This window comes from Podarcis gaigeae (genome assembly GCF_964106915.1).
Source record: "Podarcis gaigeae genome assembly, chromosome: 5".
NCBI classification, from domain to species: domain Eukaryota; kingdom Metazoa; phylum Chordata; class Lepidosauria; order Squamata; family Lacertidae; genus Podarcis; species Podarcis gaigeae.
This window is the reverse complement of record NC_139681.1, coordinates 83719876-83791964: the sequence shown is the minus strand read 5'-3', so window position 1 is coordinate 83791964 and position 72089 is coordinate 83719876. Positions and strand designations below refer to the sequence as shown.

Genomic DNA, 72089 nt, shown 5'->3' with positions numbered 1-72089 from the left:
TTCATAAAACCACTGAGCCTCCTGGGCTTGCCAATCAGAAGGTTGGCATTTCGAATCCTCATGATGGGGTGAGCTCCATTGCTCTGTCCCAGCTCCTGCCCACCTAACAGTTCAAAAGCATACCAGAGCAAGTAGATAAATAAGTACCAATGTGGCGGGAAGGTAACCGGCATATCCACGTGCTCTGGCTTCCATCACGGCGTTGTGTTGCACCAGAAATGGTTTAGTCATGATGGCCACATGACCCGGAAACCTGTCTGATGGCAAACGCCAGTTCCCTTGGCCTGAAACAAGATGAGCACCGCACCCCACCGTTGCCTTGAACTGGACTTAACCATCCTGGGGTATTTTACTTTCTCTTTGTTTGACCCCCACCACCTCCTCCTCCTCCTCCTCCTCCTCCTCCTCCTCCTTCTTCTTCTTCTTCTTCTTCTTCTTCTTCTTCTTCTTCTTCTTCTTTCCAGTACAGTGGTGCCTCGCAAGACGAAATTAATCCGTTCCGTGATTCTCTTCGTCTAGCGGTTTTTTTGTCTTGCGAAGCAAGCCCATTGACAGCTTAGCGGATTAGCGCTATTAGCGGTCTAGCGGCTTTTAGCGATCAGCTGAGAAGCGGCTTATCAGCGGAACAGCTAAGAAGCGGCTTAGCGCTTAGGGAAAGGGCAAAAAAGCAAGAAAAAAACACGGGAACTCGCAAGATTTTTTCGTCTTGCGAAGCAACCCCATAGAGAAATTCGTTTAGCGAAGCGCCTCCAAAAACGGAAAACCCTTTCGTCTAGCGGGTTTTTCGTCTTGCGAGGCGTTCGTCTTGCGGGGCACCACTGTATAGCTGCTAGCTGCTAGTAATGCTACATGATACTGAATGCAAGGTGGTGTCAGGGACTGGGCCAAGGAGGAATGGTGGAGTCTACCTCCCCAGCTTGACCCTTCCAGGGAGGAGGAAGAGAAAGACAGTTTAGATTTACAATGGGGCTTGAGGAAGGTCGTAGCTCAGAGGAAGATGAGGGGAAAAGTTGAGAAATAATGGGAGAGGAAGAGAAGGAGGAAGCACCAGGGGGGCGACAGCTGATGGACAAAATGTATTTAGAATAAGGTTACCAGATGTCCCCGTTTCCCAGGGACAGTCCCCGGATTTACAAATCAGTCCTCATACAAAATCCATTGAAGTTGAAAAGTGTCCCCGGATTCATCGGGGAAAAAAATCTGATAACCTTAATTTAGAAAGCATTCCAGATCCCACCCACTCCCAGAACCCAGCAAGCCTTGAAAGTAGGAGAGCAAAGAGCTCAAAAACAGAGGGCATGTGGCAGCAGCCATAGGAGAGACGACAAGAATCCCAAATGAGGAAGAGGGAGTGATGGGGTGGGGTGGACAACACCATTATATATGGGTTCTCAGCCTCTCTCTGTAAATGCTGAATAAAAAGGGGACAGCAAGAACCATTCCCTTGTCTTTGTACGTTTCTGGGCAACCAGCTGGGAGTCGTTGGCAGTAGCCTGACAGGTGAGGTGGGAGGAGGTTTTTAGCCCCAACAGCTATGTTGGAATCAGGGCAAGGCCAGAGAAGATTGTGACAGTGCTCTTTCTTAGAATGGTAGGGGAAAAGGATCAAGCAAAATTATTAGCCTTTTGCAACATTTGTATGTAATTACTCAGCAATCATGATTTGGGACAAGGGGGTTTTCCTTTGTGCATTTGTGTGTTCCGGGACATTGTTCTACATTGGGCCCCATCTGCCCTGTATCATACCAATATATACCAGATATAGTTCCCCTGCACGCACACAAAATCCTGTGAAGTGTAGCTTGCTTACAGTACTGAGACTTGCTAGGAGAGCCCTGTTCCCTCCCACAGAGCTCCATGAGAGCATCATCTGAGTGGAGATCCACTAGGACAATTCTAGTGGTGTAGGGCAGTGTTCCCCAACCTTGGGTCTCCAGCTGTTTTTGGACCACAACTCCCATCATCCCTCGCTAGCAAGACCAGTGGTCAAAGATGATGGGAATTGTAGTCCGAAAACAGCTGGAGACCCAAGCTTGGGGAACACTGGTGTAGGACAATAGCACACCCCAGTGCCCACCATAACCATTGGCTTGGGATACTATGCAGAACAGTGTGGGAAATGGCTGTGGAGACACGAGAAGTAAAAGAGAATCAACAAAAGTCACCCCTGCTCACTGCCGGTACGACCTCTCCACTGGATCAAAAGCCTTGCATGGATGGAAGGTTTCTTTCTGTCTGTGGACGGTGATCAGTTTGGGTAATCGACTTGCCCTATATGTCTTCCCTTGACTGCTTCAATCTATGGAGCTGACAATGTTTCAGTGCCACAATAATACTCATTTTAGATTTGTACAAAATCAATCTTTTTATTGATAATTTTAGTATTTTTTGCAAACCACTTAGAGGTTTTACCTCGTTCAAGGAATATATACATTTGGTTAAATGAATGAGAATAAGCAAGTCTGGTTCCAGATGAATTGTTATGTTTGGATAAGTGTATGCATTTTCAGTTTGATGTTATGCTTCTCTCTCTGAGTCTTGCTGAGATCATTCAGTATATGCTTCCTTTTTAGGTAGCCCGTGCTAACTGTATTAATTATTCTATTCTATTTCTGTTCCCTCCGAAGAACTTCTCTTACTCTAGCATCGACAGAGACAACAATAATTACCAACCTGACAGTGTTAATGTCTGTCAGGTTTAAGCCAATGAGTCAACATGAGGTTCTGTGCTGTTAAACTTTCTTCCAGAGTTTGCAGGAGTGTGGACATCTTTATTGCAAACAGACTAAATCCTATAGTCCTCACCTCCTCCGAATTTTTGACACCATTTGGTATTGTAGCATTATGCGTTATGAATTATGCAGTGACAAATTGACATACCAGCTCCAGGCATCTGCCAGTCTGGCCAGGGACTGATGTCCATGTGGGTGTACAATGCTGAAAGGCAGAAAGAAAGTGTAAAACCGGTTGTCACAGCAGTATGAAAAGTACCAGAGTTGCAAGGACTATTCAGGCATTAAGAGCTGCCTGATTTATAAGATCCCTGCCTGAATCACTGAGATTTCATAGGGAGTTTTATATATATAGAGAGAGAGTGATAACTCATGGCTCATATCCACCAGATGATGATGATGACGACAACAACAACAATTTATATGCCACACATCTGACTAAGTTGCCCAGCCACTCTGGGCAGCACCCAACAAAAAATTATAAAAGTACAATACAACATCACATACTAAAACCTTCCCTGAACAGAGCTGCCTTCAGATGTCTTTTAACCATCACATAGCTGTTTATCTGTTTGACATCTGCTGGGAGGACGTTCCATAGGGCGGGCACCACTACTGAAAAGGCCCTCTGCCTGGTTCCCTGTAACCTCACATCTCACATTGAGGGAACCACCAGAAGGCCCTTGGAGCTGTATCTCAGTGTCTGGGCTGAACGATGGGGGTGGAGAAACTCCTTCAGGTATATAGGGCCAAAGCCGCATAGGGCTTTAAAGGTCAGCACCAACACTTTGACTTGTGCTTGGAAATATACTGGGAGCCAATGCAGTTCTATATGGTCCCGGTGACTGCTCCCAGTCACCAGTCTAGCTTCCACATTCTCGATTGGTTGCAGTTTCTGAGTCACCTTCAAAGGTAGCCCCACATAGGGTGCATTGCTGATCTTGGAACTCCCTCCCAGCAGAGATCATACAAGCCCCTGTGGAACATCAAGCTCCTGATGAAGACCTCCGTATCACATAAGGCATTTAAAGGAAGCATTGCATTTTGCAAGGCTTTTCTACCTCCATCACATTCCCGGTGGCCCTGTTGCGCCATATGCTGCTGGTGAAGGTCTGAAACTGGGAGTCACCTGCAGCATGCCTAGACTCCCCATATGACTTGACCCTTGCATGATCAAGGTGCCTAAATGCATAGGGGGAACCTGTATAGAAACGTAAATATCTGTGATTCAGTCATGGACAATCAGGTTGGAGCCATCAGAGTCAGGGGAGCATAGCCAGTAGGATCAAGTGATCCAGAGTGAAATAGCAGCAGCTGGGGGAGGGGGGGCAGATTTAACCCTTTCCCTGAATCATTTCCCCTGAACCACACCCCTGTCCCCTCCTTAAGGAGTGAAGAAAAGTATCAGGTCATCTTTTGAGGAAAAGAAAAGAATAGGAAGTTCCCCATACCACCTATTCATAGATAAATGATTTGTCTCATCTTGTTCTAGATACAACAGGATGAGAGTTAAGAAGACCTTAGTCTGCCATCCACCCCCTCTTTGTGATTTGATCTTTTCTTATTTCTTCATCTTTGATTTGGTCATTTCCCACTTTTATCATTATTTCACAGTTATTGAGGCTGCAACACCTGTTGTGTCAGGGATTCATTAATGAGAGGTTACCTCATGGCAGTCACTGTCCTTGCACCCCTGCCTTGCTTCAAAGATCCATTTTGCCATTTTGTAGAATGGATTGACACATGTATTATATCAGGTGACTTGTGAAGACGTTGTTAAAAGGTCCCCTGTCAAAAGCAGATGTGTTAATAGCTCCATAGCTCACACTGGCGCAGGGCTTCATGACAAACAGTCCCACTTGTTAACGGCTCCATAGCTATTACCAACTTGATATGTAATGTCAGGAACCCACCTGTTAACAGCTCCAACCTATAAAGTGACAAAATAAAAAGAAGTGTATGTAATGTCAAACGCCTGAGGCAGATGAGCTGAGGTGTCCAACAATTCATTTCACATATTATTCTGACAAGAGGGATTTTCATGGCAATATCTTATTGTTAATTTACATCAGAATGCAAGTTTCTTACAAAGCTAAGCCTACATTTTCTGCAACATATTCCCTGGCCACTGAAATTTGAAACCACTATAATGCAAGGTAAATATGGCTATTCTGTCATATTCCTAGTTTCTCCTTAAAATTTTGTGGTAGTTTGGCAATCTGCTTTGATTTTGATGAACCCCCTACGCATTCATTGTGTACTAGGATGGCTTTACCGTTGTCACATAGCAATGCACACTATGTAGTCTTGTGATATTTGTGAACACAGATCATGTGATCTTGTGAACCACCCTGGGATCTTGTGTTGTAGGGTAGTATAAAAATCAAATAAAGGAGGAAAGGAAATGCTAACAGTTTTGTGTATTGTCATATCCTGTGGTGATGATGATGACACTTTTAGACTGTAATAGCCATGATGCAATGCGCAAATAAAGAAATTTAAAGCCCTATACGGCCTAGGACCCTCGTACCTATGGGACCGCCTCTCCTGGTATGTCCCACGGAGACCTTACGGTCTTCAAACAAAAACATCTTGGAGGTCCCAGGCCACAGGAAGGTTAGGCTGGCCTCAACCAGAGCTAGGGCATTTTCGGCTGTGGCGCCGATCTGGTGGAACGCTCTGTCACATCTTTTCGCAGGGCCTGCAAGACAGAGCTATTCCACCAGGCCTTTGGCCAAGGCACAGTCTGACCCCCTCCTTTGGTAATCCTCACAGAACTCTAGCCCAATGGTTGCCATTAATTTGATTTTGAATTGGTTTTAAAAGGAATTGATTTTAGAATGCTGTGTTACTTTTATTGTTGTTAGCCGCTCTGAGCCCGGCTTCGGCTGGGGAGGGCAGGATATAAATAAAAATTTATTCTTATTATTGTTATTATTATTATTAAATGACTGCTGTAAGCTCTAAGCTGGGGGGGGGGTGTCTTGTCTGGTCAGCACAGGACCTCCATACACACTGCCCAAGCTTGTGTCCCAAGTGGGTCACTTCAGTGCTGCCACCACAGCAGTTTGACTTCACCCCTGGAGGCACACTCCATTGTCTCTCAAGACAGATGGATGCACACAACAGCACCTAAGTGTGTATAGGATTGCAGGTCACAGTATTAGTACATAGATGAAACTAAGACCCAGGGCATTTTTACAACCAGAACTCACCAGAACTCACCTCTTTGGTGCATTCTGGCCTTGCAGAATGGGGTGGCACATCCCCCCACCCCCCTAAAAAAACTCCACAACTTTGGCTGGGTGCTCCCCTGGAAGGTCAACAAGCAACTCTTTTTCTAGGAAAAAAAAGCCCTTCTAAGACCCATTAAACTAATTTGGACTTACTTCTGAATAAGCAAGACTCAGATTGCACAGGCAGTCACTATGTGACACCAGGCCACCATCACTGAAGGGAGATTTTCAAAGATCTCACCATATCTGCTATTTATGTCCTCATTGGGTTGGTTGATGTTTTGCTCTCTGCTATCACCAACCTGTTTTGAAGTCATTTTCAGTGGCATGCTTTATGTATCAAATATATCTGCATACTTGAACACATTTACTATATTTTCCCACTAACACACCCTTCTGACAAGCCGTGTTTTCTAAGCAGATGGTACCGTGATATACTTACACAGTATGCAGAAATCGTGACATATTCCTGGAAATTTTTCACAGATGTTTATAATGAGATCTTCATGATCACACACCAATTGCATTTTCACAGACTGACAGAGCCTTCTGTTCCAAAAGGAGTTTGTACTCTGAAGTTGCTTCCATTTTGCTTTGTTCATTTTTAGTACATTTTAAGACTATGCAGGCTAACCAGGAAGCTTTTTAGAAGTGCCCAGCAAGCACCAAAATAATACATTTATTTATGTGCAATAAATAAACCAGGAAAATATATTCATAAGAAATACCTAGCTATGACAAGAACTATACCTAGAACCATTTTTTTTTCCATTTACAGTCTTTTCCTGATTTTTTTCTGTAAACTAGCAACTTATAATTTTACTAATGAATAATTTTTTTTACAACCAGCTATAATTAGAGCAATAAAGAGAAAATTATAGCTCTGCATGATATACTGACATATATATATATAAAAGAAGTCTTTCACTGGTTGTAATGTAGTTAAAGATATTCCCATTTGCTGAAATGAGTAGGTAAGTAGTGTGAACTTTCCTAATATTGGAAAGTTATTCTACAGAAACATATATCTATTTCACCTTTTCATTGTGAGAGAATTATTGGGGAATTTTCATGTAATACAAAAAGAAGAAGAAGTCGTCTAAAGCTCTGCCTAAGTATTTTAGACCATATTAACTTTCCCTTTTTTATTGTAGTGGTGGGGGACATCTGGCCACGGGTTCCTCGCACAGGTCTCAATTTAACCTGCGAGGCCATTTTCCACACCACCCACCTGTCCTACATCAGGTGTGGGACAAGTAATGACATGGCTACAGAGGAACAAAGGAAGGCCCCAAATCTTCCTTTGCAAGTGGGACTTGTTGATGCAGGGCCGTCTTACCCATGGGCACTAGGGGTATGGAGCACCCAGGCGCAGGGCTCTCAGGGGCCGCAGGCCGAGAGTCCTAGGCCGAGATTTGGAGTCCAGGTATTGGGAAGAGCCAACAGCTGCTGCCAAGTGGAGCAGAGCGGGTCAGAGCGCCACAACTCTTTGGTTGTGGGCGAGTGAGCCGCTGAGGCAGCCGACCAGCTACACCCTCCTGCACGCCTGGGATTGGCGGGCCATCAAGAGTCCGCTCACATCAGGTGCCTGGCTTCGCTCAGTCACTGCTGCTGCCTTGAGCTTGACTGATGTTGCGCTGGGCTCTGCTTGCCTCCCCCCTGGCGCCCGGCCCCAGCCTTACTCTGCTATCACCACCTCCTCAGGCTCCTCTGTTGTTGCTGAGGTGGCCGGCCAGGCCACCATGCCTCGCCGTGGCCACCATGCCATGCATGCCTCACCGGCCCACCCTAAAAAAAGAAGGTTGACAATTTTGGGGTCCCCCCCCCCACTAAAAAAAGGTCAATAACTCTGGGCAACCTGGGAGGGGCGCCAGGCGGATCTTTGCACTCCAGTGTTGCATATGCTTAAGACAGCCCTGTGTTGATGGCACCAATCAGCTGATTGATGTCAATGGCTCCAATAGGATTGGCTGTACAATGCTGTTCCCCACCCCTTTCATGGGCTGTGAGCTCTTTTTTATTGTTTTGTAATGTTTGCTTTTGTTTCATTTTATAATGTATATGTATAACAGAGAGAGCAATTATAACTTATGAAAATTAAAAGATGAAAAACAAAGCTTTAAAATTGGCACGTAGAATGAACATATTTGCATACTGGTTAAAAAAACAGCATTCAAGTGAAGACTATCACTATCCTCAGATTACCAAGACTGTGCTGGAACAGAGGCGCAGTCCCTACCAGGGAAGAATGGCAGATTAGACTGATGGTAACATGCAGAAATGGCAAAACTGAACGGAAGAATTAGGAATCAGGATGACCAAAACTTCAATAAGGAATGGGGAAAATATATAATTTACCTAAAAAATCATTCTAAACAATTAAAATTATTAGTAGGTTTGGAATGACACTTGTAGTTAAACATTGGACTATGGTTTCAGAGATTTAATGGAACTGAACTAACAGAGAAGATGCAGGAGAAAAAGTTAAGGTAAGGACCCACAAAAGGGAGGGGGAAAGTCCAAGGGAACTTATGGAAATCATTTTACTTGTTTGCTTGATGACTGTAAATCTGAAAATTTAAATTCATTTATTTAAAGAAGAAGAAGGAATAGACTATATGGAATTGGCGGAAATGACTGGCAGAATCCGAGACCAGGGAGAAGAGTTGGTGGAAGAAGATTGGAAGAAATTTAAAGACTATTTACAGAAACATTATAAAATTAATGAATGCTAAAATGATGTCGGAATGAAATGAAGCGGTTTTAGCAATAAGGTTAAAAAGGAATATGTAAAAATGGGTTGATAACAGATGAAAATATAAAGCTATAATATGTTAAGATAAAGAATTAAGATAAAAACAAAGAGGGAAAGGATTTGCTGAATTAACCATTCGAACTGGAGTACAAAAAAGGGAGGTGTGAGGAAGTCTGGGAAACAAGTAAATGAAAGGCAAGACATAGAAAGAGGGATTTATTTTTTAATTGTTTTTATTTCTTCTGTATTTTGTATTTTTTGTTTTCTTTTTTTCTATCTTTTTTTACCACTTTTGTAATCTTTTTTGAAATCTTAATAAATATCATTTTTTTTAAAAAAAAAAACATTTAAAGAAGAAGAAGAAGGAGACTGTGAGCCCCTTGGAAGATCCCTTTGGAGTCTGAGGCAAACAGACATTTTTCCTCTTCAGATGGGTAGCTCAGTTGGTTCGAACGTGGTGCTGATAACGCCAAGGTCGCAAGTTCAATCCCCATGTGGGACTGCTGCATATTCCTACATTGCAGGGGGTTGGACTAGATGACCCTCAGGGTCCCTTTCCCGTCCTACAATTCTATGGTTCTATGATTGGTGGTCACAGGGACCCCCTTTGAACTTTAACAGACGTGCATCCTTCGTCACCTGTGTAAGTTGACCCACAGGGCTGGGGGCACACCTAGGTCCAGACTCCCATCGCTGCTTCATCGGTTTAATAAAAACTGAGCCTGCATATATACCTGGGAGAGCATACAATTGAACTCAATGGGGCTCACTTCCAAATACACTTGCAAATCCTGTGTGCCTTGCTTCTTTTGAAGTATATCATGTGGTTTCTTCTTCCCAGTTTCTGTAAGCTTAAGTTCCACCATTCTCAGCACTACTGGGCTCAAAGGAATAAGTAATAATCACAACAATAATTGCAACTTAGTCCCCACTGTGGGTTCCAATCTCCCTTCCCAAGCATTTACATTTACTACTTTATTCAGGTAAAACGTTATCTGCAGAATCATTTGCATTCATGGGAGCATGGAAGTGTTAAACTACTCATTGGAGAGTTTTTAAATGCACTAAAGATGCACTCAGAGCAGCAAACAAAATATAAAGACTCAGCTAGAGGCTAAAAAAGTGTTTTAAGTGCAAACTTTTCACTTCTTCACAGCACTGGCATAATTTTGTACAAACTAGGAGCTAAAGAGAGAGAAAAAGGACGGATCTAAAAAGAAAACCTTGTCAACAGCTTTGAGTAAACCCAATTAAACTGTCCTCACCTTGACCAATTAAAGTGACAGAAGCAGGAGCACAGGCTGTTTTAACAAGAAAGGAGGAAATGCTTTTTAAAAATCTATGCTGTGTTCACACAATGATGTCACTCCAACAATGTCAGATTTATGCAAATTAAAAAGGTCCAGAATGTTGACACCTTTGTTCCAAGATGGCACAGTATTTTTTGGACTGTACCGTTCTTCCTCCCTGACATTCATCCTCCTGACTTGAATTCACAAATTTAAATTCAGATTGAGAGTAGTCCTCCCGCACACAGTGTGTGAAGAGAAACAGACATTCATTTAAGCCAGAAGACTGTTTTATAGGGTGCAAGTTGAACAGCTGCTGAAAGCTGCATCCAATCAAATGCTTTCCTGCCTTTCTGCCTCCATCTCCTCCAATCTGCAAACACCGCCCCCTCTCTCTCACACACAAAGATGATGTCACAGCTGACAACACCAGCCAAGCCAGCATCTTCTTCCTCTGTTTTTAAGAAGAGGTTGGGTGGCCATCGCTCTTGCTTTAGCTGAGATTCCTGCATTGTAGGGGGTTAGACAAGATGACCTTGGTTGTCCCTTCCAGCTCTACAATTCTATGGTTCTATGAGTTTAAGGATCAACTCCAGGCAGTGGCGTAGAGTGGGTTGTCAGCACCCAGGGCAAGGCAAGTAATTTGTGCCCCCTAACCCGTGGTAGGCTACTCTGCCAGGTAGGGGCAGAGAGCTGCGAGTGCGAGCGTGCCCCCCAGATGTTGCGCCCGGTGCGGCCGCCCCCTGCACTCCCCACGCTACGCCACTGACTCCAGGTGTGCACAGATAAAAAAGATGGCACCCTCAATGACTAACACGTGAACACGCTTTGTTGTAGAATTGTATTTTATGCTGTTTTAATGTTTCATGATGCCTTGTATTCCTTTCATGCTTTTGTATGCTGCCTTACACTTTTTACACATACAAAAAAGGCACATATAAGTGGCTTAATAATATAAATAAATAAATAAATAAATAAATAAATAAATAAATAAAATTATACCCCGCCCTCCCCAGCCAGAGCCAGGCTCAGGGCGGTAACACCAGTAAAATTACAGTAAAAACATAATGGGGGGGAACAATTTAAAATACAGGTTAAAATGCAATTTTAAATGCAGCCTCATTTTAAAAGTAGCCCATAGATCAAAACCATAAGGGGAGGGAAACATAAGGGTCAAACTGAGTCCAAACCAAAGGCCAGGCAGAGCAGATCTGTCTTGCAGGCCCTGCGGAAAGATGTCAAGTCCCGCAGGGCTCCAGTCTCTTGTGACAGAGCGTTCCAGCAAGTCGGGGCCAGTGCTGAAAAGGCCCTTGCCCTAGTTGAGACCAATCTAACCATTCCTGAAAAGTGCATTCCTGAAAAGCATTTGGGTAGGGTCTGCTCCATGACTGAGCAAAGTCCCTTTGATGGTTCGCAGGAAATTTCAGTGGTATTAGTAGCGGTGACGAACAACAGCAGTACCGAAATTGGCACTAGGTGGCTTGCAGCTCCCTTTTTAATTCTTCACAATTCCCCCTACATAATGTTGCTTCTGGGCATTGTGGGGGATTTTCATGATAGCCTCCATACCCGAGAGATGGGGGGGGGGACCATTGGGGGGAGAAATCTAAATAAGGGTCTGCTAGGTGGTCCAGATGTCAGGTTGCACACCTGGGATATTATATATTATCTTTAGCTTGTTTGACTTTGTTGTAAACCATCCTGGGGCTTCTATGAAGAGCAGTATAAAAATCATCTAAAACAAAACAAAACTGGAGTGTGTTTCATTCTGAATTTAATTTAAATTGATTTATCTTCTGCTTTATTATTGTCTCTCTCTTCCTCCTACACACCCCATACTAGTGATGGTGCCAAGCAAAGTCTCAAATCCCACCAACCAGCTGAAGACCACTCATATGAGAACAATGATTCCTCTAGACCTGCGTGTGAATGTTACTAAACATGGAAAAATGCATGGAAAAAGCTGCATTGTTTTTATACTTTGTACTTCCAATGGACTGGCTTTTCTAAATATGCATGCACTTCCTTCATTTCCCCGTCCCTGACAAAATCCTGAAAATCGGAATGCTCTGATTCCCTACTTGACTTAACTGCAAAGCCTTTCAACAATGATGGCATTCTCCTTTGAGCAGATGTCAGATATTAAGACCGCCTGCTTTCAGATCAAATTGCTGTTGCCAAGTCTCGCGAGTTTTCTCTTAAACAGTTCATTATAATGTCAGCACAGTCCAATTTGCAAGCATTAAAGAAGCAGCTGAACACTGCCTTTTGCTGAAGTATTAAAGATCTTGGATCTTAAAAACACACACACACTTTGGCATCTCTGTAATACGAAACGGGGTAAGAGATTCTCTATTTACGTTGATCTCTATCAGCATAAGTTATAGTTAAGCTCGATTTGTATGGGAATTGCAGTCTACTAAAATGTTATGCTCTGTCCATTTGTTGCTCTGCTGGGAATACAAAGTCTATTCTGCAAATGGAACTGATGGAACAAATAAGCAGGCATGTGTATCGAACCATAGTATTATTCAATGGATTCTGGGCTAAGTAAATTAAACTGAACTAAAAAAAATCATTTATTAATTCAACTATCTGCTGAATTTAAATAGAGATTACACAGCCTTGTGTATAGATTTCTTGGTTGGCTAAAGATTTGCAAGGAGAGGAAAGAATCATTGAAATAAATTGTATTGCTTCACTGAATGAGAATACCGAAGTCTGTTCTGTTGAACTTTCATGGATAAAGACTAATGGGGGAAAAACTTTAAAAAGAAAAGAAAAGTAGATGCATCTACCAATGTATCTACATTTGGATGACAGCCTAAAAGAATCTTCTGACTTCTTTTGTTCTGGAAGTAATAAAGTGAGTTTTATTTTCTTCAGTCTGTTTCACGTTAACCTAAGCACAGGATCAAATATTTCATACCAAACAATGGCAGTTTAACTTTTAGTTGAGAGTTGGCTTTTGGAAAATATTTGAAAGGGAACTTTGTACCTGCTCTTGAGTGCTTTGCTCCATCATGCAGGAAGAAATAGGTCAGCACAAGCTGTTATAGGGATAATTGTGACATGCAAAACATTATGTGTGGTTCCAGTGCGCATATTTAATAGGTGACACTTGGCTGCAAGCCAGTACATTGTTTTATGTACATGCATCATGTGGAAATTAATTGGACTAAAGTATATTTAACTGTGTCCTAGAATACCATTAGGGCGCAGCTTCCTTCGCCTTTACTTGGGAATAAGGATGGATAAATCTTTTAGTTTTGATTTCTTTCAATTTCTTATTTTTCCAATCTTAAACTCAGCTCTTCACATTTCCACATCATGAAAACTCTTCAGCATTTTCTGCATGCTATATACATGTTTGCAAGCAATTTCCCCTAATATAATGCATTTTTATGTTATTTTCATTGACACACACATTTTATGCCCATTTCACTAGTATATACCCTTTTGTATCCAATGCTTGTTTGGTGAAATGTGTTGCAAAATTCGGAGAAGTCCGAATTTTGAATGATGCCTGTGGTTTTAGGGATTGCAAATTCAGCAGAGTTTGAACTGAATTGGGTTGCTTCTTTGTGCCTGCTTGAGAAGAAACCCATTGACTTCAATGGTTTTTCCTTGTTGGCATGGGATTTGCAATCACTGACTAATGCAAAAAGGAAAAGGAAAAAGAATTACAATTTGCTATGGCCTATTCAATTTGAGGGCAAAATTGTTAGTAAAAACTTGTCTGCTTGATCAGTTCTCACCATTTGCAGAAATCATTGCCTTCGATTCTTCAGAGAACTATTTGGAAGTTGTGTAACTGTTAGGCTGTTAATTGCCCATTATCACCATCCATTTGCATTCCCACAGGGACATTGAAATGTGTATTGAGGCGTGTGCAATGTGTGCAATCACAAAACACTGCTTTACTTAGTTTTAACAGGATCATGTCCACTTTGTGAAAAGAAGTACAGTGGTACCTTGGGTTAAGTACTTAATTCATTCTGGAGGTCCGTACTTAACCTGAAACTGTTCTTAACCTGAAGCACCACTTTAGCTAATGGGGCCTCCTGCTGCCGCCGTGCCGCCGGAACCTGATTTCTGTTCTTATCCTGAAGCAAAGTTCTTAACCTGAAGCACTATTTCTGGGCTAGCGGAGTGTGTAACCTGAAGCGTATGTAACCTGAAGCATATGTAACCCGAGGTACCACTGTATGTGTGAAGGGGTGAGTTGCCCTGATATATTGTTGCTTTCTTTTTTTAATCATGTATATATTATTTGCCACAGGAAGACTGGAAGAAGTCAAGGTGAAACAGCCTGCAAATCATAGGCATGCTTAGCTAGGAAATAAATAGGATTGAACTTGATAGGTTTGACTTTTGAGTAAATGTGCATTGGATACAGTGCAAAGTTCTCCATACCCACCTCTCACAATCTCTTTTCCTCCTTTTCTGATTCTTCACTTTTTTATCTCCTTATCTTCCTCAGAAGACAGCCTCCACGGTGCTCACTTGTATTTGTAATGTTGATAATTAACTTGCAAATCAATTCTTGAATCAAATTGCTTGTTGTACCTTCTGCAATTTGAAACCAAAGCCCAACCTTTAAACCGGGTAATCTTGTTCATTTTTACACCTATCTCCCCCTCCTGAACTGAAACCCAGGCTTTCTCTCTACGCACACACACACACACACACAGAGAGAGAGAGAGAGAGAGAGAGAGAGAGAGAGATCAAAACCAGGGCAGGCAAGATTCTTTATAGATTTTTGATGATTCTTCCACGTTAATTCAACATTCTGGAAGTAAAGGAAGTCCTGTTGAATTCCATGGAGCTTACTCCCAAACAAGTAGGGTTAGGACTGCAGCCTCACTGAAGAAGCTGGTCGGGTGTAGGCAGGCAAGCTGAAATCTGATACGCTTAGGAATCAGCTTGCTTTCTTCTCAAGTAATAAAAAGCCCCATCAGTCACTCAGTCTTTTGCCAACTATGTTGAAAAGGCTGAGAGCCACCTACTTCTCTCCCTCATACACAGATTGTAATTTCTTAAAGGTACCCATTTGTAAACAGAAAGGCAAGAAACAGAATTTCACCAACATAGCCACTTTACTACTGTGTGTGTGTGTCATCCTACCCCTGCTTCCTCCTCTGAGGCATTTGCAGTACAACAAAATAATATATTTCACCATTACAGTATTTCCCCCACTTAGGAATGGAAAGTATTTGTGTTTTCTGCTCTGATGCTAAACACATTTACTTGGGAATGAGCTCCAATCTGTTGTAGAAAGGGACAGTGTATTTATTTATTTAATAAAATGAGTGCCTTTAACCAAGCACATGCCTGGCCACCCGTGCTCTGATCATAACGTTCCTGTGGGTATGTCATGCCATGCCCATTGACTTCTGTGCTCCTGTGTGTATGTGATACTGTACCCATTGACTTCTATGTCACTACTTTTGTCTTTTAAAAATAATTTTTATTGGTTTTAAAACAACCGTGAATACAATAACCATTAAACACTTATCCAGCAGTGCAGCCAATGGTGTTTGTTTTATCCATCATCTCTAGACATACACTTACATATTCAGCAATCAAACATATTACTGAACGTAACATCTCCAAGAAGATCTTGATTTTGGTCACTTCTGTGAACACACCATCTATCTAAATCACCACATGGATGTGTTCTAAATCATGTTTTGTGTCATTAGAAGGACTTGTAAATGACAACTGGCAATTGAGTTTTCCTATCTCCTTCTCTGCCCCAATCCATTTCCCTTTTGTGTCAGGTATCTTCAAATGTAAGCCTGAGAATAGAGATGGTCATATTTTCATTGATATGTAAACTGCTCTGTGGGCCTTTTTTTTTGGTGGAATGTTGTGATGGCATGTTGAAGTCAATGGGCATAGCAGGACACTCTCAGGAACACTGAAGGCAACGGGAATAGCATGACCCACCTAGAGGAACAAAGAAGTGAATGAACATCTTTCCCAGCCAAGTGATATGTACAAAAAATGCATATATTCATGAAAATATCATGCACACAGGGCAGTGGATCTCCATGTAAAACCTTGTGCAAGCATTCTGCATGCAAGCCCAGTGTCATCGCCAAACACCTGGCAAGCACAAAGTTCACAGGTGTGCAGTTTCCGGTAAGATCTTAGGTGAGCAAAGTTTAAGGATAGATTAATGCTCCTTTATCATGCTCTACAGTTCTTTATGAACCGCCCCAACAGGCTTTACATAAAGTCTACTATTACTTTAAATCCTTTCCTTCAGTATTCGGCCTGTACGCCGTGGCTTTTTATTTGCTCTCACATTCGACTGAATCTGTGAAATATTGTCTCTGATAATCCCCCTCTCCTTCTGTTCCTTTGATGCTCTCGCATACTTAGGAAGCACTTCAAGCAAAAATGTTCCTATTTTCCATTCTCAGCTTTCAACTGTAAGCAGACAGCCAGCAAAATGGTCCTCAATGAGCCACACAGCTGTATTTTGCACAGAAATTAACTCTGCTCCTTTTAAGGATAGAAGTACTACTCAATAACCTAGAACAGACTGTTTACAATGACAGTAATGAGGACACAGAATTCTTTCCTTTCCCCCATATCTTTTCACCCTCCTCAAGGAGAAATTACTCACAACGCCCAAGTTACTGCAATATCATTTTGGAGGTGTTTTTTTTTTTTTTTTTTACTAAGGTCAATATCAAGGCCTCAAACATAACTCCTGAAAGAAAACTCTATATGAAAGAAAGCGCAGTCGTTAGTGGCGTGATGAATAAACACACACAAAGTTTCCAGGAAAGAGTTTGGTGTAAAAATATTACTTGGCATAAGATATGGATATTTTGCTCTCCATGAAATGCCTCAAAATGGTGTCAACCTAATTCTTTTAGATCCTGTGAAGTAACAAAATGGTTCAGTCAGTAGGTCCCTCTGCATTCTTTTGTCTGAATCAAGTTGGGCAGAAACAAGAAAGTACTTCCTCATACAGCACACAGCTAAACTATGGAACTCATCCCCACAGGAGGCAGTGATGACCATGTAACCTTCCTCTTCCATAGTCTCTGTATTGTCCTTGTAGACCTCATCAGGGTGGGCAAAACTAGAATTAGTTTGCTCTGCCTGTCTGTCTGAAGCTCCAACTAGTGTTGGTCTGCCTTACCAGTCTCAATGGGCACTAGCCACCCTTGGGGAAAGCACTCCTGGTGAATTTGACTAGAAATGGGAGAAGCTGACTATATGTGAAAATGGTTGGTTCATTAAGCTGGAAGGGATCTCAAGTGTTACATGCCCTACCAATGCAGGAAACCCACTATGACAGAACCCCTGATATGTGGTCATTCAGGGAGGATGAGGATAGCTGTAGTAGAACATCTACCTTGCATGCACAGGGTCCCAAATTCAATCACCACCACCATCTCTAGGTAGGATTGTGCTAGACAGACCAACATCCTGACTCTGCTGTGTACAACAACTTCCTGTGGTCTTATGATGAGGACAATGCTTTTCATTTTTCTCCACTCCTGTTTGGCTACATTTGTAATTCAAAGCACTAGGAGAGCTTGGTCTTAGGTCCTCAAGTTAGCTACTGTGTAAGGCTCATTTCTTGGTCTCCCCAGGGTATGCCTATTATTTTGTGATTTTTTTTAATGCTTTAAGGCTATAGCACGTTTCTTTTTTTCTGAATGCAGTTACCTCTTGCATTGCTACACTGAAAACATACCCCCCCCCCATTTCATTTCAGGAAACATGATATACCCTAATGGAGCATGCACTCTCATGTGGCTTCTTGTGCTGTACATGTTTGTCAAGAAGGTGGTCCCTCAAGATGACACCATCGTTGCTACTAAGAGTGGAAGAGTCAAAGGGTTGACTTTGCCTGTGCTTGGTGGAACAGTTTCAGCCTTCCTCGGGATTCCTTATGGAGCTCCACCTGTTGGGCGACTTCGCTTCAAAAAGCCGCAGCCTCGGGAAGAATGGGGAGGGGTCTGGAATGCCACCAAGTATGCAAACTCTTGCTATCAGAACATAGACAATACTTTCCCTGGGTTTTCAGGATCCGAGATGTGGAACCCCAACACAAACCTCAGTGAAGATTGCCTCTACCTCAATGTGTGGGTTCCTTCACCCAAGCCTAAAAATGCAACTGTCATGGTATGGATCTATGGTGGTGGCTTCCAGACTGGGACCTCCTCATTGAATGTCTATGATGGCAGATTTCTAGCCCGTGTTGAGAGAGTCATTGTTGTTTCAATGAATTATAGGTTAGGAGCATTGGGATTTTTGGCTTTGCCAGGGAACGAAGATGTTCCAGGAAATGCAGGGTTGTTTGATCAACGACTGGCACTTCAGTGGGTCCAAGACAACATAGCAGCTTTTGGTGGCAACCCTAAAAGTGTGACATTGTTTGGAGAGAGTGCTGGAGCAGGAGGTGTTAGCTACCATCTCCTTTCTCCACAAAGCCATCCTCTCTTCACTAGGGCAATCCTGCAAAGCGGTGCTGGAAATGCCCCTTGGGGTGCACTTCTACCCTCTGAAGCAACACAGAGAACTCTAGCTCTAGCTAAACTCCTCCACTGTACGAGTAGCAACGAAACAGAGATCATTATTTGTCTTCAGAGCAAAGATCCCCAGGATATACTTGCCAATGAAGTGTCTGTTTTACCATACAGGGCTCTTTTAGAGCTGTACTTCACTCCAGTAGTTGATGGTGATTTTCTTGCTGATCTTCCTGGAACCTTGTTGAAGAATGGGAATTTTAAACAAACACAGATCTTGTTGGGGGTGAACAAAGATGAAGGGACGGCTTTCCTTGTGTACGGAGCACCTGGCTTCAGCAAAGATAACAACAGCCTTATCAATGAAGCAGAATTCCGGGCAGGCTTGGCACTGTCCTTCCCAGAAACAAGTGAAGTGGGCCTGGAATCTATTGCTTTTCACTATACGGACTGGGAGGAAGAGCTGATCCCTTTCAATTACCGTGATGCTATGGATGATATCGTTGGAGATTACAATTTCATATGTCCTACCGTGGAGTTTGTAAAACATTTTGTCGAGGCGCAGAACAATGCTTTCTTATACTTCTTTGAGCACCGATCTTCAAAACTACCTTGGCCAGAGTGGATGGGAGTACCACATGGCTATGAAATAGAATTTGTATTTGGACTACCTCTAGAGAGAAGAGCTAATTACACCAAAGGGGAGGAAACTCTGAGTAGGTCTATTCTGAAGTACTGGGCAAGTTTTGCAAAAACTGGGTAAGTTGTGGGTCTGGAGGTGTGGGTGTTTGGGGAAAAATATTTTTATGTTTACAGCTTAGTCTCTTTCCAAGTTATTCGTCCTACAAAAATTCAGAATAATTCCATGCTATAGAGTATTATTTCGGTGCTCGCTTGCAGAAGTGGGGGGGGGGGCTAATTTCTGAATCCTATTATTCCTTCTCCTTTCCCACTATTAATATGGTGGCAGTGATGGTGGAACAAAAACTCTAGCAAAAAATAAAGTGCCAGTAGACAGTATGTAATGAAAAAAGATGATGCTAAAAAGAACTTGAGGAGCACATCCTTAAGAACATTAAGAGCAACAACAAGAAGTTATTTAAATGCATTAGCAACAAGAGACCATCTAGGGAGGTGATTAGGCCCTTGGATGACAAGGGATCCAAAGGTGTGCCAAAAGAGGATAAGGAGATTACAGAGAAGTTGAATGAATTATTTGTATCTGTCTTCATAGCAGAATATAAAAGGCAGATCCCAGTGCATGAACTAACTTTTGCAGTAAAGCAACCTGAGGAACAGAGGCAGATAGTGGTGTTGAGAGATGAAGTTTTAGGCCTAACAGAGAAAATAAAAACTGATCAACCTCCAGGCCCAGATGACATTCCCCCCAAAGGTTCTCAAATAATTCAAATGTGACATTGTTGTTGTTCTAACAAAAAAATATGTAACTTGTCCCTCAAGACAGCCTCCATACCTGAGGACTGGAAAGTAGCCAATGGAACACCAGTTTTTAAAGGGCGATTCAGTGGGGAATCTGTGGCAATACTGGACATTACAGATTGGTTAGCTTAACAACTGTCTCAGGAGAACTGGTGGGAAGTGTTGTTAAAGGTAAGATAACCAAGTAGGTAGAAAATGACTTGCTGAAGCAGAGCCACCAGCGCTTCTGCAACAGGAAGTCTCAGGAACCCATCAGAGTTTCTAAGAACAATCATACAAACAGTGGTCATCCAGCTGACATAGAGTACTTAGACTTTCAAAAAGCTTTTGACAAGGTACCTCATCAAAGACTCCTGGCTAAAGAATAAGAGGAGAGGTCCTCTTTAGATCAGGATTTGGTTCAGTAGGAGGAATCAAAGAGATGGGGAAAATGGCAGAGATATAGAAAGTGGAGTCCTCCAAGGATTGGTATTGAGATCCATGATTTTTAACTTGTTCATAAAGGATCTAGAGTTAGAGGGGAACAATGAAGTGGCCAGGTGTACTGATCATACTGAATTGTTCAGGGTCATTTAGTAGTGGAGCAGGAGAAAGAGGATACATGCTGTGGCAAAAGTAGTAGAGAATACTGGTAGTTGGAGCAGCATTTAATAACAATATGATTGGTTATGCACATTCACAAAGGCTGCAAGGAAGTGTTCATTGCCTCTCAAGGCAAGATGTCTCCTATTATTGCCAGAAGCTGGCAGTATCAGATGTGTTTATAACAAGACAGGATATGGTTTCAGTGTTCTTGATCATTTGTTGCTTTACCTTACAAGAGAGCGGAACCTTATTTCATCACAGTAACAGCTGTTGCAAATGAACGCCACAGTTTTGAGTTGCAAAAAAAGTATTCTATTTACAGCCCCGTGACCCCTGGCACTGCCACCCTCTTTGGCTCTCTCACACAGAGAAATTAACTCCACTCTTCCCAAAGGCAGATATAATAACTGGGTTATATGACCTTGCATTCTTGCAAGCGTTCAGGAAGTGTCCATAAAGCATGACGTGAGAAAGAAAACATTGGATAAGAAATCCCCCATGTGTTTTCTCAAACTTAGTAGTTGATATTGCTATTCTCACATTATATTGGCATATATATATATATATATATATATATATATATATATTGGATGGGGTGAAGCCATGTCTATAAAATGTAACATAAGATGCCCCCAATAATCTAAGCTTTAATTCCCAAATTTGTTACTGTATATCTATTCTGGTGGTGGCATCATGAAGGGCACCTTTCGTATTCCTCTTCTTAATTGTGGAGGTTACTATTTTAGAAAAAAAGAAAGGTTACAACTATGCATTGATTAATTGTCACAATTTAAATAAACAATCCCACTTTTAACTATCTAGGTCTCAAAGTGGCTTGCAGTAAAAAAAATAAACATAATATACAAAATTGAAAACCTCAGAAATTGCAAATCTTTTAAAAAATAAAATCGCAAAATTTTAAAACAACAGAGAAACATCCATGATGAAAAAGCCTTCTGAAATAGAGCAGTTTTAATTAGGTATCTGAAACCTATCGGGAATGGTGCTTGTCTGACTTCTATTGGGAGGAAACTCAGCAGAGCTGGACCCACAACAATGAAGCCACAACTTCTTATTGATATGAGCTGTGGTTCTGCTCCATGGGGGCCAGTATTGCACTTCCCCAGATGACCTAACTGAATAAGCCTATTTGTAATATGTCTCTAATGTTTTAGTAGGGATCTGCAACACCCTCTTGGAAAGAAAATATATTTATTGCTGGTCAAATTGATACTCTTTTTGCTTGGCACAAAATTCCTCAATATTACAACCAAGCAGAAGCATCCACATTTATGTTGAATTTTCACTTTAGGCAGAACTCAGTAGCAGCTGAATTCTCTCTCTCTCTCTCTCTCTCTCTCTCTCTCTCTCTCTCACACACACACACACACACACACACACACACACAGAGAGAGAGAGAGAAAAAAAATTCTTTGGAGGTTTCTCCTAAGCAGGAACCTCCACATTTGACTCAAAATGTTGCTTTAGGCCCAATTCAGCGGCAACTCAAATAACAGTGTTTATCTGTCTTCCTGGGATGCAAAAGGAGCGAGTGTCTGACATTTGCAATGCCCTGCTAGTTAATGCTAGACTTTCAGCGCAGATAACTGCAGCCTATTTGCAACACAGCCATTCAAACAGGGGGGAAGAGTTTGCTACTTAAATGAGCAAAAGAAAAACAATTCTCACCACCACCACCCCTCATCTGCCTTCAGAAACAGCAGTGGTGTTGCAAAATGGGATTTCTTAGCCCTACAGTTTGCAGGCAAGACTTGGCTTCAAGTCAAGAAGATGTAAATGACAGGGTTGTTGTCCCTCTTTACACAATGAAGACAGTTCTCTTTTTGTTCTACGCTGCCACTTCCAAAGTAAAAGAAATGGTGTGTTCATTGTTGCTGTGTGTTTTTCTGAAAGCAAAATTATTCCTGTTACCTGGATTTTTCAAGAGGTTCCCATTCTTTCAGGAGTTCTGAAAGAACTCCTTGCAAACACAGCTTCTACTTCCTTGCGGAGTCTAGCATTGGAGTAGGCAGCCAGTTGAGATGATAGGCTGTCAAAGTTTGCATCAACAACCTTAGAAGGTAGTGGCGTGTTTCATGGTTCTGTAATTGTCAGCCGCCTCCCCAGCCCCTGCCACAAAGTTCTGATTTTATAATTTATTCTGCATTTGTTTCAACAATTGTCAGGCGCTGTTGCGGTTGCTCAAGAGTAACCAGGCAAGACTCCGACCTGTCTTTTACAGGCTTTATTTTGGTGCAAAGTATTTACAGTGAAGAGCGTCCTAAGTTCATGTCTGGCTCAATCGCTAGCAGAATCCGGGAGTGGTCTGTTTTTGTACCTCCCCCAACATAAAAGTCTCATCACCCCCAGCCTTTTCCACTCCTCCCTGCACCTCAAACTACTGCACAGGATGGGCGATGGAAAGGGTGTGCTCCCTGCCTCTCCAGATTTCTCAGGCTCAGTGTTAAGGCTCTTCCTAGCATCCTCTGGTCCTTGCACCTCTTCTCCACTGGAGGTGGGGCATTCCTCCTCACCGGAAGAGGAACTGCTTTGCAAGATTTTCGGAGGCTCCCTGCAACACAACTGCCCTTCTATCTCTTGACTCTGAGCCAATGGCAGTTCCCTGACAACAATGCATATACTGCTTAAATTACAGTGATCCCTACAGTCAATGGCAGAAGACCCAATTACAGTAATCCCTACAGTCAATGGCAGAAGACCCAATGCAATAGAACTACTTAAAAAACCCCACACTTTAAGCTTGTTGGGGCTGATGGGACTTGGAGTGCTACAGCATGTGGAGGGCACCATGCTAGCTACACTTCTCACATTTTAGTGACGTCTCACTTCAGTCTTCATTTAAATAAAGATTTCTGTGCTCTAGAGTTAGAGAAGATTTCTCCAAACTGTTGAACTCCAGCTCCTTTCAGTTCCAGCCAGCATTTGTTGTTATTGTTTAGTCATTTAGTTGTGTCCGACTGTTCGTGACCTCATGGACCAGAGCAGTGTTTTTCAACCACTGTTCCGCAGAACACTAGTGTGCAACGAGATGTTGCTTGGTGTGCCATGGGAAAAATTGAAAAATTCGAATATTTTTTTAAAAAAAAATGTCAAATTTTCGCCCACTAGGTGGGTGCCGGACTGTGTCCACCCAATTTTCCATCCGTCCTGGGTGGGGATCAGATCGGATGGGATCGGATTAGAGCGGACAGGCGGTCCGCTCTCATCCGATTCCCCATAGAGAGCAGCGGGGCTCTGACATCTCCCTCTCCGCACACAGAGCAGAGAACGGTCCGCAACGGTTTTGTTTGCCATTAAAGAAAAGAATATTAAACATTTTCTAATGGTGGTGTGCCTCATGATTTTTTTTCATGAAACAAGTGTGCCTTTGCCCAAAAAAGGTTGAAAAACACTGGACCAGAGCACGCCAGGCACTCCTGTCTTCCATTGCCTCCCATAGTTTAGTCAAACGCATGTTGGTAGCTTCGAGAACACTGTCCAACCATCTCATCCGCTGTCGTCCCCTTCTCCTTGTGCCCTCAATCTTTCCCAGCATCAGGGTCTTTTCCAGGGAGTCTTCTCTTCTCATGAGGTGGCCAAAGTCTTGGAGCCTCAGCTTCAGGATCTGTCCTTACAGTGAGCACTCAGGGCTGATTTCCTTAAGAATGGATAGGTTTGATCTTCTTGCAGTCCATGGGACTCTCAAGAGTCTCCTCCAGCACCATAATTCAAAAGCATCAATTCTTCGGCGATCAGCCTTCTTTATGGTCCAGCCAGCATAACCAATGGCAAAGGTGATTTTAGGGTGGCACAGTGTGGGCACCAAAACAATGCTGTAGATTGAAGTGCAAGAGGTGGGGGCACCAAGTTTTAGCATCGGACAAATCTGAGAGCCCAAAGTCCACCAGGGATGATGGGAGATGGGGTCCATCAACATCCACAGGGTACAAGATTTGGGAAAGCTAAGTTAATAGTGTAGGAATCAACTTCTGACCAGCTGTTCCAGTTATGAATATCTGTTATTGGACTAATTCTAAATCACTTGAATGTGAATTGTAATATTAAGTTACATGACCTATATTGTTGTTGGACTTCTTAATGTTTTAAATTAGGGATGAGTGAATCAATCTATTTCTTCCCCAAATTCCTTTACATGCAGGAATCTTTAAATGCACCCCATCCTGTTTCTGCATTGATCTAGGATTTATTCATTTACACGTCTATTTTCATGGAAATATATACTGGAACATCCTTTCCTTCAATTACATTTCTAAACATTTTTTTCTGTTCAGATATGATTTTTGTAAGTATGTTGATACAGACAAAAGAACGTACGTCACACAGTACATACTTAAATGGTGGAATTTGCTCTCACAAGATGTCATTATGGCCACTAATGAGACATTACATTGAAAACATATTGGATGGCTTTAAAAGGATATTAGACAAATTCATGGAGGATAGTGGCTACTAGCCATGATGACTATATTCTCTTCCATTATCAGAGACAATATGCCTTTGAATACCAGTTGCTGAGAACCAGAAGTGTTAAGAGTGATGTTGCACTCAGGTTCTGCTTGCAAGCTTCTCAAAGGCATTTGGCTGGCCATTGTGAGAACGGGACGTTGGACTAGATAGGCCCAAGCCAGCACAAACCTATACCTTTATATTTTCTGAGTCAAAAACTGAGTTAGTATCATGAAACTGATGGATAATTTTGTTCTGCTTCACACAGTTCAGGAGGTGTGGATCAAACCAGTCTTACCTGGTATCCACAAATTTGTCAAGCATCCTAGATTACTTTAGAATCCTAATAATACGGTTTGTTGCTTGTGTTCGGGGGGGGGGGGCAAATCTTGCCATTCTTACAACTGAAAGGAATATGTACATTTTGTGTGAATTACATTAAATATGTGTTGTTGTGGGTTAAAAAAAACCCTTCTGCAGAGTTGTGACATCATCAGAACCTGAGTATTTCCTAGGAAAAATAAAGCTTCTTTCTCGTTATGGCATTTTTAGAACTGGTTCATCTTAATAGCAGGAAATGCTGTAAGGGGAATCCTTATTTTTCATTATGCGTTATTTGAAATGCTTTTGTATTGTTTCAAAATGTAGTTGCCTGCTTTGAGACTAATGAAGAAGATATTTCATTTTGACATGTAGGCTGCAATTTGGGATGCTCAGAGTTCAAAGGAGAAAAAAAGAGTAAATAAATTCTTTAGGATGTCCACTTAAGAGTTGGAGTAATATTATTAACAAATGGACCAAAAAAGCCATCATGGAAAAGACAAATTGCTCCATCAAAACATTACTCTAGCGCTGTTCATAGAATCAATTACTCTTTTGTATCTGGCAATAGAATGAAGCTGTCTTTTGGCCTGGAGAGATCCAGTGCAATGAAGGCCACAAATCCTTTACACAAGAACACAGATAATAACACCATCTTTATAACTGTGTGTGTTGTACTGTAGAAAGTTCTTTTTCTCACAAAGTCACACTATGGAATTTGCAACCACAATATCTGGTGATGGCCACAAATTTAGAAGGGCTTAAAAAGAGAACAAATTCATGGAGGAAAAGGCAGTCAATGTTACTAGTGATGAGTAAAGATGGATAAATCTGTCACTTTCAATTTCTCTCAGTTTTGTATTTTTCCAATCTTAAGTTTAGTCTTCCACGTTACTGCAGCAATTTGTGAATTATTATTTTTTGAAGGGGGTGGTGGAAGTCCTCATGGAAATCACCAGCGTTTTAGTGCAATTTTCTCCTCAAATACACATTTTGTGTGCAATTTTGCCTGATATATACTTTGTTTTTGCAAAGCAATTTCCCCAAATGTAATGCATATCAGTTTAATGAATATATGCATAGTTATGCTCCCTTTGCCCTACTATAAACCACAGAGCTTATGGCTTCCCAATCAGAAAGTTGGCAGTTCGAATCCCCACAACAGGGTGAGCTCCTGTTGCTCAGTCCCAGCTCCTGCCCACCTAGCCGTTCAAAAGCAGGTCAAGGTGCAAGTAGATAAATAGGTACCATTCCGGTGGTAAGGTAAACGATGTTTCCATGCGCTGCTCTGGTTTCGCCAGAAGCGGCTTAGTCATGCTGGCCACATGACCCGGAAGCTGTCTGTGGACAAACGCCGGCTCCCTCGGCCTATAGAGCGAGATGAGCGCCGCAACCCCAGAGTCATCTGCGACTGGACCTAACGGTCAGGGAGTACCTTTACCTTTTTATGCTCCCTTTGCCCTACTATAATCTTTCTCTCTTTTCTCTTTTTTTCCTTTGGTACACATTGCTTAGGTGGAAAATAGCATTGCAAAGTATGAAGTGAAAATTTCAAAGGCCGTGTTTTAGTTCTTATGAAGTAGGTAATTTTGCAGACAAGTGTGAATTGAATCAAATGTCTCCCCCATGCCTACTCATGAAGGCTGTGTACAACTTCCAGGACCAGAGACATCATGCCTCTGAATACCTGTCACTGAAGAACCACAAGGAGAGAAGGCTACTGTGCTTATGCCCTGGCTGTGGGCTCCTCCTATACATCTGGTTGGCTATTGTGGGAAAACATGCTGAATCTAATAGGCATTTGTTCTGATCTAGCAGGGATCTTTTTATATTCATTCTGTTAAAATCCCTGACCATTGGCCTCAGTTGCTGGGGCAGATGGGATTTGCAGTCTGAAAACATCTAGAGAGCACCAGGTAGTGGAAAGTTAGATTATGGAGTTGGACGAGGAATGGGCAGACCCAAGTTCAAATCAAAGTCATAAAGTTCATTCTGTGTCCCTTGACCACCACAAAAAGTTCTTATGAGTTTGTAAATGAGAGGGGGGAGAATTCCTTGGAAGAAGTTTGGGATATAAACAAATACTGCTAATTCTGACATTTTGCATCACTTTTCTGTATAATAATATAAGCAAAGCAATTACCTGATGAATTCAGAGGTTCTAAACAAACAAACAAAAAATTCCTTCCAGTAGCACCTTAAAGACCAACTAAGTCAGTTCTTGGTATGAGCTTTCGTGTGCATGCACACTTCTTCAGATACACTGACTTAGTTGGTCTTTAAGGTGCTACTGGAAGGAATTTTTTTTTTTTTGTTTTGACTATGGCAGACCAACACGGCTACCTATCTGTGTCAGAGGTTCTATGCATTGATAACTGGTCCCTCCCCACTTAATATGTGCAATCCTATACACCTTTTTTGGAAGACTCAGAAGGTTGAGCATAAGACGTCAGCCTCATTGATGAATTTATTTTATTACAGAGAAAAAATGCTGCCTGGAAAGTGGTTATGAATGAAGAGATGATAGGAAGCGATATCATGTGACACATTCTTGATCTGCAGCTGTCTCAATGTTTCTCATGCTTTGGAGGGTGTAATTTTTTAATTTTTATTTTGTGGCCTTCAGGATATGCTTCAGGGGTCTTGATTTTTCAATAATTACACGATTTCCTGCAGCTCAGACATTACATTCCCTTAAGGGCAGAAGAAAGCAAATACCTCTAAGCTGTAAATAAGATTCCAATGAGTGGGCGTCAAAGCCTTGCCAATAGCCAGTTTCTGTTGCTCCATTAGTCACTTTAGCCTTTAGTCAATGGAACTGGAGTTCATTAGATGGAAATGTATTTGGATGGAGGGTTTCAAGTTCCACAGATTCTGACTGTCCCAGAATCTGCATGGCTGAGAAATCGCTGTCCTACAGAGTAGTTTGAGGAAGATCAATTTTCTATTTCCCCCTCCCAACCCATACATGAGAACATAAGAGCTCTGCTGGATCAGACCAAAGGCCTGTCTGCTAGGATCCTGTTCTCATAGTGGTCAACCAGATGTCCGTGAGAAGCTTACAGAAGCAGGATTTGAGTGCAATAATGTTCTCTTCATTTGCAATTCCCGGCAACTGGTATTCAAAAGCATTTCACTGTTGATGGTAGAGACAGGACAAAGAAATTGTGGCTAGTAGCCAAGAAAAGTAGCATATTGGATTTTAGGGTTGCCCCGGGCACAAAGTTGCTAGGGACTCAAAATTTCAACACCTGGTGGTGCCTCAATACAGCTGCGTGCTTCTGTCATGGGGCTCCATTGAAAATGACTTCTCCATGCAAACCAGGAAATGTCCTCTCCAGACTCTTCTTATCTCTGTGGCTGCGATTTCCTGGGTGACCTGGTCGCAGTTAGGCAGTTGAGTGTGCATGTATACTCTGTCTGTTTCCTTTTTTCCCAGGCCCATCCTCTGTGTATCCCCAGGCACTGGCAACCCAAGCTACACTACTGTCTAAGGATAGCTTTATCTTGCATGAATTTGTCTAATCCTCTGTTAATGCTACCCAAGGTGCTGGCCATTCCTACCTTTCTTTCCAAATTTGAGAGATGCTAAGGTTCTGTTTCTGATGTTGGAGGGGAAAGAAAACCTGAGTCCCTCATGCTTCTTGTCCCCACTGCAACATTAAGAGGTTCAGACAACCCCACTCTGCAGATGGAAAGCACATGTGAGAGGTTAGTTGAGTAAAGTCAGGCTAGCTCACCCTATCCTCAAGATGTGCTACCTCATTAGCTGCAGTCTTAAACCAGAATCTAGGACAATGATACATATTTGTAAGCAGCCAAGTGTCTCCTGTTTGGAACAGAATTTAAGCTAATGTGTTCAACTTGGGCCATGTTAAGACAAGGGAATGCTTTTCAGTGTCACCAGACACTTCCTCTACCCAAACATTATGAAATCAGCATAGGTGAATCACAACTCAACATTTCCTAGATGAGATAGGTGAGCAACACACTCATTTTCAAATCAAGGAACACTGACCAAGCTCCATCACCAGCATTCTCATATGCTATATTGGTCAGAGATTTAACTTTTAGTGAGTCTTGGGAGAAGCTAAGCCCTGAAGTGTAGCAACGAGGGCTCCCCAAAAAGCAAAAAGGGAGGGACAAAACAATGACTTATTCTTGATTGGTTGAAAACATAAGGCCTGTCAGAAGAATTCCACAGGGTCAGAATATCCATGAGACAATATTGACTTATTAACTAATGTATTTTTATTGTAATTATATCCCCACAGAGAGTAGCCTGTGGCGCTTTTCCGACTCAGATGGTCATCTTGATTTAGGATGTGTGTGTGGGGGGGGTTGACATTTGTTGTTCTGTCTCAGGCAGCAATTATGTTGGACTAGCCCGCTATGCAATCATAGTAGTGGGATGATTTGGGGCTGACAAAGCTATTTTGTCCATGTAAAAGTTTCTCAGTATCTCAATACAACTTTTGATTCTTGGCCAATTTACTTCTCTGCAGTTACTTATATGAATATTAATCAAGGCATGTTTTCTTGGAACGAGGCTATTTCTGTCTGTGGTTTCCTCATGTGACTTATTTTAAGTTTAAATCCACGATGACAACTTAGTTACTTTTTTATTTATTTTAAAATGCATTTTTATCCTCATTTATCTTCTTGACTTTTGGTGTTCTTCAGAAAGCCTTTGGAAGTAAATGAGTGACACTAACCGGTACGATCAATCACAGTCAGCGGTATGCTCTGCTAAACCCTTGCAAGGCAAAGCTTTATTTATCATGGAAGAAAATGCTTGTCAACCAACACTAGAAGTTGCTAGGTTATGCCTTTTCCATTACTTTATTCATTATCTTTATTCAGTACCGTTTTCCAGGCATGAGTGAAGTTAAAAAAAAAACTGACAAAAAGATAGACAAATCAGATGAAATGAAAGCTGCAAAGAAGTAAGTGAAGGGAACTCACAAAAATACCATTGCTAGGCCTTTTGGGGAATGCTTCATTTAAACGAACTGACAGAATACCATCTTTCTCTTTTCCATTCTAGGAAACAAATGCTTTGCAGGCTCTAATTGGGATCTGAGTATTTGAAATATTCCTCCTTTTATATTTTAAGACATCTTCACATTGCTTACTGTTGTGAAGGCATCCAAAAGCTTTTCATTGAGTTATTAAAACCATCATGAAGAGACCTTCTTTTAGCCTATCTAAGCTTTAGATTACTTAGTCATTGGAGTTTAAAATTTAAAAAATCTGAATGACAGCCCTCTAAACAAATAGCACCTGTCAAGGCCCACACTCCAACAGGGGCCCCCTGTCATTTGCATGTTCAGACCCAGAAACCTCCTCCCTAAATAAATTCACACTTGACTCAAATTTTAGTTTGGTTTTTGGCAGAATTTAGGCCACAACTTTATTGATTACAGAACGTCACTGGTTGCATAGGCTCTGGTTCAACTAGCTCCCTGCCATGCAGATAGCACTGACCCAGGGTTCCAGCATAGGTCAGCTGAGGGTGAACACCCGGATAAGCAGAAAGCCGGGAACGGGCTAACTCTGCCACTCAAATGTCCCCCTGGAAGGCATGGGCACAACCCCCTCTCAGGGGTTGACCAAACCATCAAGTCACTGGATTCTTTTAATGGAATACCCTTCACATGGGGATGGTGAGATCGTTCTCCCATCCCTTTCACCTGAACCGGAGCCTATCCGCAACCTTACAAGTTGTGACGATTTGCTATGCGGCAGGAGAAACGCACATGGTACCAGCCAATCAGCCAAGTGGGGAAATTCCTGCCGTGCCCCTGCCCCAATGACAGACGGCACATGACGGCATAGCAAGGTCAAGCATAAAAGTCCTAAATACAGGGAGAGGTTGGCGGGTGTTCCAAATGCACGCACCAAAAGAGGAAGCTATGGGTCATGTGCATGGGCATAAATAGGTCCCTCGAACCGTTTGGACTGTGTCCCATTGGCCAGATTGTACCCAGCTTTGAGGGACCTACCAATCGGGTGATGTGGCTGTCCAATTGTACCCACCCACAACACAGGGTGTTGGTTTTTCCAGGTCTCACCGCAATACATGCCCTATTTAAGGGAGGACCCAATATCCCAAAGCCCACTGACATCACTGCCTGCTGTGTGTTGTTTCTACTTGTCCTCTCCAAGCAAGGGAGCAGTAACAGGACTAAGGACAAGTAGAAATAGACTTTATTTATCTTGCTTTTACTCTCTGGGTGTGTTGTGGATGGGGCACAGAGGAAGCTGACTTTTGAAATTCCCTTAGAATTTTATTATTTTATAATAAAATAACAGAGACTCAAGGGAGCTTTCAGATAAAAAGAACAGTTTAAAACATAAAAAGTAAACATTGGTAGAGTTAAAAGAACACACAGACGCACACATATAGCATACAGATAATTACAACAAAAACAGCACAGCATATCTTGCCACTACCACTAAAAATAATAGTACGGTCAGTACTGTTCAGACCGGTTACAATGGTGAGTATTTATAGGGGGAGGGACACTAGAAAATGAGAGGTGTTGAATTTTGCTATAAATAATATTTTCTTCACTTTACTTGGAATTTGCTGGCTTTCTTATCTTAACAGGATGGCTGTCCACACCTATTTAATATTGTGGAATGGTAACAAAAATCACTTAGCTGTTTCAATAAATTTGTGTTTTGGACTTGAGGCAAAAAACCCATAACTGGAGATGAATGTTTGACAATTTTATAAAGTTCTGGCTTGCGCACTGACAAGCTGTCAGAGACTCTCATAATTAAGCATATTTGAACCTGCTGTTGTTTGACAAAATAAGTTTGGGAACCAGACTGTTGATACTGGGAGGAGGGCAGGCATCTGCAAATTGTTCAGCTCCTTTAAATGACCTTCCTCTCTTTGTTCGCGAAAGTTCTAGGCAGCTGCAGTGAGGCAGTTATCAAAGGGGATGTTGGTGACATGCTTGCTTGCGGAACCAGTGTTTTCAGCTCCCATTGCCCCTGACCACTAGCCATGCTGGCTGGTGTTAATAGAAATGGGAGTCCAACAATATTGGAGGGCTACACTACCCCCACCCTGGTAGAGCTGGTGGTCTTAATGGGAACCACAGCATACAGGGATGAGGTATTAATTGTTTCCCTAATGAAAATACCCTCTGTTCCTAAGGTGGTCTTTGCAATCATAGACAAGATACACATAATATTTTCCTACTGGTTCTCATTCATGAAAGGGTGCAGGGAGAAGGGGATAAGTCCCATCTCCTCAGTCCACTATCCCCCTTTGCCAAGGTGCCAATCCAAATCACCCCCACAGCACACTTATCTACGTAGCCACCCAGTGGCTGTGAATTGCAAGTCAGGAAGAAGAAGAGTTTGGATTTGATATCCCACTTTATCACTACCCGAAGGAGTCTCAAAGCGGCTAACATTCTCCTTTCCCTTCCTCCCCCACAACAAACACTCTGTGAGGTGAGTGGAACTGAGAGACTTCAAAGAAGTGTGACTAGCCCAAGGTCACCCAGCAGCTGCTTGTGGAGGAGTGGAGACGCGAACCCGGTTCCCCAGATTACGAGACTACCGCTCTTAACCACTACACCACACTGGAGACCACTCTCCACCCTCATCGTTCAGCCCGGACACTGAGATCCAGCACTGAGGGCCTTCTGGTGGTTCCCTCATTGTGAGAAGTGAGGTTACAGGGAACCAGACAGAGGGTCTTCTCGGTAGTGGCACCTGCCCTGTGGAATGCCCTCCCTTCAGATATGAAGGAAATAAGCAGCTATCTTATCTTTAAAAGATATCTGAAGGCAGCCCTGTTTAGGGAAGTTTTTAATATTTAATGCTGTATTGTTTTTAACACCTTTTGGAAGCCGCCCAGAGTGGCTTGGGAAACTCAGCCAGATGGGCGGGGTATAAGTAATAAATTATTATTATTATTATTATTATTACTCGTGCGCTCAGGTTCTGCTTGTGAGATTCCCATATGCTCAACTTCTTGTGGTCTTATCTGCAGCATATCACCTAGTTTGGCCCAGAAACATTTTATTTTATTTCAAGAAAAAAAGTTGGAAAAAAATATCCCAGAGGTTTCCTTGTTAAAAAGAGTATAAGTTAGAAACTTTCAAATCCCATTGGCTTCCATGGGAATTTACAGCAGCAGCATAAACACGTTTTTATCCAAAAGCAGGTCTTTCTGTGCTCAGTGGGACTTACTCCCTAGAAAGTGTGTTTAGCATGGTAGCCTTAAGCATAGACTTAAATCTCTCCTCACTGAGGAACCTCAAGTGCTTATAGTGTTTTATTAATATGCACCACACCACTCCTTTCTTTCCCATCACAGTAATTTCAGATAACCTCAAAGAATCGCCATAGTTTGATGCAGAGTGCTTCTTGCTGTTCACCTACGCACTAACCTTCCTTGTCAAACTGGCTTAGTTGACTGACCACCTACAGGTTTGAAGTCCTGACTGCAGCCCTCATTGCTGGAACTGCATCTTCTCATGTCAACCCTTTCTTACCCTTTGTCATGACTCCTCTCTCCCCCTTTCTCTCTTTTATTGGCTCTTTCTATATTTTCTTCCTCTGCCCTCCCTTCATTGTCTCCCCTTTTCCCCCAACTGTAAGCTCCTCCGACAAAGGACTTATGCCTTTCCCTCGTGTTATTCTATATTATCATCTTTTTTTTTTTAATTGTTGATTTAATTTGTATTCTACCCTTCCACCCAAGGCTTGAAGGTAAGGGCTATTGGTGTTTCGCAACTTTAACCTGTTGCAGGATCTTAGCCAGACCCAGTCGAATATAGCAGAGCATACGCAGACTTCAGTTGCAGGCAGGAAGGAGACAACCGGTAACTTGGTTTCTTAGAGGTGCTTATTATTTACAGTAGACTCACAAGTTACTATATACATGAACAGATACGGATCTTAACTAGCTCTCTTAACAAACTCCAAATGACTCTCAGAACACCACACTTACCAACACACTATCCAGTAACCAAGGTCATGAGTCATCATGCCTGACCTCAACCAATAGTAGAGCTGTATCCAAGGTCCCCTGTATCTCTAGGCAGAATAACTCCCTCTGCTCAGTCTTCTTGGCCTTTGGCCAACTCTTAATTGCTGTGTGTGAAGCTGCACGTAGGCAAAATCCCAACAAGGGCATCATGGCTCAGTGGTAGAGCATCTGCTTTGCACGCAGAAGGTCTTAGGTTCAATCAATGGCGTCTCCAAGTCAGGGTGGAAGAGACCTGAAATTCTGGAAAGCTGCTGCCAGACAGTACTGAGTTAGATGAGCCAATAGTTTGATGTGGCAAATGCAGCTTCCTATTTAAAATTCCTTGGGAGGTACATAGCAACATAGGAAATTGTCTAACATCAAGTCAGGCCAAAAGTCCATCTAGCACAATATTGTCCACACAGGCTGGCAATGACTCTACAGGATTTCGGGGAAGGGAAATCCAGGCCCTTCCTGGATAAGCCAAGGATTGATCCTGGAACCTTCTGCATATGAAATGTAAAATACAGCCGCACCTTGGAAGTCGAACGGAATCAGTTCCGGAAGTCCATTCGACTTCCAAAACGTTAAAAAAACAAAACAAAACAAAGCGTGGCTTTTGATTGGCTGCAGCCAATCAGAAGCCTCAGGAGCCCTGTCAGACGTTCGGCTTCCAAAAAGTAGCTTGCAAACCAAAACAGTCACTTCTGGGTTTGCGACGTTCAGGAGCCAAAACGTTCTGGAACTAAGCTGTTCAACTTCCAAGGTACAACTGTATGTATAAAAACCATATAACAATATAGAACATCGAGATAGTGAGAGAGGCGGACAGAATTAAATTAAGAATGAGAAATTGCAAACAGTTCAACAGCTTGTGCAAAAACTCTCCACCAATACCATTGGCCTGACACTAAGCACTAACGCAGAGGACAGTCAAATTTCTGTGGGGATTTCTACACCCAGTTTTGCTCTATGTCTCTGTACTAGGGGTACCAAATTGAATAAAATATTGGGGGCTGGGGGGAGGTAAGCCCTTGGTATAACATTGGCACAGGTCACTGTGTGAAATTTTACACAGCAACTCATACTACTCTTGCCAGTCATTGGCACTGCTAGTTAAGCCCATTACTAAAATAGTAAAGGTAAAGGACCCCGGCAGTTAAGTCCACTCTGGGGTTGTTGCGCTCATCTCGCTTTACAGGCCGAGGAAGCCAATGTTTGTCCGCAGACAGTTTTTCCAAGTCATGTGGCCAGCATGACTAAGCCACTTCTGGCACAACGGAACACTAAAACCAGAGCAGCGCATGGAAATGATGTTTACCTTCCCACCAGAGTAGTACCTATTTATCTACTTGCACTTTTTGGCGTGCTTTTGAACTGCTAGATTGGCAGGAGCAGGGACCGAGCAATGGGAACTCACCCTGTCGTAGGGATTCAAACTGCGGACCTTCTGATCGGCAAGCCCAAGAGGCTTAGTGGTTTAGACCACAGCGCCACCCGCGTCCATGACTAGGGGTCTATTAATATAGGAGAACACACACTAGAGAGCACTTTGCTATGGGCATTCTCAAACCATGACCTGGTCTTCACTGCTCCAGGTGGTAGTCATGTCCTTGCTATTTATATATTTTTTATTTTGTCAGGACATACAAACAGGTGTCTTCTCTGCTGGTTGTTGTACATTCTTCCATCATCAACCATAACAAACAATTTACATCCTTTGGCAATAGCCTAAAACTGCTCTGCGTAATTCCTAGACCTGTTAATTTCTGTCTTAGGCAGTGTAGCTGCTCATAAAACTACCCTTCTTCCTTATCTTGGCTAACCATGACTAATGAATTGGCCTGAAATAAATGCGGTTACAGAATGACTCATTCGGCCTTGGGAGTTATTGCAAATTGTTTGTTTTTAACGAGGCCAGTCATTACAGAGGGCATGAGAACAATGCATTCTTTAATTTCTGAGTATAATGGAGCATTATTTAAAAAGAGGGCTTGGGTTCTCGGGTCAATGCAACAGTGTACACCTTCTGCCATCAGTGGTGGACTTTGGGTTCTCATATTTCAGTAGTGCCCTGTGTGATGCTAAAATTTGGCACCACCTTCTTGTGCTCTGTTCTACAGTATTGTTTTGGTGCCCACTTCACCATGGCACCCAGTGTGACCAAACCAGCCACATTAGCCTAAAACTGCCTCTGCTGTCATTGATATATTATACATATTTGAAGTGTAGGGGAAAATACACTGATCTCAGCCCTGCCTCTTTACACAGAGGATACACAGATGTGCCCTACCCTTACACCATGGAGGGGGCCTTCAGTCAGAAATGGGTGCCCCACACCAATGCACTTTTTGCATTGGAGCACCTATTGTCAACTTAGGTTGATACACCAACTATGCCCTTCTCTGTTCCGGGATAGTTTGGTCACTGTGATGTTACAGGTATAAATTTTATATCCATGAAATGCAATGTTTGTATGCATTCAACTTTGAAAAACTTATATAAAGATTTACATTTGGAAAGTCGAGAAGTTTGCATTGGGCAGGAGGTTTCACTCTAGCAAACATGGCAGAAAAAGTTGGATGTTTCCAGTCTTTACGCTAACTGGCGACTCATGCTGGAAAGTCAAGCAGAGGGAAGATGAAAACTGAGAACTCAGTATCTTTGTCTGTTGGTGGAGCCAAGAGCATTAGCAGTAATGACTAAGTTCAGTGGTGATGATAGGTTGCCTTGGCAATTTCTCTCCTTAAAGAAGAGGGGTGCACATTTCTTGCTGTTTAAGAGCAATGTGTTACTTTGCATTTTGTAACATTTCTTTGTAACTATTTTAAGACTATTCACTAAAGCATTTCTACTCTGCATGCAGTCCATATCAGGGATTCAACTTGCATCAGCTCTCACATGTGATTCATGGACTGGTAACTTCACAGTTGGACTGACCTAGAGCTAAATTATACCTGGGCAACTACACTCAATGTGCAACATGATGCCACTTCATTTCCTGCTCTAAATGTCATTTTGAATTGAGTGTCCCAAGGAATTTACAGCTAAGATTGCTGTCACCTAATAGGAATGTCAATGGAGAGGTCCGAACTTTATTTAGCATGTCTAGGCATCAGAAAATTGAGATGCTCAAGAGCTTCTCAAGTTTCTGGATGCCAGGATGAGAGCCAACTGGATCACAGACATTTCTCAAGGGATCAGAGGAAGGCATAATGTTTGCTTTTAATATCCTTTATCCAGATTGCAGTTTGTTTTTCTTCTAAAAAATGTATGATTCAAAATGATATTCTAGGAATCAATTAGAAATATTTTCAGAGCTAGATTGGAATATAAATGTAGTTTCTTCTGACCTTTCCCAGTCAGCTGGCCAAGGGTTTTAGTGGGGCAGTGGGCTTGGGTACCAATGAGTACCTAGATTTTGGTTCTTCTGTCATTTGTATTCTTATTCAGCAGGTTCAGCATACAGGGTTTGAACTTGCTGAGACATTTCTCCACCAGTTGTTTGCAAATTCCTCCTGGCAGACAACTACATTTGCCAGTGGTTAAAGCAGTCTTCTCCAACTTGGTTCCATCCAGATATTTTGGATTAAACTCCCATCAGCCCTGGACATTATTGCCAGTCATCAGGGGGCAATAAATATAGATTTAAACATCTGGATAGCACCAAGCTGGAAAAGGCTGGGTTAAAAGTGAATGACCTGAACCGATGACATTAAGTTTGAGTAGTAGTAGGCTTAACTCACTCCAGGGCTACTCATACAATAACAGAAAAGCAAGAATAACAGGTCAAGGCAATGTACAGACAGAGAAAAAGTTCTGCTAGGGTAACTCTAATTTTTTGCCAAAGAGCCCACCTGGTCTCAGACTGTATGAATCACACACATTAAAAACATTTACATAAATGTGCTTATTTGGCCCTGTTTTATTGTGCTAGTCATAGGAAACAAAAAGCAGACTTGGAAAACTCCCCCAGGACGTATTAACATCTGGTACTTCTTTGAGAAATCTTGTTCCTCAAATGCGTTGTTTGTACAAAGTGATCTTTTAAAAAGAGCTCTAGGTGAAACCCTTCAAGACATGTTGAACTAGGTCACAAAGTTTGCTAATGTTATTGAAAAACTTGTTGTTCCTCTTCAACATTATCAGACTGGTTGGTCGACAGAGCAAATTCATCTCAAATTGTCACTTTGGGCAAAACCCTACTATAAATGATTATGGAGAGTGACGTGTGAACTTACCCCGTCAGAAACTGTACTCAGTTCATCAAATCCCACATTAAAAACTTGGATGAAAGTTCTCTGTTTTTTCCAGATCTTGTAGCCATATACAATTTGGGGGGGCTCTTTAGGGAAGAAAGGTAGAGTATAATAATAAGCAACCAAATAAGTTAGTTCATTCTGGCAATGTGTGATTTATAGTGCAATAGACTCACGGCATACATTGCGATGTCATGCATCACAAAGCTTCCTTCTCTGAGAAATTGTTTTCCTGTCTTACAGCAAGTTTGACTGTTGCTTCAAAAGTGATCAACTGTAGATGGAGTTCAGATCCAAACTTTAAACCTAATTGATTTGACAAAGAGTAGCTAAAAGGGTTAAAATAACACCACCCCATGGGAAGCACCTGAGTATGCAGAATTTAGATGATTAGTTATGTGGAAAGTGCATGTACAAAATAAAATCTGGAAATGAACTCAGAATTAATTTAATTATGAAATATGGTAATTTTAAGATCTGTTGGACAGATAACTGGACGGTGCACATTCAGCCATTTATGAACCTGATAGTTCTGGCATATGAGCCACCTAATTTTGAGTTTTGATGGCATCTCAGGATATGGGGCATAGCTTCTTAAGGTTGAAGTTTCACCAGGCAACAGTTTTGCATCAGTCTACTTTAGATTACCAGTTGCTAGGGGAAATAAGTGGGAGAAAGCTCTCACCCTCATGTCTTGCATGAGGACTTCTGGTTGGCCTCTATGGGACCAGAAGGCTGGACTAGATGGTATCAAGTTCTTATTTCCCCTTCAGCTTAGTCTTTGTATATCTCCCTGAATTCTCTGAGGTTATTGGACTTTCGCTGTGAAAGGAACTGAAATCAAACATTTCTTTGGTTCTAAGGAGTTGAAGCATTGTATTGTAGTGGTGCAGCCTCTTATTCACAGAACTTATATTAAATGGACAAGACAGATGGGTGGAAATGGGCTAGGCGAGAATGAAATGGCAGCAGAGAAGTTGGTGAGCTCAATCTTCTACTTTCCCCACAAATCATAAACCCTGGAGTCTCATTGATGCAAACTAGCATCATGAATAAAATCCAAAATTGCAAAATGAAATATTTCTGTCATTTGCCTTTTATTTTAGGCTTATAGGTATGAAAACCCTGAATAGACTTTTTTGTGAATTAGGCATAAGGCATGATGAAATTGCACAGGGAATCCTTCACATCATTTGATGAGATGATAAATGACTAGCTGAAGTGGAGAAATGCTCTGAATTTAAAAAGAAATCTAGAGAGAGAGCTCATTATATCAAATCGCACATCAATGGGCCCCAATGACAGCAAAAGTGACTTCAAATGAAACTGAGCATTCATAAAGAGTGAGGGTGTCAGATTCCCATTTTATTCATTCTGAAGCTTCTTCTAATTCTGTTATTTCAAGTGACATCATTTGGTAACTTGAGGAAATCAGAAGGGACCATTCACGTAGCACCTATAGCACATTCTTAAAGGACCCCTGACCATTAGGTCCAGTCGTGAACCACTCATCTCGCTTTATTGGCCAAGGAAGCCGGCGTACAGCTTCCGGGTCATGTGGCCAGCATGACTAAGCCGCTTCTGGCGAACCAGAGCAGTGCACGGAAAAGCCGTTTACCTTCCCGCCGGAGTGGTACCTATTTATCTACTTGCACCTTAACGTGCTTTCGAACTGCTAGGTTGGCAGGAGCAGGGACCGAGCAATGGGAGCAATGGGAATTGCAGGGATTCGAACTGCCGACCTTCTGATCAGCAACTCCTAGGCTCTGGTTTACCCCCCCCCCCCTTAAAGTCAGTGTGTATCCAAAAGGGAACTTTTCTGCACAATAAACCTATCATTTCAAATGCATTGGATTGTAACAATCTGACAACTGATATTAGAGAGCTTTGGAGAGGAACTTCACTTTGTAAGTCATCATATAGGTGGTTCCAGTTTGTGGTCGCACCACTATTGTATATCACCTTGCATTATCATTCTTCTGCTGTGCTTGTATCAGTGAAGCTTCCTGACACTGATTGACTGAGCTGGTGTGATGGCATGGAATGTTCAGCTGCTCAGGCAACTAAACAGCAGCAGTGGCATTTCTAAGAGGGAAGGGAATGTTGTCAGTTTGGCTGGGATTAAAGCCCCCTGGTAAAGGTGAGGATTGAGAAGAGGTTTCAGAATGTATGGAACCTGCTGTGTAGCAGGGGGACAGGTACCCTACAGCAGACTCTGGCATCCTCAGATATTGGAACACAATTCCCATCATCCCCTGCCAGTTTAGCCAATAGTCAGAGTTGATGAGGGCTTTAATCCTAATATCATTTGGAGACCCAGTTTTGAAGAAGGCTGCTCTAGAAGCAAAGAGGCCCAAGTCATAACATTATAGAATCTCAGAGTTGTAAGGTACCCACAAGGATCATCTAGTCCAACCTCTGCAATGCAGGAATCTCAGCTAAAGCGTCCATGACAGATGGCCATCCAACCTCTGTTTAAAAGCAGAGAGTCCACCACTTCTTTGGGAAGTCTATTCCACTGATGAACAGTGTCAGACTGTCAGAAAGTTTTTCCAAATATTTAGTCAGAATCTCCTTTCCTGCAACTTGAAGCCACTGGTTCGAGTCCTACCTTCCAGAGCAGGAGAAGACAAGTGTGTTCCCTCCTCCATGTGACGACCCTTAAGATATTTGAAGATGGCTATCATATCTCCTCTCAGTCTCCTCTTCTCCAGGCTAAACATGCCCAGCTCCTTCAAGTGTTCCTCATAAGGCTTAGTTTCCAGACCCTTGATCATCTTGGTTGCCCTCCTCTGCACACGTTCCAGCTTGTCAACATCCTTCTTAAATTGTGTTGCCCAGATTTGGACACAGTATTCCAAGTGTGGTCTAACTAAGGCAGAATAGAGTGGTACTATTACTTTCCTTGATCTGGACACTATACTTCTGTTGATGCAGCCTAGGATAGCATTTATTTTATTTTATTTTATTTTATTTTTTGCTGCTGCATCACACTGTTGACTCATGTTAAGCTTGTGGTCCACCAAGACCCCCAGATCCTTTTCACATGTACTGCTAGTAAGTCATGGCAATGGAGTGGGAAATGACTCCTAAAGGAAGGATAATCAGCCTGAGGGAAAGTGCAATGGTGACAGAGAAAGCTGAAGAAAGAAAGGACAGAACAGAAAGGAGTCTGGGAACTCGCAGTACAGGAAAGCAAAATGGAGAATGCCACAGAGGATGGTTTGGAAAAAAAGGTAGCTAAAGTAACAGTAAGTGGCCAGGTATATATTGTAGTTGTAATAGGAAAGTAAGTTATATTTCTCCAGCATTGTGATCAATGTGAATATAGGGTGTTTTGGTGAAGCAACCCCCCCCCCTCTCTCTCTCTCTCTCTGTGTGTATGTGTGCATACAGTGATACCTCTGGTTAAGAACTTAATTCATTCCGGAGGTCCATTTTTAACCTGAAACTGTTCTTAACCTGAGGTACCACTTTAGCTAATGGGGCCTCCTGCTGCCACCGCACAATTTCTCATCCTGAAGCAAAGTTCTTAACCCGAGGTACTATTTCTGGGTTAGAAGTGATTGTAACCTGAAGCGTCTGTAACCTGAGGTACCACTATATATGTGTGTGTGTGTGTGTATAACTTTGCATATCAATTCGCAGAAACTGTGGCTCCAGGTTTCTAGATCTCCATATGGTAAACCAAATGTATATGAACGATATGAACACATGTGCTAATGTAGCATCACAGAGAAACCTAAGATTATAGAGAAAAAGGGAAGTCCCTAAGTGGTGGAAGCTTGTAGTGTACCCTTATTGTAAGAAACCCAAGATGCATTGCTGTGAAGAAGTCCACTTTCCATGTTGGTAGGAGCTGCAACACTGAATTGAAACTGCTGCAATTTGCTTACCAACAAAGGGTGCTTGGGACACCTGTGCTTCCCACCCCCACCCCTTGCCACTCTCAATAAATAAGAAATCACTAGCAGCGCTTGAATTCTTTTCAACGAAAAGGTTGATTGCTTGCTTTTAGTCTGAATTGCAACTAGGTCTCTGACAGCTGCTCTACTGTTGAGTTGAGTGCATGAAGCATGCATTTGTGCAACTCTTCAGCAAAGTCTCTTATGCTGCAATTAGTTGAAATCACTAATATGTGAGTGCATCATGCCTTGGGGAAATCACTTGCTAAGGGGGGAGGTTTGTGAGATGGTAGCTGGGATCTTGCCTATACTTCTGATTGGCTGAATCTCTTTGCTGCCATCTGCTGGTTGGAATATAAATTTGCTACAGCCACCAGTTGGCTGAAGTACAGTGGTACCTCAGGTTAAGTACTTAATTCGTTCCGGAGGTCTGTACTTAACCTGAAACTGTTCTTAACCTGAAGCACCACTTTAGCTAATGGGGCCTCCTGCTGCTGCCATGCTGCCGGAGCACAATTTCTGTTCTCATCCTGAAGCAAAGTACTTAAGCCGAGGTAATATTTCTGGGTTAGCGGAGTCTGTAACCTGAAGCGTATGTAACCTGAGGTACCACTGTACGTATTTGCAATGCGCCCATATTTCTGGCTGTCACCTTCTGGAGAGCTGTCTCATGTAGCGCTCTCAAGGTTTGCTTCTTTGTAGTAAAGACAAGGGACCACACATCACTGGCTGAATTAGCCATGAGTTAGGTTCAAACAACAAAGATTCCATTGGCACATCTAGGTCTTTAGGAGGTGGACAACTTTGAGTGCTGCCAGGTAAGAGAAAATGGGGGGAGGAGGTGATCAGTTATGATAATACCAAAATCCAGGTCAATATCCTAATTGATAGCCCAGGAATTGCCCCAAAGGGAGAGGTTCTTCCCCCAGTATGTTCCTGAGACCCACACTCCCAGAGCCAACCACCACAGCCAATTGCTATGGTCAGCAACCCAGTCAAACTTTTAAATATGTATTGTGGTAGCAAATTCCACAGAGGCTCTTTGCACTTCCTTTCCCCACTGCACTCAGTTTTCCTCATTCTTTTGCATCTCCTCACCACCACTGTACTGCCAATGTTCAGAAAACAGTACCAAACAATTTTGATATGACCGTAGATGTGCTTGCACCAATATTTTGGTTTGTGTGGTGTCTTACCGGCCACATGTCTGCTCCCTTATGCAGTGATAAAACACCATTCCCAAAGAATCATGATACCACCCAAGAGAAATATTGCAGCAGGAGAAAGATTGTTTTATTTTATATTCCTTTTTTGAAACACACAGGCAAACTCATGAGTAACATTGACAGGGAGAAGACACAAACCAAGTCATGGAGCTTTGGAAAACATTATATACTGTGGAATTGTTTGTGGGCAGACTCCAAACAATGCAGATTTCCTACTGCATCCATTCTAGTTTGGAAGCAAAGACCAGGTGCCTTAGAAATAGAAGACCTGGAGTGAAACAAGAGAGGGGGGAAATATCTGAAACATCCCTAATTAGAATAGATGGGTGTTTGATTTGACCCAGAATAGTTCAGCTCATGTTTTTAATCAGAGGTGGCTTAAATTATTACTCCTCTTCTGTGAGAGGTTTGGATGATGGCAACATAAGAGTGGATCTTTCCTGTGGTGCCCCCCCTTGTGGAACTCTCTCCCCAAGGAGGCTCACGTGGCATCTTTGTTGCATATACAGTGGTACCTCGGGTTAAGTACTTAATTCATTCCTGAGGTCCATTCTTAACCTGAAACTGTTCTTAACCTGAAGCACCACTTTAGCTAATGGGGCCTCCTGCTGCCACCGCGCCACCAGAGCATGATTTCTTTTCTCATCCTGAAGCAAAGTTCTTAACCTGAAGCACTATTTCTGGGTTAGCAGAGTCTGTAACCTGAAGCGTATGTAAACTGAGGTACAACTGTATTCAGACACCAGGCAAAAACACCCCTCTGTCCTAGGCCTTTGGCTCATTAAACAATCAATGGCCTTTTAACCTGGGGGCGGTGGTATTTTCTGTTTGTATTTTTTTGTTTTTATGTTGTGAAGTGTCCTGTGTTCGTCAGATGAAAGGCCGTATAGAAATTTAATGAATAATAAATAATAGTAACAATCAGGTGTGTTCTTTAAATGTAGATTGCAGGCACTTTTTATGATGGTACACTCTGCAAAATAATCAGTGTTTTCTGTGGAATATAAAAGGAGTCCTGCTAGATCACACCAAAGGCCCATCCAGTTCAGCACTGAGCAACCATATGCCTCTGAGAAGCCAACAAAGAGGACACGAGCACAACAGCAGTCTCCCACTCTGATCTCCTGCTCCTGGCATTCAAAGGTCTACTGCTTCTAATACTAGATCCCTTTTGCATCCCTTTTAAAGCCATCCTAATTGCAGCCACCACTATATCCTGTGGGATTGAATTCCATAGTTTAACAATGCGCTGTATGAAAAAGTACTGTTTTTCGTCAAGTGGGGCCTGTTAATTTTCAGTGTCTCACGAACCTGTCAAGCAGCACAGTTTCTAAACACACACACACACACACAGTGGTTGGCTTGCTGGAATTCTATTTCCCGAACAAGTGCTATTTTAAGAGTAGTTCAGCCTCCTAATGTCAGCCTCGAAGAATTGAGTCTGGTTCTGTCAATAGGCAGAATGAAACTTAGGAAGCAGTTTCTGGGGGCTAGAGCAGCCCCTGCCACCGGCCCAGAGTCTCCTAACATGGCCTGCTCTGCACCCTTTAAACTAGCATGCTGCCCTTGGGCAAGGTGGAGGAAGTTGTCTCACCCTCACTGTTGAAGTAAGAATCAAATGGCAGTCTATTCAAGTTCTGCAGGTGGAATTGAGGAAAGGAATTTCTTCTTGTCCTTCATTTCAGGCAGGCAGATGTGTTGAGCTGGCCCATTACTTGCCATGAAGCTAAGATGGAAAGAAAGAATGTCATATCATCCAACATTTCCTGATGAAAACCAGGACACACGTTTTCTGGGACGCACGCCTTCCAGGATGAGTCTGTGACCCATACCTTGTTCTTGCCCCCCCCCCAAGTGCTGGTGGGGGAGGGGGAGAGTGCAGTGCAAAAGGTTAAGAACTTAATTCGTTCTGGAGGTCTGTTCTTAACCTGAAACTGTTCTTAACCTGAGGTACCATTTTAGCTAATGGGGCCTCACGCTGCCACCGTGCAATTTCTGTTCTCATCCTGAGGTAAAGTTCTTAGCCCAAGGTACTACTTCCGGGTCAGCAGAGTCTGTAACCTGAAGCGTTTGTAACCCGAAGCGTTTGTAACCCAAGGTACCACTGTATCAATGGCACGTTCATATAAAATATCACAAGGTGGTATATAACTACATAAACATTGAAACACATCAGTAAGAACTGGCTGGCTGGCAAAGATACCCTGGTTCCAAGCTCCACAAGGTTTTGCATGCTTGTACCTGCACCTTGGATTTAGCCTGGCAGCTTATTGGCAGCTACTGCAATTCTTTCAGCAGTGCTGTAACATGATGAATAGTCTGCCTCAATGAGCTGTCGAACTGCTGCATTTTGCACTAGCTGCCATTTCTGGGCCAATCTCAGAAGCTGCAACCACATAACAATGATGCCAGCTATGCAACAGCTGATTCCCCTTGCTAATTAAACATGCATATGCACAACTTCAATTTACCTTTATATAAGGTGATAACAGCCCGGGAATATGATTCAGCTCTCCAAATGAACAAGCTTTCCTTTCATTCCTACTAGCTCAGGGCTAAAATAAGCCATGTGTGGGGGTTAGAAAGAGACTGCTCAGTAGTAAATCTTCCGCACCTCTCATTCCTGTCTGCATCTTAGAGCAGGGAAATTGCAGGAAGCGTTGCACATTCTGTCACTGGAATTCTACTTCTTAACTCTCCCAGGAATTGCACAAAGGCTCATGATGGTTACTTGCCCTGCAGTTGTTACACTGTGAGTACAGAATAGGAGAAGGTCTACATTGAAGATCGTGTGTCCTCCTGGCCTTTAGAAATTATGTGAGACATCTGGATGTGTTATGTCTCTGTAATGCCGCAAATACTTCTTGCCATTCTCTGATTGATTGATGACTTTGCACACACAGCTAGCTGTGACTTGATTGTCTGGGGGCAGAGTAATATACGTGGTTTGCTCTTCCAGCTTTCAAACTAATTAGGAGCATCCTTCTATCATGGACAAAAAAGGAGGAGGACTCTACTTCCAGTCATAAACAGCACAATTTATTGATCTTCTCCAATAGACTAGCAAAGGTGGTGCGCAGTTCAACAAAGATGCATGGTTATATCTAAGAGTTAACCTTCTTCTCAAGTAAGTTCAATATTCCAGAGAACTAACAAAGGCTTACTGCAAAATCCAGCTAAAATGGATAAGGGCATCTGATGTGCTTGCTGTGCTTGGAGATGGGAGATGCTGAGCTTTCAAAGTGTCTTTGCTGATGGCTGGATTTCCTCCCCCACTTGCTGCATCAGTCCCCTTCCCTAAGCACGAAGGACTGCTTATTGAGGAAGGCTTTCCGCAAAGCAGGCAACAGAAAATCCCCCCAAAGATGTGTCACAGTGGCACAACAGACTCTTCTCCCTCCCATGAGCCCTATGTTAGTAAAGCACAACATGGCAGCATCATTTTATGTTGGGGGATCATGGCAATTATAGTTCATCTTCCACGGTTCCCAAATATTGTTCACCTGAACTTATTATAGTGGTTTGCTGACACCGCTGAATTGATTTACTGCATTCACTAGGTTGTCTGGATTGCCTCAGTATTGCAAGATAGCATAGGGAGAGCATTGACTACTGTAATTCGCTCTATGCGGGGCTGCCCTTGAAGCTGTCCCAGAAACTCCAGCGGGTACAGAATGCTGCAGCGAGGCTCCTCACGGGGTCTCTGCCATGGGAGCATATTCACCCAGTGCTTTTCAAGCTGCACTGGCTCCCGGTGGAGTACAGGGTCAGATTTAAGGTGCTGCTTTTGACCTTTAAAGCCCTTCACGGCCTAGGACCCTCGTACCTCCGGGACCTCCTCTCCTGGTATGCCCCACGGAGAGCCTCAAGGTCCATAAATAATAACACCCTAGTGGTCCCAGGCCCTAAAGAAGTTAGATTGGCTTCAACCAAAGCCAGGGCCTTTTCAACTCTGGCTCCGGCCTGGTGGAATGCTCTGCCTCATGAGACCAGGGCCCTGCAGGGTCTCATTTCTTTCCGCAGGGCCTGTAAGACAGAGTTGTTCCGCCTGGCCTTTGACTTGGAGCCAATTTGATTCCCCCCCCCTCTCTCTTTCTATCTCTCTCTCTTTTTTCTCCTCTTTCTTTCTTTTCCTTCTGCGATGAGGCTACATTTTAATATTTTAATGTTCCATTATTTTAATGTTGTATTTTATTTTTGTTTTTAAGTTGTAATCATTCATCTTGTTTTTATTATTGCTTGTAAGCCACTCTGAGCCTGGCCTTGGCTGGGGAGGGCGGGGTATAAATAAAAAAAAATTATTATTATTATTATTATTATTATTATTATTATTATTACTCTGACGTCTCATTTGTCGGCTCCCGTAAGCATCTAGTTGGCCACTGGATGCTGAACAAAATGGGCCTTGGGCCTGATCTAGCAGGGCTCTTTTTAGTGGTTTGTATGACAATGAAATAAAAGGAACAGCATGCAGCGGGACACCTCTCTAAGTGAGAGCCATTACTGTTAACTCTAATTGTCTTCATTGAAGATAAGGTAGCACTTGGTTTCCAAGAAAGACTCTCTGGTTGGTTAATTCCAGGACAGCTCACCTATTCTGTTGGTGTCCTGGAGTGTCCAGGAAAGGTCTATGGCTTGCTGGTATCTGAAGGTGACAAGCACTGGTAATCTTCCTTTTCTTAAGGTGTCAAGAAGATGCAGTCACTACAGTTCATTAATAACTCTCTGTTGTGGGCAGGTTTTGTTTGGATGGAGCCTTATGGGGAAAAATGCTTTTAGTGAAGCTTTGTGGCACAGGTGTTGCACTACAATGTACAGTGGACGCTTGGGTTGCGAACGTGATCCGTGCCGAATGCATGTTCGCAACCTGCAGCGTTCGCAACCTGCAGTGGTTCATCTGCACACGCACAGGTTGCGATTTGGCGCTTCTGTGCATGCGCGACCGCCAAAACCCAGAAGTAACCCGTTCCAGTACTTCCGGGTTTTGGCGGGTCCATAACCTGAAAAAACGCAACCTGAAGCGTCTGTAATCCGAGGTATAACTGTACTTGAACAATGTTATTATTGAATAAAAGTAGTTGACTCAAAGGTAGGCAACATGGTACCCTCAGTATGGTATGGGACTCCAACTCTTATCAGCGCCAGACAACATTGCCAATGCTCAGGGATGTTGAGAGATGTGATTAGCATATGAACAGCCACAACATTGGCTCCCCCTGGTTTAAATGTTACACTGACTTACGTTAACATCAGTTTCCTTGGTGAAATGGGTTCTCAGTGAATTGTAACAAAAAAGAGGACTTAACAAACTTGTGAAAGTTGTTTGTAGAGATTAAAAATTAAGCTGACTGCCTTTTTGCCTGTGAATGATAAGTTATCTATAACAATGTGGCTTTTAATAAAAAAAAAAGTTAATGTCTGCTTACATCGTGCTTTCAGTTTGCATTAATCATATTAGTGCAAAAACGATAATGGTCAAAAAAATTCATTTTAATTATGGAAGTTTTCCTTCCCAAGTAAAGATTTCCACTAAGGTTACTTTGTTGGACCAAAAAGTATTTATCTGTCAGCAGCGAATCTACGAAAGTCAGCTGCCAATAAACAGTTTCTTATGGAATTAGTGGCTAATAAGCAATTGCTTACAAATGTAATGTTTATTAAAAAAACAACCTTTAAAGACAGTTTTACTGCTTCTGCAGAGTTTTCAGTGTCCCAAAGGTCTCATATTGATCCTCCACTAGCATAATGCCAGCCTAATGCTATTAACTGAGATTTTTCTAACTTGTAAATTTGGAGAGAGAGACATGTCTTTTGATGGAATATGACCCTGCATGAATGGAGCACAGCCAATATGGAGAGATTACTAAATATGAAATATATTTAATAGCTCCACATTTAAAAATATTTAATCTCTGTAAACATGGCACCCAGATGAGATTTGAGATTATTTCTATCTGAAATCTGAGGGTAAAAAAATTGACATGCAAATCAAAGAACAGATGGAAGATAAATATTGGTGGGAATTCAGACAAAATCTTGGACAATGTGTTGCATTTAGAGCTGCAAAATCTACATTTAAATTCATTGAGGCAGATGTCAGCCTGTTTCATCTCATAGCTACCTTCTTTCCTTTGCTTCTTCCTTTTGTTGCAAAGTTTATAGAAGACAATAACATTGAAACTTTAGCTGTATCCAGGTATTCTAGACTGAGAAGGACTGGACATCAGTAAGAAGACAGACAGGTGTAGGATGGATGAGGGGAGACTGCTGTCCCATTAGAACAGACCAGCCTGCACTGAACATGCATAAAAACTCAGTTATAAGTTCTGCAATGTTTTTGGTGAATCTGATAAGTGGGAATTTCTGTGTATCTCCTGTTAAAGTACTAAGTACTCAGTAGCAATGCAAGGAATATACATATATCTCAAAGTCTCGTGTGACAGGGCATTATATTAAACACATGATGTTTTCAATCACTTCCTACAAACTGATATCTGCATCCACAAGCATAGCCCCCTTCCCACCTGTAAAGTACAATTTGGAATGTCATGACTTGCTTCATAGCGCAGGAGTGCTTAAATGAATTCTGACAGTGCTATTAGTGTCCTGATCTTGAACTGAAGTACTAGTCAGCTCTGCTTAAGTCACTATTCTCAGGAGCCACAAATAAACATGCAATTAAATGGTTGCCATAAGTTAATCAGAGCAGAATTAGCGAAGAAGTGGGCAACTGAGGAACCTAGGAATTGCCATGCCAGATCAGATTAAGGGATATTTTAGACTAAAAGCTTGAATTCACTAGTGTCTGTCCAGTGGGCTTTCAGGAAGAGTTAAATGCCCGGAATGTAGTAACTAAAAGCAGAGCTTATGAAACGACCCATGAGTTATAGCTGATGCTAGTTTGCTATAGTTACTATTACCTTCTCTCCATGCATGTCTCTCTCTGTGTGTATCTGTATGAAGGTGAGGAGGATTCTAGTAATTATCTGGACTAGGAGAAATGAAATATGATTATCCATTACATTTATCGGTCAGTTTATGCAACAAAAAGTCTCAAGGTGGTTAGACAAGGTAAAATGCAGCACATAAAAACAGCTTGAAACCATAACAGTTTTAAAACACTGAATGATGCAAAATGCATAAAATGCTCCTCCAGCAATATGTTAAGACAGACAAGTCCTACTCAACCCATTAAAATATGTCCAATCATGAAAACTATGTGGCTGTGCTGCTCAAGATCGTAACCCCATTGTCAGTCATGCTTGTCATGGTGGCTTTCACCATCAGGTAGAATTTTGCTTAGCAAAGTGAATGTGTGCAGAGGAGGGCAACCAAGATGGTCAAGGGTATGGAAACCAAGCCTTATGAGGAACAGTTGAAGGAGCTGGGTATTAGACTGGACAAGAGGAGAGTGAGAGGAGATATGATAGCCATCTTCAAATATCTTAAGGGCTGTCACATGGAGGAGGGAACTTATTTGTTTTCTCCTGCTCTGGAAGGTAGGACTCGAACCAATGGCTTCAAGTTTCAGGAAAGGAGATTCTGACTAAATATTTGGAAAAACTTTCTGACAGTAAGAGCTGTTCAGCAGTGGAACAGACTTTCATAAGAAGTGGTGGACTCTCTGCTTTTAAACAGAGGTTGGATGACTATCTGTCATGGATGCTTTAGCTGAGATTCCTGTAATGCAGGGGGTTGGACTAGATGACCCTTGGGGTCCTTTCCAACTCTAAGATTCTGTGATTTGATGAATGGGTAGCACTGGCAACAGTCCATGCCAGTTTCAATTGGGACCCAAACTTTGGATGGTGTGTGTGTGTAGACATGGGATTGGTCTTAGAGTGGGCAAAATATGCACATACGTATTCTTGAGCCTGCTTCCCTCTACAGCCTGACATTCACCAGCTTCACTGATTGCCACAGCTGGAGGAGCAAGGGAAGTTGCTTCCCATTGCTACATCTGGGTAGTCACTTCACAGAGTTGAGATATTTCAGGCATCCAGCCAGTGGCCTGTAGCAAGAACAGCTGGTGTTCTTTTCATTTTTGCTTTGGCGGGTTGTTTACCTGTTTAACACATTTAGCTGTAGCATCCTTTGTTGTTTTAAAACAGCAATATGACTACCCGGTCCGTGTACAAATCGAGCGATCTGTTTCCAACAGCCTCCTGCAAAAGTGATTTTTCCTTAGATGAACATGAACCTTAAACCCAATTCTCTTTCCTCGAGGCCCTCCAGCTGCTAACCGTAGCATACATTAACAACCATGCCACTTAGGAGATTTTTTTTCTAAAGCACACCCTGAAGTAAACATTTGCAGTCCAGCACTCTTTCCTAAAATGGCCACTCTTGACCTCTACTTCAGCAGTGGTAAACACTGCTGAAACTCCCACTGTCTTCAGAAAGAGTTAGCTTTCCCTCGCTGGTTTTCCTGGCTGGAGACCATGGGAAAGGAGACCCAATTACTCTTCTCAGCCCTTGCACTTTTCAATTCTTTTATTGCCTTCTTCCTCTCTGAGTGTTGTTTAAATAATCATTCACGGCATTTTGTAAACCTCTTTTAAGAGAAGCTTTTGTAGCTTTCCCCTTGCTTTGGAGAATTTGCTTTGCAATTTCTTTGCTGTGCACAAGCTTGGACAGAGCCCTCTCTAGAGAGATGGCTGATAAACATGAATAGAAGTCAACAAAAGAAAACTCTGCTCCTTCTTCCTATTGATTCATGCTGATACCGAGCTGCTTAATTGGTGATGGGATGGGAAGCTGCCCCATAGAGAGAGTAGATGTGGTGGTTAGAGTGCTAGACTAGGGTCTGGGAGACAGGGGTTCAAATCCCCACTCAGCCATAAAGCTTACCAGATGACTTTGGGCCATCTTTCAGCCTAATCTATGGAGAGGGGGAGTAGTGTGTAAGTCACCAAGAGCTCCTTGCAGAAAAGGTGGAAAGGAATAATAATAATAATAATAATAATAATAATAATAATAATAATAATAATAATAATTTATTACTTATACCCCGCCCATCTGGCTGAGTTTCCCAAGCCACTCTGGGCGGCTTCCAAAAGGTGTTAAAAACAATACAGCATTAAATATTAAAAACTTCCCTAAACAGGGCTGCCTTCAGATATCTTTTAAAGATAAGATAGCTGCTTATTTCCTTCATATCTGAAGGGAGGGCATTCCACAGGGCAGGTGCCACTACCGAGAAGACCCTCTGTCTGGTTCCCTGTAACCTCACTTCTCACAATGAGGGAACCACCAGAAGGCCCTCAGTGCTGGATCTCAGTGTCCAGGCTGAACGATGAGGGTGGAGAGTGGTGGAGAATTTATTTGTACCCCACCCATCTGGCTGGGTTTCCCCAGCCACTCTGGGTGGCTTCCAACAAAATATTAAAATACAGTAATCCATCAAACATTAAAAGCTTCCCTAAACAGGGCTGCCTTCGGATGTCTTCTAAAAGTCTGGTAGTTGTTGTTCTCTTTGACATCTGGGGGGAGGGCATTCCAGAGAGTGTGTGCCACTACCGAGAAGGCCCTCTGCCTGGCTCCCTGTAACTTCGCTTCTCGTAATAACGAAATAACAAACAAACAGATCGGGCTATTGGTCCCTCTAGCCAACCACTGGGAGCAACTCTCCAAGATATTGGGTAGGGACCTTTCCCTGGATGAGGGGGTAATGTAATTCATCTAAAGGCAAAACTATCTAAGTTGCACTTTCTGAAATAATATGCAAACTGAAACGCAATTATCCTTCAAAATTCACAGTTCTCAGAATTTTGCCGTGCAGTTCTCCAGCCTAGTAATGTGTACCAAAATCCACCTACAGTCCTAGGGTAAAGGATACATAGAAATGCATACACTGGTGAAAGTAGTATACAAAGATACATTGTATTGGAGGAAATTCTTTTGCAAAAATATGTACTTTAGGGAAAATTGCATACAAACATGTTTGGAGAAGTTCACTGTTGTGGAAATGTGGAGAACTGAACTTCAGTTTGGGGAAATGAGAAACTGAGAAAGCCAAATGATCACAGCATCCCATCCCTACTTCTACCTGATCTCATTTTAGCTGCAGACGGAACCTGAGGCCAACAGCATGCAATATGTGTGTTCTACAACTGAGCTACATAGAGCAAACATGCAACAGGATCACACCAGTAATTCCTGTTCCCACTTGTGCCTGTTCACTTGACTGTTTCAACACATGTATGGAACCTATATGTGTCTCTTTTGCACATACATCAGCACTATACAGCCCAGCCTTCCCCAACATGGTGTCCTCCATTTGTTTTGGACACACCCATCAAGCTTCAGCCAGCTTGGAAAATAATAAAAGATGGCAGGAGTTGTAAGACAACAGCATGTGGAAGACAGCAGGTTGAAGAAGGCTGGTACAAACAGTCTAGAGCAGAGGTGGAGAATTTGGCCACAGAGCCTAGGACTTTCCGATCAGAAGGTCGGCGGTTCGAATCCCCGCGACGCGATGAGCTCCCGTTGCTCGGTCCCTGCTCCTGCCAACCTAGCAGTTCAAAAGCACGTCAAAGTGCAAGTAATAGGATAAATAGGTACCGCTCCGGCGGGAAGGTAAACAGTGTTTCCGTGCGCTGCTCTGGTTCGCCAGAAGTGGCTTAGTCATGCTGGCCACATGACCCGGAAGCTGTACGCCGGCTCCCTTGGCCAATAAGGCGAGATGAGCGCCGCAACCCCAGAGTCAGTCACAACTGGACCTAATGGTCAAGGGTCCCTTTACCTTTGCCTTTAGATACTGTTGGTCAGCCCCCTCCATCAGCTGTAATCAGCATGGCCAATGGTCAAGGATGATGGCAGATGCAGTCCTGCAACATCTGGATGCTTCATTGTTTTTCTATTCCTGGTCTGCAGAGCATGCATAATGCAGGGCTGTGATTCTACATGCCCTGTATAGATTCACCTTTTGCTCTTATATTGTCACTCTAGTGCTGAGCGATCCTTTAATGTGCATACCTGTGGATGGAAGGATTTCTTTAGCTAGGAACTTTCCTTTCTTTAGTTAGGAACAGGAAGAGGGAACCTGTGCCCCCCCCCCAGATGCAATGATCCTGCAAGTCCCAACATCACCCACCCCTACATTACTGCATCATGTCTAAGATAATCAATTCCAATATATGACAGCACTTCTGCACACTGTCTTACATTAATTATTTTTAACAGTGGAAAGATGCCTTTTTTCCCATTAGGAAACTCATTCTTTCTCCGGCATACTTTAATCAGGATACAATTTTCATTCATTTCACCCATATAGGCGCATATCTTTGCAAAATGTCTACCTTAAAAAAAATCAATATAGTATTCTTGCATATTTGAATAAGGCATTAGCATTCTTATTAAGAACTTTGGGCAATCCAGGCTAGTGAATTTATTGTCCTTAATGTTATCCATGAGATTGCATTTTCTCACTGACCTCTTGGGCTCATCCATGGAACTGATGAACAGTGATTTTATTACTGTATGCATATTTCTCTATTCTTAATTAAACTTTTTTCCCCCAAAATTCTCATTTAAAGTTTGGGGATGTTGATATTTATTCCTATCTAGTTTCAAAAGTACTGGGGTAATTCCATGCAACCCTACCAATCTTTGAAATAAAATAACTTTTCAGCAGTATAATTTTAAACTACTGATGTGCACAGGTAATTTCCCATGAGAGATCTAATGCTTCTCTTTAATCCTTTAGAACACCCAATGGGACTCAGATTAATGGGACAAGATGGCCAGTCTTCACCACCGCTGAACAAAAATACTTAACATTAAGCACAGACGCTTCAAAGATTCGTACAAAATTACGTGCCCAGCAGTGCCGATTCTGGAATATATTTTTTCCCAAACTCCTGGAGATGACAGGTAATTTTGGTGGCAAATGTATGTATGTACAGTAAATTGGTTAATGCAAGGTCACTTTGCTGCTACTAAATTTTAATTTCAATTTCAATTTCAAGGCTTTTATGAGCGAGAACTATCTGTGTAAAATTAAATCCAGAGGTCCTTCAGAAAAGACAACCTCTTTCACTTAACTAACACTCGTCCCCCCACACAATCAATTTGTGTAATATATAGTTTTGTGCAAGTTTCACATGCTCTCTTCAGCTTCGTTCACATAAGATTTGTTGTCCGTTGCATGAGCACAGTCTGCTGAGAACATCTGCTGCATGAGCCCGTTGAAATGAAAAGGTGAAAGAACAGCTGCATTCCTACACAGATTCAATTCATTTCAAAAGCAAAATATGGAAGTGTGATAGTCCCTTGGAATCAAACCCTACCAAGATCAGCAGGACTTTCATCTTAGTAAGGGTGCTTAAGGTTGAAGCCAGGGATGGGTGGAATCTATCATTTCTTTTTCAGTAATTAAGCCAAAACTTGAATTGGTTGCAGACTTTATTTTGTAGTAAAGTACAATCTTAGAAGCAGCAATGATGAGCCTTCTAAAATGGGCTGAACAGACTTCTGGCTTATCAGGACTACTTCAGGGTTTTTTTCCTACTAGAAATCCAAGATCCACCCACCAATGGTAGGTGTAAAAACCTTTAGAATAAAGAACAGGGTGTCATTGCATCCAACGAAGCCATTATGCTCACAGAACACCTTCTGTTCACACAATGGAAATTCCTGTCCCTCTCGCCTCCTCACTCCTGCAGTTCCACAGATCTGCCCCAGAAGATTCCATTGCACAAACAGAAGTTGTAGTAATGGGTAATGATAGAGTTATGAACTGTCTTCAGTTGTAAGGGGTTGAAGCTAAGGCCCCATCTACACTGTATATTTGAAGCACTATAATACCACTTTAACCAGCCATGGCCTCCCCCAAATAGTCCTGAGAACTCTAGTTTGTTAAGAGTGTGGAGAGTAATTTGGAGACCCCTATTCTCTGCACATAAGGGATGTGGGTGGTGCTGTGGGTTAAACCACAGAGCCTAGGACTTGCCGATCAGAAGGTCGGCAGTTCGAATCCCCATGATGGGGTGAGCTCCCGTTGCTCGGTCCCTGATCCTGCCAACCTAGCAGTTTGAAAGCACGTCAAAGTGCAAGTAGATAAATAGGTACCACTCCAGCGGGAAGGTAAATGGCATTTCCGTGCGCTGCTCTGGTTCGCCAGAAGCAGCTTTGTCATTCTGGCCACATGACCTGGAAGATGTCTGCAGACAAACGCCGGCTCCCTTGGCCAGTAAAGTGAGATGAGCGCCACAACCCCAGAGTCGTCCGTGACTGGACTGAATAGTCAGGGGTCCCTTTACCTATTCTCTGCACAGAGCTACAATTCCAAGAGTTCTCTGGGCCTACAAAAGTGAGTTAGCTGTAAGAAGTTAACAGTGTCAATGGCCACAAGTTTAGGTTTCGTTTTGGGTTTTTTAAAAAAGAATTACACAAATTTGTGGGATATGGATCTGTTACTAGACATTAGCCATGAGAGGCCAGTTAGGACGTTCATAAGTAGAGGCAGTGCTCAGTATTGCATATCTGTTTGGGAGGTACCTATACCTGGGCCCAGATCTTTATACAAAGTGTGAACGAGCTGCTGCAACATCTTCATCTTATTTCTCTTTGGTATGCTTGAATTCTCTTGTGTACTTATACTCAGCCAAGTGGCGCATGTCATATCTTTATATTGTGTTTGGGATTGTCTGTATCTCTGACAGCGAAAGCTAACAAATAAGCTGGCTTTGGTTGGTTGGTTTTTTCAAATAGCTGTTATGCGTAAGGCTTCCTAGTGGGGAAAGAACATAGCCATCTTCATCTGACACATTGTTTTCCATTTGACATCTGAGAGATTTTATCATCTCTTGCATCATGACATCCCATCGTATGTAGGATGTGGGAGACATTCAAAAACAAGCATCCTGTGTGTGTGTTATGTGTGAACCTGGACCAGTTTCAAGCAAGATGTGGGTATATTGTGAATCTGACGAAATGTTCCTTGTGATCATCTGACATTACTCACGGAAATCATAACTGAAGACACCATCTGTTTGGGGGATGATAGTGACGAGCAACTGTGCTGCATGTAACCAAATGTTCTGTGAAATAACCAATATCAGTAAGATATGCTTCTGTGTCTTCTGTGTTACATAATAGGCCAGTAAAATAATCTCCAGTAATGGGGACATAAGATGAAATGTGGTCTAACTCAATGGGGTCAATCCTAAAACAAGATCTGCTGAGATGAACAGCATAGACTGCAGTAGATCTCCAACTCAACTGACTGATTCCCATCTGAGCTCAAATGGCATTATGTCCCCAACCCCAGATGAGCTGAAGGTCCTCTGGCATAACTTGCTCATTCAGGCAGGTATTAGTTCCCCAAAGGGGTGTGGTTCTGGGACTGAGGGAGCCTTAGGCTGGATCCTGAGCCCATTCTGCTCAGTGACATGACCTGGCAAGCTGGCATAGGACACTGCTTTAAAGACTTGTTTTCCGATCGGAGCGAAACAATATAAACTTAAAGCTTTTGCAGATGACCTTGTCTTGACATTGCAAGAGCCAGAATCTAGCACAAAAAGAGTGTTACAATTGATTCAGGATTTTGGTCGGGTGGCGGGTTTCAAACTAAATAAACAGAAAACTAAGGTGTTGGGAAAAAACTTGACAGATACAGAGTTGGAACGGTTTCAGAGAGAAACAGAATTAAATTTGGTAAAAAGGGTGAAGTACCTAGGGGTAAATATAACAGCAAAAAATTTATGTCTCTTTAAGGATAACTATGATAAATGTTGGTCTGAAATTAAGAGAGACTTGGACAGCTGGACAAATTTGAAGCTCTCTTTGTTAGGCCGAATTGCTGCTATCAAGATGAATGTATTGCCAAAGATGTTGTTTTTGTTTCAAACATTGCAGATTGTAGACAAAACGGAGTGTTTCCGGAAGTGGCAGAGAGATATTTCTAAATTTGTCTGGCAGGGCAAAAAGCCCAGAATTAAGTTCAAGATACTAACTGACGCGAAAGAAAGAGGGGGCTTTGCCCTGCCAGACTTAAGGTTGTACTATGAAGCCGCAGCTTTCTGCTGGCTAAAAGACTGGCTACTTCTAGAAGACACTGATGTCTTAGATTTAGAAGGTTTTAACAATGCATTTGGTTGGCATGCATACTTATGGTATGATAAAGTTAAGATCAATAAGGCCTTTAAGAATCATATTGTCAGGAAAGCAGTGTTTAATGTCTGGACAAAATACAAAGACCTATTGGAAAATAAAACTCCAAGATGGCTATCACCTCTGGAGGCCAAGGCCCGAAAAAGACCCAATATGGAGGCCAAATGGCCGAAATATTGGGAAATAATAGAGAAAGAGGGCAATAATTGGAAATTGCAGAGTTTGGAAAAAATGAAAGACAAAGTGCGAGACTGGTTACATTACGCTCAGATCCAAGAAATTTTTAAAAATGATAAAAAGTTAGGATTCCAGGTGGAGAAATCGAAGTTGGAAACAGAATTGTTAGAACCTAAGACTAAAGTACTCTCAAGAATGTATAACTTGCTGTTGAAATGGAATACACAAGATGAAATGGTTAAGTCGGCCATGATAAAGTGGGCACAGGATATTGGGCATAATATTATGTTTGAGGATTGGGAAAGGTTGTGGACCACGGGGATGAACTTCACGGCATGTAATGCTCTGAAGGAAAATGTAATGAAAATGATATATAGGTGGTACATGACCCCAGTTAAACTTGCCAAAATATGCCATGTGCCAGACAATAAATGTTGGAAATGTAAGGAAAAGGAAGAAACATTCTTTCACCTCTGGTGGACTTGTCCCAGGGTGAAGGCCTTCTGGGAAATGATATATAATGAGCTGAAAAAGGTATTTAAGTATACCTTCCTTAAGAAACCAGAGGCCTTCCTCTTGGGCATTGTCGGCCAGATGGTGCCAAAGAAGGATCGAACATTCTTTTTGTACGCAACAGCAGCAGCAAGGATACTTATCGCTAAGAAGTGGAAAACTCAAGATCTACCCACGCTGGAAGAATGGCAGATGCAGCTGATGGACTATATGCAACTGGCAGAGATGACTGGCAGAATTCGAGACCTGGGAGAAGAGAGGGTTGAAGAAGACTGGAGGAAATTTAAGACTTATTTACAAAAATATTGCGATTTGGTGGAAAGTTAAGTAGGATGTTTGATCATAAATAATTGGCCATCACAAAATCGGACTGGAATGGGATGTAAAGCGAGACTAAGAGAAACAAATTTTCAGAGGACTATATTTAAATAAGCGGTTATAAAATTTGCAAACTAGATGATAAATTGCTTGGAAAAAATTTACGATGATGAAAATGGCAGTGGGAGATGTGAGGAAGTCCAAAGAAGTTATGAAACTCTGTTGAGATAAAGGTAAGGTTGTGTATTGTCTTTGTACTCCATTCTGTAAAAAACCCTAATAAAAATTTTATTAAAAAAATAAAAAATAAAGACTTGTTTTCCTTCTGCAAGGCTTAGGTGGCGCAGTAGCTGCAGTCCTACTCTTGAAAAGTTCTTGGATCTGGTGTAACTTTATAGCAGCTCAACCTATATTGGCTTGCTTTATGCCAGATTCTTGTGCATAGGATTGCTCCCTAAATGCTGCGGATATCAATATTGCACAACTTGAAGTGACTAGATGCAAAAAAAACCTGACCCATTAGATTGTTCAAAACTTTACTTGTTGAACTTTCTTCAAAGCAGAACAAAAACATCAAAGATACATCCAGATGATTCCATACAATATCTTGTGCAGTCTAGCACAGGCTCATCATCTTAGAAATAAAATATGAAATACTCCAAACAGATCTAAAATCAGAGGTTTGTCTCTCCTTACAGTTTCCATTTTGCCTGGAGCTGTATTCACTCACTGGAGAAGGTCATTTACATGTCCTTAACTTCCACAGAGCATGAGAACCAAGATGAACTTGGAATTCAATACCTCTCATGTGATCTAAGGTTAAAACACCACATCAGAGCTACCAGAGAACAATAACAATAGAAAATTATCAACCTGTTTAGGCAGCTCAGAGAGCTATTCTTGACTGGATAATATTATGGATGCTTACCCTATTCGTATTTCATATCCTACAACTAAGGCTGAGTACGTAGCATACATTTAAAGCTCATTCCCTCCAAAATAATCCAGAAAACTGTAGTTTGTTAAGGGTGCTGTGTGAGGGGTAAATTACAGTTCCCAGGATTCTTGGAGGTGTGGTGAGTGCTTTAACTGATTTGCTATTGTTTGCGATAACAGGGCTGTTTCTCAGTGCTTGTTATTGCATATTCTTAGTGACTCTGTACAGCTGCTTTGTTGTTGGCATCTGTCTGTCCCAGGAGACAATGAAGGAGTGAGCCTTTGAGGGTTAAGTCAAACTGTTGGAGAATTACAGTGCCTGCTGTGGCTGTAGAGACCGATATGGGAGAGACATGTTTTGTTGCACCTGAGGCAGATGAATGTTTTCTGGTTTTGCTGCCCCAGGTGCACCATGGAGTTTCTTCTCCCTATACTCCTCACAGCGGTTATTCATCCCCTGGTCACTGCTTTGGATACATGGACCTGATTGTCTGTTTCCACCTGTTTTAATTATCAAACATACTGAACAAATAAGACTTTCCTTTCTCAGGTCCATTTTGACTTCTGTTTTGTTTGTTGCTACACATTGTTGCTATATTTCGGACACTGTTCTGCAATAGGTGATGTATTTATTTGTTTTGTTTCCAGAAGGAAATCCACTCCGTCTCCCTTGTTCAAAGATGGGGAAACTGTGACCTTCCAGGTATTGCTGGACTACAGTCCCTTTCATCCCTGACCACTGACCATGCTCTCTGCGGCTTATGGGATATGGAGTCCAACATCATTTGGAAGGCCATAATGTCCCCATCCCAATTAGAAGCCAATATCTGGATCCAAGTTACTAGGTGCCTATCCACTATGAACTATACACTGCTTGGAAAATGTCAAAGGGGTGTAAATATTGAAAATGAAATTCCATATGATACTCTACATTGATCTGTAAGAATAATTATTCACTTCAACTGATTATCTCAAGATCTAGAGATAAAATGTTGCCCTTTCGAATTTGCAATAAATCAGGTGACAAAGGGGAGGGTGTAGTGCTGTGTAGTGTATTTAGAGGGAAATGGCATTGGTAATCAGAATTATTTTTCAATTAATGTACAAAGAGATTTAAATTTAGATTAATGCCACCCATTTCGTGTTTTACAGGCAATATTGATGAAGCAGAACGAGAGTGGAAAGCAGGATTCCTTCGCTGGAACAATTACATGATGGACTGGAAAAATCAATTTAATGATTACACTAGTAAGAAGGAAAGCTGTGCAGGTCTCTAATTAAAAGTTCCAGCCTTTCTGGAATGCCTTCATTGTCAAAGATCAAGGCAAACACAGAGATAGCTAATGTAGCATATCCAGCAATAAGGCATGTTATGCAAGCTCAGTGACACGTCACAAATATACTTGTCTCCCAGGTCCATTTCTATTTATATCAATAAACGTTATAAAGTGCTTCTCCTATTTGAAGCTTTGAGAAATGAAAATCAGACCAAGTGTGATTAAAACCTGAGGATTATCGTTAGATGTCTAATGGCCCCGATCCAAATCTAGCCACATAGCTAGTTGTACAAGCATGAGGATGGAGATTTGATTGCACATCAGGAATTGCAACCCATTCCAAGTGATGCAGTACTCTATCTATCCTTCTGAATACACAGCCCATTTATGGCTGTTATTCCCAATCCATGCATAAGCCTATTTGTATACATGTGTCTCCTGAGCTGGATTGCGGCAAGTAAGTTTCAGCGGAAATAAATATTTGTGGTATGTTGACAGATAAATGCAACATTTCTTTCACCGTAAAGGACACAGCAGAAATATCAGTATTCTAGAACACTGCCATCAAAAGCTCCATTGGCTCAGATCTCCAACTGCAATGTCACAACATTTTAATCCTGCTTCAGCTGTAATTTACTTGTTAGGGGTATATCAAGAGTTGCCAATGTTACAGGAAATAAAAAAAGATGCAATTTTCTTGTTAAGTCAAAAGAGGCTTTTAAAACTGACTGTCTCGCTCCTTGAAAACTAAACATTCTGGAGACCCAAATGCTCATTGTCAAATTATACCAATTTTCCTTACAGAGAACAGAATTATTTCTTGACACTGTCAATGAATCAAAGGAGAGCTATTCAGGCAAACCTTTCTTCACCCCTTCACCCTCTTCCACTGGAGCATATCATCTGCTGAGAAAAAGCACTCTTTCTATTATCAGATGCTTATCTGGCACTTTTAATTTGGAAAGTGCTTTGAAATCATCAATTTATCTGGTCTCCCAACATCCTTCTGCAGTAGGTAGGAATGGATGGATAAGGGGGAAATCCTATGGTAAGATCTGCCAGGATGAGCAGCTTAGGATACAATGGAATTGTGGATCAGACAGCTGGTTCTTAGCTCAGCTGGTGTTATGTCTCCAACCATGGCTCAGCCCAAGATATGCTGGTGTGACTTGCTCAGCTGACTGATGCAGGCAGTGTAAGTTTCCCAAAAGGGATCTGGCTTTTTCACGATGGAATCAGGACCAGAGGGTGGACTTAGGCTGGTTCCTAAACCCATTCATCTCAGTCCTGGCAACCTGGGCATAGAACACTCTTTTAAAAGCTTGTTTTCCTTCTGCCAGACTTATGCAGAGCAGGAGGAGCAGCCCCACTTTTTTGAACAGGATTTGGATCTGGTGTAACTTTCCATCAACTTAATTTACAGCAGCTTCCTTTATGCCTTGTGTGTAAAAGATTGCTCCCTTAATGCCACTTAAATCTCACAGTCTGTTCACTGAAATCTCACAGTCTGTTCATCCCATCGGGTCTGTCTTCTCCATCCAGGATAATCTCAATGGAGTTCGGCACCAACTTTGAATCCCCAGGCACCTTACCAAGGTTTTGGACCGGCAAATTGCAGATTGCTGCTTTAGAATGTTGCACACTTTTCATTTCACCTTTCCCTTGAAATGAGGAGTATATTCTGAGAGTAAGACTCTCCAAATTTTATAGGCAATCACATGTTTTAAAAAAATAATAATAAAAGGAGATGTTGTGGACGAAAGCAAACCAAATAACCATAATAAAATTCACTGCAAAACCATTCAGCTGAGATGTTGGTGTGTCAGTGTTGATGATCTCTGTATATGATGTAGTATTATTGGTTGGAGTTTTTTAGATACGTACATCAGGGGATGCTTAGAAAATAATCATAACAAATATTGCACCATCCATTCAATATAGTAATTCTGCTTGGTTGCATTCTACACTAAAGGGGCAATCCTATGGAGAAGATCTGCCAGGTGGGGCAGCTTATGATGCATTGGATCTTTGGCTCAGCTGGCTGATTCCTGGCTTAGCTGGCCTCGGGCAGCATTAAGTTTCCAACTCCAGCTCAGCTTAAGATACATGGCTCAGCTAGGGATCAGTTGACCGAGCCACAGCTGGCTTTGCTGAGACCAGTGTAAGTTCTCTAAAAGGGGTGTGATGCAGGTAGGGCTGTGGGAGATGTAGGCTGGATCCTAAGAGGGTTCAGCTCAGACATGTGACCTGGAAATTCAGTGTAGAACACTATTTCAAGGCTTGTTTTCCCATTGACAGGCTTAGGAAGAGCAGCAGCAGTCCCAAGGTTGAATGGGACTTCTTGTACACAGGACTTCTCCCTTACTGGAATATATCCAACATCCATTTACTTTTTTAGCTCAAGGACCACCTTCCTTTCTGAACAACCTTCTGAGGGCAGTATGTCAGGGATGGGCAGGGCGAGAGGCATGAGCAAAGCAATGCATGTTCATTCTGCCATTGTACAGTAGCCTACTTTCTCTACGGACTCCCCCACTCCTTGCGATCCTCCATCTAGTCATTATCAGAGTTCAAGGACGCATTCCAGCCAAGGCAAAAACACTCAAGGAGGGTGCAAAGAACAACTGGTGACTGGTGTAGCACAGGAGGGTGGTTGGCCTGGGAAGACTTCTGAAGCAAGAGATAGTAGCCTGGAGGGCTGCGTTTGACCCCAGAGTCTGAGATTTCCCCACCCTGTTATACAGTAGGTGGGGATGAACATCAAGGTTGGTCAAACAAATTTTTGTATTTTCCTACATTTCCTCTCTCTCTCTCTCTCTCTCTCTCTCTCTCACACACACACACACACACACACAGTTAAGTGGTACCTCGGGTTAACTTAATTCGTTCCAGAGGTCCGTTCTTAACCTGAAACAGTTCTTAACCTGAAGCACCACTTTAGCTAATGGGGCCTCCTGCTGCCGCCGCGCCGCCAGAACATGATTTCTGTTCTCTTCCTGAAGCAAAGTTCTTAACCCAAGGTACTATTTCTGGGTTAGCGGAGTCTGTAACCTGAAGCGTCTCTAACCTGAAGCGTATGTAACCCGAGGTACCACTGTATTCAATTTTATAATGGACTGAACTTTTGTTTATGTAACAGGCATATGGAAAATTGGAAGTCCTTTTTTTCTTTATTGTTTCTTTTCCCTTTCCCCCTTTCCTTCCTGCTTCTTTCTCTTTCTTTTTATTTTTATTTTCTTCTCTTTCTTCTTTGTAGACCTCTGAACAGGGCATTGATTGGGGCCCAGGGATTGTACACCCATGGGTGTGGTAGATGGCTGATGGAGGGGCCCTGGGTGTGAGGCAGGGAAATATTGGTCCCCCAGGTTGAGCGGCTGGGAGGAGAAAGGAACTATCCTATGTGTAAGCTGGTATGGGCTACTACTTTCTGGGGTGGTAAGGGTTAAGAACTACCTCTAAGTCAGGACTCGGTATTCTATTTGTAATTTTTGTAGATGTCTTTGTTTTGTTTTTTATTTACATTAGTTTTCTATATCTTACTATTTTGTGAAAACCTTTAATAAAAAACTTGACATCCAAAGCCATACAAGTCAGGGCCTTTTTTTCAGCCGGAACTTAGTTCCTGTACCTCTCAGGTGGGCACGATTGCCATTATGAGAGAGGTGTTCATGGTGAGTTCCTGCACCTTTTTTTAAAAAAAAAAAATAGCGCTGATTATTTTTGGCACTTGAGAAATAACATACAAACTTCTCTCCTCTTTCTTGCCAGTGAAAATACAACAACAATGAACTAAATAACTAATAATTTGTTGACTTTCCTTGACACCCCAAATCTGTCGCCTGGGGCAGTCAACCCTCTCTGACTAATTGTAGGGCCGATCTAAGCAATCACTGCTTTGTTGACTTTCCTTGACACCCCAAATCTGTCGCCTGGGGCAGTCAACCCTCTCTGACTAATTGTAGGGCCGATCTAAGCAATCACTGCTTTATAAAAATCAAGTTTGTGATAGACATGTATGGTGTCTATGGTTCACATTACTGAAACAGCAGTCTGGAGATGATAGCAAGACCAGGGGGCAGAAAACCTTGACTTCAAGTTCAGAGTGGTAGACGTTGAACATTCAACATCAACTTTCATCTTCCCCAGTGATCTACTATTTCTGCAGGCCATCTTCCCACAGACTTGTAATGAACTGCCCCTTCATGTTATTTCCTGTGAGTTTTCTGCTAAACGTTTCCCGAATATTCTCTGACAGCTGATCTGCAGTAGCAATTAGTTTCTGACACAAACTGGCAAGCAGCTATCAGCTTTGGCAGTATTTAATTGATAGATTGCAGTAAGGTTTGCAATAGATTTCAGTACTTTTTTTGTATTATTAGCTTCTGTTGTTTATTTGCAGTACAATTTTATGCTTTTATTCAGCTCCACTGAGATGAATGGGACTTCTTTGGTAGCCTGCAGCCTCAATCAGTCAAAATGGTCAAAGTTTGAATTTGGAGGTCAAATTTCAGTTGCGTGGCAAGTCCCCTCCCCCATGAGAAATGAAGACACTGGACACATTATTTAAGGTTAATCGGCATAAAAAGGCCACAACTTTATTGATTACAGAATTGAAAGGTATTGGCCTTAGGCATTAGCTCCTATCAACTACCCGGCATGGAGACCGGGAAGGGTTGTCCACAAGCCGTGGAAGTCCTGTTGAAGTACGCCAACTAGGATCCCATGGGTGTCACCGCTCGGGGGCATGCCAGGGGCCCTTACCTCCCTAGGTTTCGGACAAGGCAACGCCCCCAGGAGTCCACTACCGGACTACCCTTTCCATTGGGGAAGGTGATGGCGCTTCCTTCCCCCCATTAATTTGCATAACAATTAACCCCTGCCAATGCCTAACCGCTAATACGGTGGAAGTTGTGATGTTTCCTACGAGGTAGGCGAAAAAACCAAAAGGCACGAAGTGTACCAAATTGGAAAAATTCCTACCAGGCCCCTTGCGGCAACTAACTGAAGTCCATAGCAAGGTCATAGCTTGCTAACCCTAAAGGGTGGGTGGGATGGGGAAACCGCTCAGCTGGGAAGGGGAAAGAGGGCGGTCCCCAGGTGTGCCTGGCCTTAAATGGGCTAGGCCCCGCCTCCCCAGCCCACCAATTGGCGGACGGGGTGGAAGGCACGCCCGAGGATTCCCTGTTCACGTGGGGGTAAGGTCCCGCCCCCGCGTGTGTGGGAGGAGGGTTTTGCCCACAACCCCCTCTCCTCCCAGGGCGAAAATGGCTTTCTGGGATGACTAAGGTCAAAACTTTGAAATCCAAATCCAAATGATGGCAATTAAAAGTTCACTAAATTTTGAAATTCAAAATGGAAAACCACACCATTTGGGGGCTCCTTAGCTGTAAATCCCTGATTTGCTTTCTTTCCATAATAATGATGGATCTGCCATTTGTCGATTCCATATTTCAATTTAAGGTCCTTCAACCATGCTGTGTGTGGGAGGGGGGCTTGAATCCCTACACTGAGAAGACTTTAACCGTTAGCACTGCTTTTGGTGTTCTCCAAATCCTTCCATGGCAATCATGTATGTAATAAAACCATATGACGACAACAGGGTCATATGTTTAGCAAGGGAACAAAGAGCTGTTCTCACTCCAGCATAAGATACTTAGAAGAGCCCCGCACATGATTGCGCTGCTAAATATAACAATTACAATATCAATAACAGTTTGTATCAACATCAGTCTTAGAACATGCCCTTTGAAATTAATGGACCTGACTACCTTAGGTCCATTAATTTCAGTGGGTTTACCTAGAACTTATTTGCAGACAACCCATTAATAACAATAGATGATGTCTAACTAACTCACTGAAAGCTATGGACTTAATTCCATAGAATTGAATTCAGTGTTGAAATGAATGGACATTATTTCCTCGGGTGTATTAATTTCGCTGAGTCTTCTTCCAATAGAACTTAGTGGAGTGCCACATTGATTTCAATGGGTCTACTCTAATATTAAGGGACGCAGGTGGCGCTGTGGGTAAAACCTCAGCGCCTAGGACTTGCCGATCGCATGGTCGGCGGTTCGAATACCCGCGGCGGGGTGAGCTCCCGTCGTTCGGTCCCAGCTCCTGCCCACCTAGCAGTTCGAAAGCACCCTTAAGTGCAAGTAGATAAATAGGTACCGCTTTATAGCGGGAAGGTAAACGGCGTTTCCGTGTGCTGCGCTGGTGCTGGCTCACCAGAGCAGCTTTGTCACACTGGCCATGTGACCCGGAAGTGTCTCCGGACAGCGCTGGCCCCCGGCCTCTTAAGTGAGATGGGCGCAGAACCGTAGAGTCGGACACGACTGGCCCGTACGGGCAGGGGTACCTTTACCTTTACTCTAATATTAGATTTATTTTATTTTATTGCATATTGACTGTGAAATATTTGTGGATCATTAACTGGTGGGAAAGTAGGATATAAATGCAACAGAAACAATGCATAAATTGATCCTGAATTTGACTCTGGAATTCTGTATGTCTGTGATAGCTTTTCAATTGATAGTTGCACTTTCTGTGGGTTAAAAATGGCTGAGTTGACTACGTTTGCTCATGTACTGACAGTGGCTGCCTTTGTCTATGTGCAACACTTCCCACCATCCACGGAGACGCACGTGCCAAGCAGGATATCATGTCTATTTTTACCAACATGCTTCCGCTTCCAGTGCCAGTGAAAAGCAGCCCCGAGGCCAATAAATCTGTCTACTTTTGGCCAGCTCAGAGTTACAAAAAACCAAGCACCTGTGGTACAGACATTTGCAGCTGGATATGTTTATCAAGCCAGATCCATCTGCATTAAAGGATTGCATGCCAATGGATTTGCAGTGGGTGGACTGGGAACTTGAATCCATAAGATAAAATCCCTGGCATAATTTAGAAGAATCTCCCCCCATCTCTCTCATGCATGCTCTATTTTCTATCTCTAACCAATCATTTAAATATGTGGGTGTTACTGCTTTTGTTTGGGGCGGGATAATGCTATACAATTGTTCCTAGAAAGTTGCTGATAAAGGGGTAATTTAACTGGTGGCAGACACTATGTCTTTTGTTTTGTTGTTGGTTGGTACCATGCCAGCTCTGAAGTGTGCACCATCTACAACACCTTAGATTAGCTCAACAGTATTTTTCTATTTCTTTCTCTCCATGGGGAACCTTGCAAGTCATAATTCTGTGGTGTGGGGTTGCCAAATAACTAGGGAGGAGAAAACCTGACCCTCAAAAAAGTGGCTAGGTGTTTGTTTGCCTGTTAGCTGAACAAAGAATCCCACACTGGATCCCAAGGGGATCTAGTCACTGTACTACTTTCAGTAGCAGCCCTGTGCCATTTGTCACGTCTAGTTCTGCCCTCAGTTCGGAACAATACAGTGGTGCCTCAGGTTACATATGCTTCAGGTTACAGACTCCGCTAACCCAGAAATAGTGCTTTAGGTTAAGAACTTTGCTTCAGGATGAGAACAGAAATCATGCTCCGGCGGCACAGCAGCAGCAGGAGGCCCAATTAACTAAAGTGGTGCTTCAGGTTAAGAACAGTTTCAGCTTAAGTACAGACCTCCGGAATGAATTAAGTACTTAACCTGAGGTACCACTGTACATTCCTTCTCAGACCATGTGGTGTAGGGTTTAGAGTGCTGGACTAAGACATGAGGGCATCCTTGTTCAATGAAGTTCTCTGTGTGTCTGTGGGCTGCCTCTCAGCCCAACTTACCTCACAGGGTTTTTGAGAGGATAAAATGGGGAAAATGACAACCATGTACAATGCTTGGAGCTGCTTGGAGGAAAGATGGAATGCAAATAAAATGAATAGATAATCCCTTGTGGAAGAAATGTCAAAAGGCAGGGCATAAAGGAGTTTTCTTGCCATAGGGGTGAACTCCTAAGGGCCAAGGTCACTTCAGGGCCCCCAATAAAATATTTGAGGGGGCCAAGCCCCTCCTAAGTTGATGGTCATTGCAATTAAAATGGTGTGTGACCAATTGTTCAGAGTGGGGCTTACCTGCTCCCCATATTTTATTGTAGTTGGCACCCCCGTGTTTGTCTCTGTGTGAGAGAGAGCTGATAACATCTACATATTACCTTACGAAGCATTATTGTGGGGAGTAAGGACAGAAAACAACATATCCAACTCCTTCAGACTTGTGAAAATCTGGAAATGGGGATGTGTGAAATTGCCCTCCTCAAAAAACAAAACAAAAAACAAAAAATCATCCACAGGCAGTGTGAGATTTCAGTGGTTTGGGGAGGAGGCTATTTCATGATAGTAGCTGCTGCCCCCCCCTTACCTTCTAAAAGCCACCTCAAGTTGGAGGTGATATGCCTCTGAATGTTGACTGCCTGGAATCACAGGTGGGGAGGGGGCCATTGCACCTTAGACCTGCTTGCAGGCTTCCCCTGGGCATCTGGTTGGCTGCTGTGGCCACAGGATGCTGAGATGGATGGACCACTTCTCATGTTCTTATTTCCCCCCACTTCCGGAGTCATTTTCACTTCCCTGAATTTCGCCCACCCAAAATCTTCAAGGCACTGCAGAAGGAAGGCAAAAAAACCAAAACCAGGCTTCATGAAAAGTATTACTCTTCTCTGCTCTTGGCCACTTGCTCCCGGTCTTTAATGTTGAACTTTTGTAAGTAAGTGCAAAAACGATCTCAGATCTTTTGGTTGAAATATCCCCAGTTCGCAGTGACATGCTTCAGTTGCAAAGATATACCTCTTTATGAGCTTGTTCTCTATTTCTACTTTTTAATTTATATTCAGCCTCCAGCTTTCCAATGATGGATTCCATCACATGCTTCTCTGTTCCCTTCCATGTCTAAAGCTTCCCACACTCATCTGTTCTTTGTCCAAGATAAATGTTCGGAATCTTTCCATTCAGTCAACTATTCTCTCCCCATATTTCAGCTTCACCCAATTCCTTTTCAGCTGGCATTAAATTCAGCTTTGTTTACATAAGAAAGCTCCATCATATTTTATCCCTCACCCCTCCCAATTCATTTTATCTCTTAGAAGCTTTCCATTTTTGGTCAAGCACATTTTCTTTTGGCTTTTTTTAATTCCATTTTTCTTTTCCATTTAAGCCAGACACCATTTTTTAAAATAAAATAAAATAAATGGATCATTTGGTTCAGTTTACTCTTTTTCCCCCTTAGGTGTGCATTCATACAGCACAGCTGTAAATTACATCCATGCTGAAAACTGTAGCACCAGAAAGGCTTCATTCTCATGCTCTTTTTGGGGTTTATGCACAGAATCAGACACCTGAGAACAATTAAGCACAAACCATATAGTTTTGAACAGTGCGCATTTCTTTAAACTGATACTGCCCCCTCCTCTCCCTCTAAATGATGTTTCATGGTGCCCAACAACATCCTGATTTTCTCAAGCCACATGACACCAGAAGAACCTGCTTTTGCTGAGTCAAACCATTGGTCCATATAGCTCAGTATTGTCTACACTGGTACTATGCTCCTGTTCAGGATGCCACCAGACAGCCATGTCATCTTCAAGGAAACACCACCCCATTCTTTTTCTTCCATTTCCCCTCACCCCACTCTAACAATCAGCTAGCATTCCATGGCAATGGAAATCCTCATTGAGCTATTTTTGGTCCTTTCCCATTCGATTTCCTCCCTCTAAAGATTACTTCTGCAAGCTTGCCAATACTTGACCATAGATGGTGCCATTTTGACTACATACAATCCTTCACATGTCTTCTTAGAAGTAAGCCCTACTGAGTATAACAGGGCTTACTGTGTATAGGATTGCACACTTGGGCGACTGAATTGAATGGTAGTATATAGAAGAGGGGTGGAGAACTTGTGGCATTCCAGATATTGCTTCCAGTGTGGTGTAGTGGTTGAGAGCGGTAGACTCGTAATCTGGGGAACCAGGTTCGCGTCTCTGCTCCTCCACATGCAGCTGCTGGGTGACCTTGGGTTAGTCACACTTCTCTGAAGTCTCTCAGCCCCACTCACCTCACAGAGTGTTTGTTGTGGGGGAGGAAGGGAAAGGAGAATGTTA

General features: G+C 42.5%; 1 protein-coding gene across 1 annotated transcript; it reads left to right on the top strand.

Moving 5' to 3' along the window:
• The first annotated feature begins 12205 nt into the window (after positions 1–12205).
• Positions 12206–63846, top strand: BCHE (butyrylcholinesterase). Its single transcript, XM_083739591.1, has 4 exons — positions 12206–12351; positions 17756–19268; positions 55418–55584; positions 61921–63846. The coding sequence occupies exons 2-4, from the start codon at positions 17761–17763 to the stop codon at positions 62043–62045; spliced, it is 1800 nt and encodes a 599-aa protein (XP_083595717.1). The 5' UTR covers positions 12206–12351; positions 17756–17760; the 3' UTR covers positions 62046–63846.
• The last annotated feature ends 8243 nt before the right edge of the window (positions 63847–72089 follow it).

Excerpts from the sequence above, each read along its gene's own strand:
- BCHE (XM_083739591.1), top strand. The coding sequence starts at position 17,761 with ATGATATACCCTAATGGAGCATGCACTCTCATGTGGCTTCTTGTGCTG. Across the intron at positions 19,269-55,417 it reads GCAAGTTTTGCAAAAACTGG|AACACCCAATGGGACTCAGA; the intron begins GTAAGTTGTGGG and ends TTAATCCTTTAG. Across the intron at positions 55,585-61,920 it reads CAAACTCCTGGAGATGACAG|GCAATATTGATGAAGCAGAA; the intron begins GTAATTTTGGTG and ends CGTGTTTTACAG.